This window comes from Scardinius erythrophthalmus (assembly GCF_964197995.2).
Source record: "Scardinius erythrophthalmus genome assembly, chromosome: 13".
In the NCBI taxonomy this organism is placed as follows: Eukaryota; Metazoa; Chordata; class Actinopteri; order Cypriniformes; family Leuciscidae; genus Scardinius; species Scardinius erythrophthalmus.
In genome coordinates this window covers 35250618-35322706 of record NC_138233.1, presented here as the reverse complement: position 1 = coordinate 35322706, position 72089 = coordinate 35250618, and the positions used below count along the sequence as shown (strand labels likewise).

The following is a 72089-nucleotide window of genomic DNA, read 5'->3' as shown; positions in this document are numbered from 1 at the left end:
CAACTTGAAATTGCTATGCAATTCCAGTAAACAGTTATTCCAGTTTACACAAGATACATGGTCTAGAATTCTTAGCATCTACAACCTTTTAACCTAAGTGTTTCATACAACACTTACAGTAAAGCAATCATGTGTTTTAAAGAATTAACTTAATTAGCCTATGTGCACATGTAGCACAAACAACTATAATGTGTGTTCTAGAGCACGATGTGTTACGCACAATTACAAATTTGAACATACAAACAGGATCATTGCAATTTGGATATTAAACTTCTTGCTTTTGGGCCACTAACCCACTAGCAAGTGAAGTTAATAGCTGAAGGCCTTGCATGAACAAAGCAGTTAACTCACTAAGAGTTTTACCTGTACGTGCAGATCGCTGATTTTTGCTCTTAGAAAGTGGTTTACTATTTTTCTGAAAATAAGGAGGAGGTCTGCCCCTTCCCAGTGACCAGCATTTTCCCTCTTTATGGCCTATTTTCTGACAGGAACTGCAAAACCTGCTTTCTTTACCATAGGGATGTTTGCTATGTTCTCCTGGAGTTTGAGGGTTTTCACGACTCTCTAATGCTTGTACACCATGCGTTCTGGTACATGACTCTGCGCTATTACGGTGTTGCATCACCTTAAGAACTGAAATAGGCACACTTTCTTGGTCAGTTGCACATGCATTTTCTGAACTAAACGTTTCAGATTCATTAGAGCTAGTCACCTCCTCTAAGAAGCGAACGTGCTTTTTAGTCCCATCGCTGTTAAGCATTTTGGGCAATGTAGCATTTAGCTTAGCCTTGAGATCTGCAATGGTCTCTTTGTGATTTTTACACTTTTCAGTCAGGGCTAACTGCTCAGCTAGTAATTTATCTAGCTGTGTTTGAAGATCTTGAATCTTTGCCTCAGACTTTAGTGCCTCTGCATTTTTAGATTGCACTTCTTTACATTTAGCATCTATACTTGAAGATAGACATGTTGTTAACTCACGTAGCCGTGTAAAACTTATGAAGTTTAAAGCCTCAATTATTCCAGCATGTTTTGATTTCTTTTGATGTTTGCCAATTGTGTCCCACCATTGGAGCATTTCCTTATCTGGACATTTAATCCCAATGTACTCTTTCTTGAGTTTACTCAAGGTAGGCTCAACTTTTTTGCTCCATAAAGCAAACAATACATCACTGTTATCAGATTTTTTCCCTTCCATCCCCGAGGAGATCTGAATATTCACAATATTTACAAATTATACAGTAATGGGACAATTAAAGCTATTCAAAACCTTTTAAATTCTGTTTCATTCAATTCATGCAAATGGAGACATTTCCTATCATACCATTAAACAATGAAAACAGACTTACCCATCCCATGGTCAGAAGGTCAGCTTTAATCCATTCACAAAATTAACTGTGAAAAATGTCCTCATTCTGGCGACTTCTGTGCGCCTCAGCATGTACTGACCCCACTCTGTGGCCTAGTTGCTGTTGTTCCCAATTGCATCCACTTTGTTATAATACCACTAACAGTTGACCGTGGAATATTTTGTAGTGAGGAAATATCACGAATGGACTTATTGCACAGGTGGCAACCTATCACCGCGCTTGAATTGACTGAGCTCCTGAGAGTGTTTGTTGAAGCATCTGTATGCCTAGGTTCTTGATTTTAAACAACTGTGGCCATGGAAGTGATTGGAACACCTGAATTCAATGATTTGGAGGGGTCCCAATACTTTTGTCATTATACAGTAGTGTATATGGGGTTGATTAGGATACATGAAGTACATGATATGACATGACGCACTACATGATACAAACCTATGTCTGTATCAAATCAAGTATATTGATGTGTTTCAAGTGTTTTTCCCTTTTTACTTAAAAAAATAATAAAAAAATGTCAAGAAATCATTTATTTTTGTATCGCTCTCTGAGAATTGTATAATGATAATTTTCTCTATGATTCTTTACCATTGTTGCATAACGTTGCCCTCAGGCAACAAAAAAATATTTTGGGTTGGGGGGGTTGGGGGAGGGACATTTTTCAATAAATCAATAAAATGTTCCCAAATGAGCCAGGAAATGATGTGAAATAATTTTTATCATGTGTCATCAAAATTCATGCAGTAGAGGGTTAAGCCTTAAATTTCTGCATAATTAAGGGTGTCCACTTTTGAGTGACAGGTGGATTCCCACTGCTGTGGTCATTAGTCATCATTAGCTGTTTGTCTGCTGTCTGTTAGCCGTCACGTTGCCTCAGCTCATTGTCTGACTGTAAAAATAAATAAATTCGGGAGTGACGCGCTACCAAGCCACGGCCACGCCCACTTTAGTCTTCAGAAACCTACGGGTGACGTCACGGACACTACGTCCATATTTTTTTACAGTCTATGATCCAGTATGAACAATACAGGGTCTTGGCTCTGGGTTAAGACAAACCACTTAAGGGCATAGAGGTGTCTTGTGGACAGGCCTCTAGCCTCACAAATGGTGTTTAGGACTCTCGCTGGGAGGTCCGTAGGTTCCCACTGAAGGGCCACACATGGAGACCCCGCAGTTTGGGACGGGGTGGTCATGTTGTCCGATCGGACTAAGAGTGGTGACCTATCAGGTATGGTTCAAAGGTTTTGAGGCAGGCAAAACTGCCTTAATTTCCAGGCAGTTCATATGCAGCCGTTTCTCCGTACTCGACAAAGAGCCGGAATTCAGCTTGCCCTGGCACAGAGCTCCCCAACCCGGGCTGGAGGCGTCAACCATCCAGGTGACCACCATCCTTCTTGAGACCATCCCCAAGCTTACCCTAGACTTGTAAAGGCTGGAATCTTTCCAAGGGGCCAGGGCTGATGCAGCCGTGGTCCACCTTGATGTGAAAGCACCATGCTTGGGTAGGGACCTGGGGTTTCAGCCAGTACTGCAGGGGGCACAATGCAGCAGGCCCAGCAGAAGTACTGTCAATGTCGAGGCCATGAGGCCTAGCATCATTTGAAAGGTTCTGAGAGGGCCACAAGCCTCTGAAAGGTTTGAGCGCGCTCGGGTGTCAGCCAAACCTTCATTCGGCTGAATATATTACTGCACCCAGGAAGAGATTATCTGACTGGGGAGCAGTGAGCTCTTGGCTATGTTGATTCCTAGGCATTCCAAATGGCTGAAGAGCACAGATCTGAGAGAGTTTAATTCCGCCTCTGACTGGGCCAGAACGAGCTAGTCATCGATGTAGTTGAGGATGTGCATTTCCTTCTGTCTCAGGGAAAAAACATCGCATCTATGCACTTCTTAAACGTGCATGGTTCCAGAGACAGTCCATTGGTAGGACTGTATACTGGTATGCAACTACTTCGAATGCAAACCTCAAGAACGGTCTGTGATGGAGAGCATTCTGGATGTGAACGTATGCATCTTTCAGATCCACTGAGAAAAAACAATCCCCTGCGCATACTAGCACGATGATTCGTTTCAAAGTTAGCATCTTGAACAGCCATTTCATGAGGGCACAGTTCAGATGTCTGAGGTCTGGGATGGGCCTGATGCCACCATCCTTCTTGGGAACGAGGAATTAATGGCCATAGAAGCCTGACTCACTATGGGGCGGAGGAGCTATTTCCACAGCATTTTCGCCAGTAAGCTCAGAACTTCAGTTCAGAGGACATGAGCCACTTTGCTCTTCACTGAAGTATTGACTATACCCGCAAAGCGGGGTGGTCTGTGACCTCGTGTTATCGTGTTATCGGCCCACTGGCCTTCATCAGGGTATTGGTAACAAACAGACAGAATCAAGCCATACTTATAGTTGCATTGATTTCAGGTGTGCCACTCTGGCACTTGCAACACAATTTCTTGGCCACTAGAGGCAATAGTTCAGGTCATGTCTAATGCCAGAGGTTAAACCATACAAATACAAGACCAAATGAGAGATCTCCAAGTGGAGAAATTGGAGTTTCCAGGCAGGTTTGTTGAGGCAAGTTAGAGCTAAACTCTGCTAGACAATCGCCTTCCAGGACCGATTCTAGACACCCCTGCTATAGAGTGTTACCAATTAAATGATCAACATCAACAAAAGCCATCTTTACCCTGCACAGGTGGAGCATAAGCACACAGACTGTTTAACATGGCATACATGGATTTACATTGCATAGAGTGCATGATGTAAATAGCCTATAATTTGTAATAAAATAAATAAAAAATCTCATTACAGGTTAGGCCTGCAATACTATGACAAAAATCAATATTGTCGATTATTGCTCTTAATATACCTGTAGTAATGAAGATTATTTGTAGTATACATTAAAAAAAATATGTTTGGGAAAAAGGCACGTCGTAGTCTGGCTACACAGACAAAACAAGCTAAGAACCGTTTGTGAATTAGTTTATTGCTTTTTATGTATTAGAAAATTAAAACTTCACATTGGTTATTTTAGTATCATGAAAAACAAAATGGTTATTCAAACTGGGAATAAGATACAGAAATAGACAGAAATGGTTCACGACACGACGGTTCTGTGTGAAATACTAAACTGAATTGCAGAATTTAGGGTGGCTAATTTAAACGGCTCTGATTGGCCATTGCATTCATACGCTCAACAGAAAAGTGTGTGATTGGTTATAATAAACACTGCATAAAATGCATAAAATGTGATGTAATGCTGTTTTCATCCAACAGTTTTCATTCAATTTCACTTTAACCTAATCTTATCTTTAACCTTATCTTGAATTTGGAGGCATTTATTAACAATTTGGTAGCATTTTTACCCTAAGCCCCCATTCATTTCCGACCTGGGGTGCGTTCCCCGTACAACTATATAGCTCGCTGCTTCACTACCATAGTACGATGCATCGTTGAAGAAATCAACTAGCTAGTCACGACTGTTTCCCGAAACCGTATGTCGCAAAGTATCGTTCAACCACGTTGCTTTATGACGTCTCGCATGTGGTGGACTAATAACTTATTTTAATTAATCTGTTTGAGATCGAATTAACGCTAGATTTTGTCATATAAGTTACAGACATGGCATCTGAAGACCATTTCTAATTTTTTTCAGTTATTTTGCTTTATTACCAGACTCAATATTTGGCTCGTTCTTACATAGTAGAGCACGTTCGCACATGCGCACTCTTCAAAAACGGTGCTTTAACTCTCTTGACAAACTAAAAGACGTAAATTACATTTGTATGTATTCTAAATAAATAATACGGGTTGTACTGAATGTCAGCTTGCTTATTTTGCTAAAGATAAGGATTTATTCAGTCTACATCTCATGTAAACTAGAAACTCTGCTTCTAACGACAGCTCGAGAGAGCATCGTTCAACTATGCTGATAACGACGGAACTTGCGACCATAGTTGGCTAACGATGCTTTCGGGAAACGCACCCCTGGATTGCTATTCAGTTGCTAAGGTGTTCTGAGAGGTTCCTATGGCATTGTTAAAGTGTTCTGGGCAGTTACTAGGGTGTTGCTAGATGGTACTTGGTGTCCACCTTAAAGATGGTATTCTATATAAAGTCTCTGGAAATGGCTCCGTAGCCTCCTTCAATGTAATTTCATCACCTTCAGGTGACAATTATATGAACAATCACTTAATAATATAACAATATGACCACACCATTTGAGATATTGTTCATGTCTGCAGCACAAATGCTGCAAAATGTAGTTTAGGGAAATATATAAATCCCCAACTCTAAGTAACTTTAAGCAAACCAAAAGTAATAGTGATCACTGTCTTTGCAAATGGCACTATTGGTAACTCTTCTTTTGTTCCTGCATTGCTTCTTAATAAATGGCTATTTTTTTTCAACAGCTTTATGACGCATAACATGAACTATCCAATCTGTTCAAGGCGATAAGAAGGACAGTGGCCTTTGGCTGTTTTGTTTTTGCCTTTTTTACATGTGCACAGTAATGCAAAGCACCTAATTCAGTTGCAGTATATGACTTTAGGAAGACATGCACTTGTAAAGTTCAACATTTGTATATTCTTTCAGGAATGATGTTGATTATGAAGGGTGGTGTTATTTCCTCAGTTGTCTTAATCTTCGTCATATTCACTGTCTGTGTGACGTCAGTGCTGTGGAAACACACCTGAGCTCAGGCAAGTCACGCTGAAGAGCCGCAGCGTCGACAGACAACGAAAAGGAAACAGTCTGTAAACCTGGAATATAATAGCGTTTCCATCCGCCACACCCCTCGTCTCCAATCCAACGCCTCACCTACTCGTTGCATGATGAGTACTTCCTCGTCATTCAACGGCGCTGTGTTTATTAGTGATACCGCTGGTATTTATGGAAACGTGATCAAGGGTGATGAAACCATGATAAATGAGCAGATTGCTCTTTTGTTTCGCCACCCAATGGCCTGTCTCCTCGCACACAGGAGATTATATTTAGTGCTTATTTTCCAATTGGCCTTTCCATTTCTAAATTAGACCTAAAGACACAATTGGTGTGTGAACAGGTTTTGGAAAAAGAACTCAGCATCATTTTGATCATGATGATGGCAACAAGTTTACACATATATACAGTGAGGTCCACAAGTCTGGGACTACTAGTGAAAATACCTATATTTTCATGCTTTTCAGTTTTAATACAAAAATTATCATCACAAATTAATTAATAATTTGGATTGTCAAAAATCTTTGAATCAAATCAATCACATAAATATTTTCTGAGAGAAGACATTACATGAGGCAAAGTATTTAACATTAGAAGAAGATTAGGCTTTAGAATTCAGCATATTTTTTGTTGTATTTCCATGTCACTGAACATCAACCAATAACTGGCCTACAGTTCTCAGCAATCCATTGTGATTAATTAACTGTCAATCTGTCTGAGGCTTGGGTATATTTTCTGTGAGCCGTTAAGTCTCACACACGGTTGAGTGTGCAAGCCTTTCTGACTATACTCCATCTAACAAGTTTGACGCATATGCTGTGAACTGCTTTGTGTTACAGACCTGCAGAGGACAGCATGGTGTTGTCAAGTCGTCACCTTTATTTTTATAGTGCTTTATACAATAGAAATTGGTTCAAAGCAGCTTCAAAATAATAAACAGGAAAGTAACAGTATGTTCAATGTTCAGTTCAATAATGGTGTTGATGTTGCAAACTTCATCAGTTTGGAAAAAAATTAATAAAAAATCAGCTATAAAGCAGAAGACATCAGTGCCATGATCCAGCTCAGTTCAATTCAAGTTTTGTTCTCATCTGATACTGTCAGTGCAGTCAGTAACTTAGTCAGTAGTTAGTTGGAGTAAGCATCTCCAACTAAGCCAAAGGCGACAGTGGCAAGGAACCCATCAGGACCAGTCCTCCTCTGGCTTAGATGAACGAGCACGGTGTAAAAACAAACGGGATACAGACATTAGGTGGGAAGGGAACGGTTGTAGTACAATGTCCAACATAGGTATAATGTTCTGGGGTGTGTTTCCCATAAACAACGTTAGCCAACTATGGTCGCAAGTTCCTCCATTACTTACATAGTCTTTTGCCATTTCCTGAAACCACAGTTCCACTTTTTAACTTAAACAGATCGTGCTTTTGAGAAGAAAAAGCAAGCTACAATGCAGTACAATCTAAGTTTCATCTCATTTAAAGGGGTGGTATAATGCACTTTTCACAAGATGTAAAATAAGTCTTTGATGTCCCCAGAGTGTGTATGTGAAGTTTTAGCTCAAAATACCCAACAGTTATTTTTATATAGCATGTTAAAATTGTCACTTTTTGAGGGTGAGCAAAAACGCACCATTTTGTGTCTGTTCCTTTAAATGCAAATGAGCTGCTGCTCCCAGCACAGAGGGCGGAGCTTCAAGAGCTCATGTGTGTTAGCAACTCCAATTACCTCACACAGACATGCACTGAAAATTTCAAAAACTTAGCTTTTAATGTTCAAACCGAAGTCAGACAATGATGGAGAGACTCAAGAAGAAGTGACAACATGTAGAAGCAACAGGGCATTTCTGAATGGTTAGTTGATTAATTTATGTATATCATGCATATTCTGTCATGATTCTGTCTGTTTATGTACATTTTAGGGTTCGTGATGTCACTAACCCGGGAGGAAGCTTGTGTAGTCCCTACCAGCCATTTGGTGAAGTCCTTAAAAAGGAATTTATTAAAAGCAAATATCTCACTTTGCTTTAAACCTAGCCTAAGGTTGAGGATGGCTTTATGCAATATTTACACTGCTCTATTCCAGTAGATAAATGTATATGTCTTGGCAATGAAATCTTTTTTTTTTTCAAATTAATATAGGCTATTTATCAGGCAGGTGCCTGTGCACTGTCAAAGTCTTCTGGGTTAAAATGGAATTACAGGTTGTTGTTCCACTGTCTCAGATTTTCTTCAAACCTTGTCTATATCAAGAATGTGTCCCAAAACCAAGGCCTGTAAAATATTTCTGTTCAAATCCTATGTCTTCATATTTTCAGCCCTTGAAATTACTTCAGTTTTACAGCCTGAAAATCACATTATCTGGGAAGCAATATTTGGACATTAATATAATAAAAAGTATTATTCATAGGCATTATCTACTTAGACAGTGATACATTTTGAAAAATAAAACTTGTGATTTGCTTAAATACCTGATCCTTCTGCTATCACGAAACACAATGTTTTGCTGTTTATAGCATTATCTCTTTTTATTGTGATAAAAACACAAAATAATAATTTTGACTATGTATTGGTATGTAATTTACGGTGGTGTAAGGTGCAAGATAAAGCTTTAAAATGGACATTGAAAGTGCTTGAAAAGTGCTTGAATTTGACCTTGGAAAAGGTGTACGGACCCTGCAACCACCTCATTAAAATATCCAAAAACCAGGCCTACTAGAACAATGTTATATATTTTGTTGACTTATGTACTTAAGTTATCCCAAATGTTTCCAACAATGTTTAAATCCACAATATTAACCAGTGCAATGGCCCGTGTCACTGTGTTGCTGCAATGACGTCATATCGGCACTACCCTCGATTTCTGGTTTTACTGCCGCAGAATCCATGGAAAATCACTGATGCTTTAATATATTGTGTTTTATTAGACAGGTGAGCAACTGTTTGGATAGCTTTATTGACAGAAAACTAATAATTCTCATATATTATTGTTGTATATTATGTATTATGTAACTGTCACGTCTATTCCAGCCCGATCTCATCCTAGGGCGTCATATACTGACGCTTTTGACACTTCGTCTACATTCAACGCACATGGCACCCTTTATCGTCAATATGAGACGCAGATAGATATGGGCCAGAAGGCGCCTCCTAGCGGTCTAACCCTAACCCTACACCAGACCTAAACCTACCCATAACCGAACAAAGCTCTGTGCGTGTCATATTGACGCTAAAGGTTGCCATGTGCGATGGATGTAGACGAAATGTCAAAAGCGTCAGTATATGACGCCCTAGGATGAGAATGCGTTGTCTATTCGGGTTTTTTGTTCCTATAGTTTCTGTTTTCATGGACTTTCAGTTTGTTTTCATCCGCCACATGTTTCTTTGTCTTAGTTTCCCACCAGTCATCAGTTGTCATGGACACTCTGTCTGCCATGTCATCATCACACCTGTTTGCTATCATCTCATCATCACTTTATATTTAAGTTGCTCCTTGTTCACTCTTCAGTTGTCATTTATTATTTGTGTTAGTGCATGCTTTGCATTTGTTTTATTAAACTACGGCGATATTGATCCTGTCTTTAGTCCATCTTCATCTTTTTTTTGTTTTCACCACAAACTTCTGTCGTCTTGCCATCGCCAGCCCCTTCGACGACGAGACACAGAAGTCATCGTTCTGGATCGGGGCGAACTACCACCATTCCATTCTCAAGAGCGGCTCACGAGCTCTGATGACGACACAGCTGTTCCACGATTGGCCGGATTCACCGCAAGACAACGATCACGTGTTTCGTGTTTATTCTCTCACCTTCAGTTCCACTAATGCTCACAAATCTGTTTTTTATAACAGTAATATCTCTTTTCATGTAGTCGGGATGTTATATTGTGTCATGTTTATCAAAATAAAACTGTTTAAAAAAACGCAGACCCCACTTATCGGCTTATGTTGAACTTTATTCTTGTAAAAACAAACGCTGTACTAAGCAGTACATAAAGTATTAAATAAAAATGTCTCTGAAAAGTATGTGTATTTGACAAATATTGCACTTCAGCTGTGGTGAAGTATGCAAACACAGCGCGAGCGTCACTACGGGAATCAGAAAGTGTCCGACTTCACGTCTCCGTTCGCAGCTCCTCCCCGCCTGCACACGGCAACTCTCACCGATCGGTTTCATCCAGCATCAGCCGATGTCCAACACACCTAAGGACTAAACCAGGAGGCGTGGTTAGGGGAAAGTCAAGGGGAGCACATGACCAACAGAAGCAAAGATAAAGCCATGTGCTCAAGCACAAAACAAACATGGAAACATTAGTCAAAGACACAACAGACAAAGCTGCCAGGCCAGAGCCTTGACATAATTTGTTGTAGACCATTAAACCTTTATGCTGCCTCAGAAGCATATCTAAAATCTGTTTTTTTTAAAACAGTGATTTTTTCATATGGTTTTAGACCCCACTGTTGGGAGCTAAGATAGATGACTTTGAAGTTATGCACACAACCTGAACATAAAAAGCATAAACAGCAGCTAGTTAAACAAAAATAAATAAGAGCTTGAGCTTGACTGACAAAAGTTATAAATAATGATCTTCCGAGCAGGTTGCTTTTCGTGTTTTTTACTCGAGTGCTTATTTAAAACACCTGTCACAGATGCTATTTGCCCATGTACGGTCATGGGCCTGCGAGAGAATTCACGTAATTCACTGTGCGCACGAAACCTCTGACTTGCGCAGCAATAATTTACTGCTTTTATTATTGCACATATTACCTTCCTAGTGGCACAACCATTTGAAATTTCCATGATTGTTGAAGACACACTCCACCCTAGAGCAGATTTATTTTCACACATCTGGATGAGGTGTCTGTAGTTTCTCCCCGCCCTGTCGTTGTTTAATTTGCTGTTAAGAGTGAATATGAACAGAGACCCGGGAGCAGAAAAGTCATTCCTTGCAACTCTCCTGTCCGCCTTTGCCCCCGCTCGCACACAGTGTTTGGAGTGTTGGGAAAAGAAACAGGTTTTCAACAATGTTTGGGTGGTTTCGTTAGAGAATAGTGGTCACTTTGAGATCTGTCAGCCTGGCATGTGTTTGAGCCCCTGGGAAAATGCTGCATTTAATGACAGCTTTAACAGTTATGAAGAATAGTTTCCAGGCCTATTAACACATCTCATGTCTTATAATTAATCCTGCCAAGTCATTTTTAAAATAACAATAGTCCATTCACAGGAAAATCACAGATGTGTGACGTGAGATTATGGATATGAGATCACGAAATGTGTAACCCTCAATAGCTGGTCATGGGATGCAAAAAAATAGAAAAGCTTCTGACTGTTATTTGTGTTGGTGAAAAAGGTACAGTATGTGTGTTCGTTCTAAATAGCAAGCATCACTACTGCACATAGTAAAAGCAATAAAGTAATGATAGTAAAACAGGAACTGAACAAATCCATTAAGCTAAGTTTTTAACATCAACATTATACTTTTGTCTGATAAAATTGGCAGGAAAAGAAAAAAGAAAATCATTGTAGGAGGAACCCAGGCTATGCCCTCTTAAAAATAAAGGTTCCTACAGGTTTTTTTGCAGTCATGCCATAGAAGAACCATTTGAAGGAAAAGTTCTTAAAAGAACCACTTTTTCTTAAGTGTGAAGAACATTTTAATAACCATTTTCACTATAAAGAAGTGAGTTACCATGATCTTAAATTTAGAATACTGATCCAAATAATTACTTAGAAGGATGTAGTAACATTTGAGTCATGACAAAACAAATCCTTACAAAAACCTCAGAAGCTTACAGTGACTTCAGTCTTTATTAGGTAGTTATCAAGCTTTTCACTTAAGAATACTGATCCAAATAATTAGTAATTCCTTATAAAGGATTTGGTAATACTTGAGTCATTACTAGTGGGTTACCATGATCTTCACTTTAGAATGAATTATACAGTTTTTTGTTAGTTAACAATAGTTACTAGAATGTGTACTAGTGCGTTACTCATTTGTCCCTGTGTTATTCATGAATGATGGAGAAGTATTCTAAAGTGTTACCATGGAGAGGTTCCATGGTTGTTAAATGTAGCCAGGTCAGTAGAGGGCGCTACTGAGGGTATCAGTAGAGGGTGTAATTTCCCTTTAAATATGTCACTTCCTTTTGGGTGGAATGGCTGCAGTGCTTGAATTGTTTGGCATGGTCGGTCGCTGGAAGAACAAGCTCTGGTAGGTTTATTTAAGAGGTTATGGTCTTAAGAATAGTGTTCACTGGTGATGCTTTATGATGGTTTTGACGTGTTGGCCAAGAGCCAGCGATTTTGAGTGTCATTGTTGTTTTAATTGGGCCAGGGGTGTTTAATCCATTCATTGTGTCTATGAAGTTGTTTTGTTTAGACATGTGGTCTAAATACCTTAATGGTGAGAAGGTTTGACTGGATGAGTTGTGGACTCTGGGTTACCATTGCAGTACACTGCACGTGAGTGTTTGTCCTTTATCAAAACAGGTTGTTTCATTGTCCGAAATGAGCTGTGAAAAACCTTTTTGTATGTATTAAAACAAATAAATACTTTTTAGAGAAGTTTCCTTAAAGGCCCTCACATTGGCTATGCTGAACGAGATGAGCAGTGGACATTAACGACGGTTGTACTTCCAGTGTCTTCTGAAATAAGGTATCTATTTATTCATGTAATTCTGGAATAGCTAGTATATTTTAATATTGATTGACATTGTAATTTTACTTTGTACGGGCCGTGGTTTCTAGTAGGAACTGATGTTATGTCTAGAGATAATACTTGTATGCTTTAATAAGAATGTGTTTTTGTTTGGCAGGCGTGACGCAAAGAGTCTCAAACTTGGCAGACGTGGCGTGAAGAGACTCAGACTTGACAGGCATGACGTGAAGTGGCTCAGGCTTGGCAGGCATGACATGAACGGGCCCAGGCTGAGAGGATACTGTGGGTTTGCGGTATTCCTCATCCGCAATACCCACAGTAAAAGTTGAGCCACTTACCAAAAGGGCATAATCAATATATTCTTCTAGGGAAAAATTTATTTTTCCCCCAGGCAGTTCATAACGTAACGGTTCGTCGAGTCCAATCCTAAAAATGTCTTTTAAAGCTACATCATTAAAATCTACCAGGTGACTGAGTCCACAAAATTCCTCCACATATTTTTTAAGGGGACAATTCCCCTGGCGTATGTTTAGGAGGGCCACTGCTGGGTTCATTGTTGAAGGTCTAGTATTCTGTAATAAGGTATCCACTGGAGGCAAGTTGAGAGAACCCAAGTGCAGTTTATTTATAACAAAAACAAACATGAAACAAAAGCATAAAAAACATGAACTTACAAGCAGTGGTTACAGCTAACAATACTAGACAAAGACACATGGCAAACATGAGGGCTTAAATACACACAAGACTAATGACTAGACAAGGGACACCTGTGAACAATGAAACAATGAACCAATGACAACATGACACATCAGACAAGGGAACACATGGCACGATCACATGACTTACAAGGGATCACATGACAGACAAGGAAACATGACGTGAACAAACCCAAAAACAAAACCGTGACAATATCCTGGGATAGGCTAGGCTGCAAAGGATCCATTCTTTCTATCCTTTGTGGCCCGAAAAATGAAGGACGAAAACTTACAAAACTTCTACGCTTGAGCTTGTGTTTCCTGTCTCCCACATTCATATATATAACGAAAAGTGTGGTGTGACTGCCCCTTTACATGAGAATTGACATTCAGCTTCAGCTACAGAAGTGCAAGCTAAAATTCACTGAATTTAGATCTTCAAAGATTAAACAGGTCGTGAACATGTCAACGTGAGCGAGGCATTGCGGTGCTACTTGCTACAATGGATGCTTCAGTATCACCCAGCATCATCAAGCACCCATTCAGAAAGACAAATGAACCAGTTTATAATGTTTACTTTGACATGTCCAGTGTAAAACGCACCCAGTGCAGATACGTTGAATGGCCTTTGCCAGGACGAGTCCGAGGGCCGTGAGAGAACGGTGCGAGGCAGTGGCGTGATTACTGATGAGTGGCAGCAGTCTCGTATCTCTCACGGTGGAGCGGAGGCATAAAAGGAGGAGCAACGACAGTGGAGATCGAGAGAGGACCAGGCCTGGACTATTTTATTTGCCGTTTTATTGTATTATGTGTGGCGGCAATTGACCGTGAGGGGCTGCCATTTTTACTTTAGTTTTTGTATTTGTTTATTTTATTTTTAATGTCTGTTGAATGTTCGCAGGTTCCCGCTCCTTCTTCCCATAACAACGAACTGCGTTACAGCCTTATTATATGAAAAACACTCATGTTCACTCTAGACTGAGAGTTAGTCCACTCAATTGCTTACTCATAACACATAGCAACACAGCTAAAATTATTCCTAATATTTTGGACCTTCTATTGAAAGTAGCTACATTTACCTGTTGAGACACGCCTTCACAAGCACCCATAAGAGTGTTTGTGATGTTTGAGTTGGGGGAAGCACAACGTGTGAAAAGGTGTTAGCAAAACTGTTCGAAAATACCATTTCACAAAACTGAGTAAATAGAAAGTTTTAAAAAAGCTAGCTAGCAACTGAACTCACACTTTTTCATCCTGGATGTGTATGTATGCGTGCGACCGACTAACAGCACAGACAGTTGCTAGGAGATAGGCGATAAGTTGAGCTTCCAATTAAATAAAAGTAAACGCCTGGCATTGGCCAATCCACTGTTTTACTCGTTTTTACCCGTTTATGGACACAGGATTGGATGTACACAACCATGAAGAAAACACAGTAACAGTAGAAGGAAACGGTTTAATTTGAAAACCAGGAAATTCTACTTTAGAAGAACATTTTCACAAAAAAACTTTGAATATAAATTTTCCGGGACTGTCGCTCAAAAAAGAGTACAATCCCTGGAAAACCGGGACGGGTGGCAACGCTACCAGCAGAAGCAATTTGCCTGATGGTAAATGGTGAGGAATCTTGGACATGGCGCATTTCTGACATCTCTGGATAAACATTTTAACATTTTGAGCCACGCCTGGCCACCAGAAGCAATCTTGTGAGCAGTGAGAGGGTCTGATTGGTCCCTAGATAGCCTGTGCCCACATTAGAATGTGAGGTTTCCATCAGAGGGATATGCTGAGATCTGGGTACATATGTGTGATTAGGAGGACACTCTAGCGGAGTTGTCTCAGAAGCCACCGACGGTTCTTAGAATGGTAAGGAACGGTTCCAATTCTCAGCCCAGAATTCTCAGATCTTAATTCTTAATTCTCGAAAACCGTGCTGGAAGAATCCGTGAAGTTGGTCACTTGTCTGTTGCCTGGCTACCAGTTTCTCTGTAGCTGGTTAAGCGCACTATTTGAGTGAAGTAAATAGCTGATCATTCTCCATAACGGTCGCTATTTACATCTCATATTATCAGTAAACCATCATGTTACAGAGGCAACGACTGACGCATTTGTATTACATTCCAAATAGTGGCAGCTATCCCCACAGTGGAAAATTAAAAACGTAACCCGTACCAGCTGGCCCAGATCGGCAGGGAATGGAACGGTTACACAATAAGAACCGTTCAGCCCCGCGGTAGAAAAGCCTCTAGAGACTGTGGCTTCAGCTATTCTATCATCTAAGGACCTCTGGATGGGGCTGACAATGAGACTTGATGTAAGAACATGCACTGGATGTTCAGAGGTTTTCTCTGGGGCGTGGAGATGTGAGAGAGCATCTGCCTTGACGTTCTTTGTCCCTGGAATATATGAAGTTGTGAAATCTACGTCAGAGTTCCAAGACAGAGACTTGGGCGTGCCTTTTAGGAGAGATGTGTGGGCTGCAGTTATGTAACTGTAGCTCTTGATGAAACAATGGCAGAAGTTGGAGAAACCAAGAAAGCGTTGTATGCTGAGAGATACAGCCGCAATGTGGGTTCAAGTATTTGGCGATAGGTACTGAGGTGAGTTCATCCATTTCATCCACTGAAAGCTGCTAGGGTGTGAAACTGATGGCATTTTTCTCTTGACGTAAATTCTAAAGTTGGTCACTTACTGAAGAATCCCCAATAGTTAATCCGAAAATCTCATGGAAATGAGTAAAGAAACTGCTGAGCGATTGTGTCAGCCGATCCAGTTTATTGTCTTATAGTTTGTGCCCATTGTAGTGCTCGTCCGGAAAGTAGGGAGAGACCAAATGAACTTTTGGCTTGTTCCATGGGAACTATATACAGCTGCATCTCCAGAGCAAGTGAGCATTGAAGCAGGAGGCCATTGCAGTCCTACGTTAAGCCAGAGTAGGCCACCTGATTTACCATGGGACTGGCGACATAGATAGGAGGTGGAGAAGTGCTCTGAGATGTGACGGCATTTTCTCAGGGGGTTTTGACGTCACAGCATCTGTTTCTTGACGGACTGTTACAGAATGCATCACACACTTCTCCGGACATCCTGTAGAATTTAACCAATCAGATGACGACTTTGAAACCAGAAAAAGTGTGCCATATGCATCAGACATTCAGCCAACGGTCCGTGGGCATGACGTCTGAAGCTGAGACTAGGTAAGCACTAGCACAGTCAGAAAAAGGATGAGAGTGATGAGGATGACAGTCATTTCTGGTTAGCCCATTGAATGCTGGGTCCGGGTGCAGATAGGAGACTGGTATGGTGAAGAGACACCTCTGAAGGAACACAGAAGGTAAACAGTATTTGACCAAACAGGTCAATGAGGGAGATCTCTGGAGACTTACTGTCACAGTTCATGAATTCACTGGCTTTTCCTTGTCTTGTGTGATCGTTGTGTTGTGAGTATCATTAGTGTGGGTGTGTCCTCTGATCATCACTGATCACCACTGCGCTGATGATCATTTACTCATGTATATATTATCTGTGACTGGTGTTCTCTGTTGTCAGAGCGTTGTGGTGTTCCTGTCCCGATTTGGCTGTCTCCTGTGATCTTTGTTACCTGTTGGACTGTTCATCGTGTCTTCGTCGTCAGTGTTCTTCGTCACTACTCTGGATTCGAACTTCAGCTTCATTCACCAACCACCACCAGCCCGGTCGCTCATCGATGTCCCTGCGTCACTCTCCCGCCCCAATGTGTCGCATTGTGTGGACCTGACCTACTCTATTTATTCTCAATAAACTTACCATTTTACCTGCATTTGCCTTCTCTCTCGTTGTCATGACACTTACAGTCCAAACCACCGAGTTAAGTAAGGCAGGTAAGGAGCTTTCATTAGCTGTATCCATTAGTGTAGTCAGAAAGGTGTGACTGAAAGGTGTTAAGTATTAGTGTTCGGGTGAGAGAGAGCGTCTTGGTGACTGAGCAGCCTGTTGTGTCCGTATCAAAGATGGCTTACCTGATCCTGGATAGCAAAACATGGGATTTCCACTCTTTGAACAACTGGGCGGAGAATTTCACAGAGACTTGGGGATGGGCTCTTTTGACTTGAGCCAGTTAGCAACCATTCAGAAAACCCTATAAAACTCACAGCAATGCCACAACACTTATAACACATTAGCAACCAAATCGTAGCATTCACGTTGTATCAGAACATGCAAAAATTTTGTTTGTGAGCTGTGTTTGAGGCTGGTGACAGTCTATTAATGTGATTAAATACAGCCTAGCTTTGAGTGAAGCCGCATATCACTTGCTGAGGACGCAAAGTCAATATGATCACTGTATGCGCAGATCAAATGTTACTCATTTTTTCCATTGTGCATTTCTTCAGATCAGTGGAGATTTCCTTTCATCACTGTGAAGTCATGCACTTGTTTTCATGCACCAGTCAGTTTAGTAATTAACATTTTTTTTTCATGTGCGACTCCCTTTAACAGACTTCAGAGACTCAACTGGAAGGAAAATAGACATGAAATTCTTTGTCTGCCTGCACAGATCAGTGACTTTGGGCCTGTGATGAATGCAAAGTTTCCAAAATGTATTCCATCCAGACTTCAAAAAGTAGCACAGATGATGAATTTACTGTCCAGACACTTAAGCATGCAGGGAATGAAATGGGAATGCTATCAAACTCAATACTTCATTTCAGCATGATTCAAAAAACACCAGTCATGGACCTGAAACTTTAGCATGGAACCAAAACGAGAGACCCACTTAAGAAGACGGACCTGAGAAGTCTGGGAATGCAGTTAACGGTAGACGAAGACAGACGCATGCAATGCACCCACTCACCCTCTCATTCACAAACTCACTTTAATACATTTAGCATTAATTCAGGTCCTTGCATGTAATGAAACATACATCTGTACTGCATTTCTGACTGTCTGTAATATTTCTCTCACGTAGCTACAGTGCACACCAAAAAAAAAAAGGGGGGGGGGGGGTTTTCCCGAATGAGAAATAATAGATTTACAATGAGAAATAACAGAATTACAGGTAACACTTTAGAATAAGGTGTCATTAGTTAAAGGTACAGTAGGTGATCTGGGAAATGCTAATGTTAGCCTGCTAGCATTGAAAGCATACGATCCCACCCTCCCTACAAATCGCCGTCCAAAGCCACGCCTCATCCAAAACACATGAAGGAACACACACACACAGTTGCTTTTGGCAAAGCATCACAAGAGACTGCGTTAAACTACCTCATGTCTTAAATCACATAACATTACAATAATAATGAACGTAAACAACTTAGAGAGCTTGTACCTGACTGCTGCAGATTCACTGCGGAGTTGATACTGTTGGCATGGAAATGCGTAATTCCGGGTCTGAGAACAGCTCCGGTTAGAACGTCACGGGTTCCCATCTCTTAATTTCGGTAGTTATGGAGTGAACACAGCCACAGGGTGCAAGGGTATAAAAAAAAAAAAAAAAAAAAAAACGTTGACAGGCAGGTAGGAAATCGTTTTATTTAATTTGGACCGAATGTAATGATTGGATTTACATTTTAATGTCCTATGCCTTCAACAGACGATATATATTTATAAAAAATGCATTTAGACCATTTAACATAGTGCTTGCTATCAGGATATGAGGAGAGCCGTATAACAAAAAAGTTTCTGTAGAGAATCACCTATTGCACCTTTAACAACTGCAATTAACATGAACTAAGAATGAACAATACTACTGAATTTATTAAACTTAGTTAATGTTAATTTCAACATTTACTAATTATTAAAATCAAAACTTGTATTTGCTAACACTAATTAAATGCACTGTGAACTAACATGAGCAAACAATGTGTCACGTCCTGTTTGTGTTTAGTTTCATTTGCATGGACTTTTAGTTTGTTTCCCTTCAGTTATTTGTTTCATTTGTTCTAGTTTCCCGCTATAGTCATTAGTTATCATGGACATTCATTAACAAGCTTACCTGTCTGTTTTTAATGTCCTCTTTGTTCTCTGTTCATTTGTCAGCTCTTGTCAACATGTAAGTGAAGGTTGCTTAATTTAATCTCATGCCTGTTTCTGTATTCTAAATGATTTGAGTTTGTAGTAAAGATTGTTTGATTTATCATCTTTGTTGTGCCTGCTAACCAGCACCTCATCAGCCCGTGACAGAAGAACAGACCACTAAAAATCTGTCTTGCCATTAGACCTCCCAGACATCAAAGAGGACACAATTTTACTTTAAATGACTTTTGCAGTCTCAAGATTAGTCAACCCCCTGAATAGAATTTCTCACAACAGCACAAACCTGTAAAACAGGCATTGTCAAGGACACTTGAAATATCTGAACTGGTGTCAGTTGAGTGCCACATTTGACAAAAGAATGGTCCAAAAAGATAAAAGAAGATAACATCGACATTCACAAACAAGGAACGGGATACAAAAAGATAGCAAATGCACTAAATGTTCCTAGAAACACCGTTGGAAGCATAGTTCACAAGTTCATAGTTTTAGGAACAGTGGTTACACCTGTATGGGGCAGAAAAAGGCAATGGCTGCAACCAGATTTCTGAGAAGGCAGGTTCAGAAAAACCCTCCAGTGACTGCAAAAGACCTGATACTAAAGTGTGACCATGTTTTTATTTTCTATTTTATTTCAAGTAATGAAATGTTTTTAGTTTTAGTTAACTATAGTAACCATGAATTATGAAAATAATAATATAACCCAGAAGTGAAATAATTAGAATGACACTTAGTAGTCATGAAAATAATCTGAAAGTGCAAACAGAATTTTTTTTTCTTCTTTGGATTGAAATGCGACTTGGACGTGTTTTCATGAGATTCTCCCTTAAAGTAGTTTTCTTTCACACCACATACAGACAGGGGTTCCTGGCACAATAATACAAGTGAGCCCTTCAAATGAATGTCTTTCAGCACACAATAAACTGATTTAGGGTGCTCTGTTAAAGCTGCTCCTCAAACCACGAGCCTCACTTTGTATTCTCCTCCAAACAGCCCTGTCCTTCCCCTCTCTGCCAATGCGGTATGAAGGAGAACCACAAACACGTTTCATTCCGAGTGCCAGAGATTTGCCCCGACCTGCCAACACAAAATATTTGTGTTTCACTTTCCTGTGTAAATGTTTTGATTGAGACCCGGTTTCTATTATGATAGTCACAAGCTCTTTGTAGTGGTACGGCTGCTGATGTGCTGACGGATGTCTGACTGCTTCTAACAACTAATGCAGCAGCCTGAGAAAGAGAAGCTGTCATCAGTGCTGCCATTACAGCCCAGACTACAGGCCAGTGCAGGAAACACAGAAGCTCAGCTCAGCTCAGCCAGGCCCACCACAACATACACACACACACACACACAGGCTGCGGCAATGACTCTGCTGTGACACACTGCGTATGACTTTAAAAGTAATATTACATAAGAGATGTGCAACCACACGTCACCCATTAAGGGCACTTGCAGAGATGAAGAACATTAGAATGTAATGAAATGATTGATAAAAGGAAGCATATACATTTGCAAATAGCTACACTACAGTGAAGATTTATGTCCATTAGGTGTGTGTGTGTGTGTGTGTGTGTGTGTGTGTGTACCAATAGGTGCCATAAAAAGATGCCTAATATCACTGTGAGCAGAACTTTTTTTAATTAATGTGATGTCCAACAGTACTGCAGTGACACCTACTGAACACCCTGAAAACAATACATTTTATTTTATTGCATAAAGATAATTAAGCCTGTATTTAGGACCACTGCATTTTTTTAATAATTTATATGAATTCCTCAAATTCTCATTTTCATCACATCTGTAAAAAAAATATATAAATCAATAAATCACAATAACTCGCATTTGTGAGGCCAGTGAGGCTGATCTATATATATATATATACACACAGTAGTCAACATTTGAAGTGGATCAAAACCTTTCATCAAAGTTATACGTTAATTTTGTACAATACCTGACAAATAACAATACCCGTTCTTGTCTTAGAACAACTTTGATGAACTTTTTTGATCCACTTCAAATGTTGACTACTATATATATTTATATATATATATATTTCTAACATTACTAATCAGGAAAATAATAGTTTAAATTATCAAGTGACCATTCCTCTATTCTGATAAATTATAGTAAAAATACTTATCAGTTGAGTTTCAAAATGAACTAAAAGCATATTGTTAGAATTTAGCTTAAATGTTTTAGTCTGATGGCTTATACTGTAGGTGTTATAGATACTAATGTTTTGTCAATCAAATTATATGAGCTGGCATATATTAAAGTACTATATATGAAATGAGGAACTGGATAATACTTAGTATTTTATCTCCACAAGACAAATATGCTCTCAATGATTACTCATCGTATAACCTTTTCCTTATTTGTGCCTTATATTAATTCAGTTTATAATGTGTAATTTCCACAATTCATATTTATGGGCTACTAACCTCAAACTTTATAACAAAATCCCACACTCTAATCAAAACCAAATGAACTAATTCAAAGTCTATACATAGATAGACAGAGAAGAAGTCTTAAGAAAGAAAGAAAGAAAGAAAGAAAGAAAGAAAGAAAGAAAGAAAGAAAGAAAGAAAGAAAGAAAGAAAGAAAGAAAGAAAGAAAGAAAGAAAGAAAGAAAGAAAGTTTTGTGATACCAAAATAGGTTCCTATAATAATAATAATAATGCATTTTGTTTAATGGCGTCTTATCATAACACCCAAGGTCACCTCACAAGCAATATACAGGTCACTGCATAAGACAATACACACAACAAACAAGCCACATATACAGATAAAGTGCATTAAAGACTCAATACAACATGTTATAAAAAAGCTTGTATAAAAACATATGTCTTAAGACGCGTTTTAAAAGTCAACAAGCAATCGCTATTGCGAACATCAAGGGGAAGAGAGTTCCACAGGTGGGCGGCAGCATAACTAAAAGATCTGGCACCCATGGTGTCGAATCCGAGGTACCACAAGAGAAATTGAAGATGAAGATCTGAGAGCACGTGAAGGAGTGTAAACATGGAGAAGTTGTGTAAGGTATGTGCTCAGTAGAAGCTGTTCTAGATAGACCACGAGCTGCAGAATTCTGAACTGAAGCTTATGTAGCAATTTGGCGGGAACACAGTAGTCTATACGTGAAGTGATTAGTGCGTGAATGAGAACTGCAGTATTATTATTTGAAAGAAAGGGACGGAGACGGTTAATATTACTCAAGTGGAAGTATGCAATCTGCGTGATATTATTAATTTGAGCTTCAAAGGATGGTGTGCTATCCATGATGACACCCAAACTTTTAACCTGTGAAGAAGGACAGATTGCAGTATTGTCAATGTACAAAGAAAGACAATTAGATTTAGACTAAACAGATCTAGTGCCAACAAGCAAAGCCTCAGTTTTGTTGCCATTTACCTTCAAGAAGTTAGCTGAAAGCTATGGAAGCTTGTTTCCGCTACAAAATAAAACATTTTAAAAGATAATTGCGACTTTTTATCTCACAATTGCGAGTTTACATCTTGCAATTCAGATTTCTCAGAATTGCGAGATATAAAGTCAGAATTGCGTGAAATAAAGTCGCAATTGCGTGTTATAAAGTCAGAATTGCGAGATATAAAGTCAGAATTGCGTGAAATAAAGTCGCAATTGCGTGTTATAAATTCAGAATTGCGAGATATAAAGTCAGAATTGCGAGATATAAAGTAAGAATTCTGACCTTTTTTCTCGCAATTGCGACTTTATATCACGCAATTCTGACTTTATTTCACACAATTGCGAGTTTATATCTCGCAATTCTGACATATTTTCTTAGAATTGTGAGATATAAACTCACAATTGTGAGATATATAAAGTCCAATTCTAAGGAAAAAAAGACGGACTTTTTTTTTTCACAGAATAGCTTATATCTCACAATTCTGACTTTATAACACGCAATTGCGACTTTATATCATGCAATTCTGACTTTATATCTCCCAATTGCGACTTTATTTCTCAGAATTGCGACTTTATATCTCGCAATTGCGACTTTATTTCTCAGAATTGCGACTTTATATCTCGCAATTTCGACTTTATTTCTCAGAATTGCGACTTTATTTCTCACAATTCTGACTTCATATCTTGCAATTCTGAGAAAAAAAGTCACAATTCTGACTTGATATATCGCAATTGTGAGAAAAAAAGTCAGAATTGTGAAATAAAAAGTCGCAATTATTATTATTTTGATTTATTATTCAGTGGCGGAAACAAGCTTCCACAGAAAGCCAATCTTTAATTTCAGCTAAACAGCAGGACAAAGAGGGTGGTGGAAAAGAACCAGTGGGTTTGGCAGACAGGTAAAATTGGATGTCATCCGCATAACAGTGGAAATTAACACCATATTTCCATAAAATATAACCCAAGAGGGAGCATATAAATAATGAAAAGAAGCGGGCCCAAGACTGAACCCTGGGGAACACCAGTGGTGACTGTAGATGTTCTTGTTCGAAAACCTTTTAATTGAATACGCTGACTGCGTCCAGATAGATATGACCTAAACCAAGACAGAGCAGTGCCAGTGATACCAATAGAAGCTAACCTGTCAAGAAGTATCTTATGTGAGACAGTGTCAAAGGCAGCGCTCAAGTCTAGAGGGACAAGTATGGATAAAAGCCCAGAGTCAGCTGCCAACAGTAGATCATTGGTTATTCTGACAAGAGCAGTCTCAGTGCTATGCTGGGGACGAAAGCCAGATTGAAATTGTTCATACAAGTTATTATTGGAAAGATGTTCATGAATTTGAATTGCAATACACTTTTCCACTACCTTAGAGATAAATGGTCAATTTGAAATTGGACGAAAATTATCCAAATTAAATGGATCACCCCCTGGTTTCTTAAGTATGGGAGTAATAATATCAGATTTGAGATATGGAGATCCAGAACCAGAAACAAGTGAAGCATGAACAATTTTAGTCAATAATCAATGGCGACAGGGCTGGTAAACAAGCTTTCACTAAAGGAGTTGGTAGAGGGTCTAACTGACAAGTCGAAGATTTAGATTTATCTATCAGACCCACTATCTCTGAAGTAGTTGGTAGTGTAAAGGTAGAGAAAACAGAGTAGGGAGGTGTGTGAGTGATAGACTGACAGGAGTCAATGTGAAGAGTACCAGTAAGTAATTGCTGATGTACATTTTCAACCTTAGATGCAAAAAAAGTCAAAAGGCGATCACATAAGTCAGTGGAATACATATCAGATAGCAAAGAATCAGGTGGTTGCAGAATATTGTTTACCACCAAGAAAAGGGAACTGGAGTTCCCATTGCTAACTCCAATTATGTTGGAGTAGTAATCAGATGAAAGGCCAGAGAGTAAAAGTCAGAGAAAACAAATGAACACATTTACATGTGTTAATATAATCATGCTTATTCTGTTTTCTTCCTCCCAAACATAACAGAGTCACACATGAGTTTACAGTATCATTCAGAAGTACAGTCAATTTCATTTACCGAAGCACAAACATTTCCATTTCTACGATGTACAGTATCTGCCATTTAACATGTAGTTTCTCTTCACACAGTTTTCATTTACATTTAGTAAGTGACTGGGTCTATAGACTGGTTGAACCATTTCACTACCAGCACCTGATAGAAAACTGATTGAAACTTTTTTGTTGTTTTTCCATGTCTGTGTTCTGACGGTGTGTGCTAACTGCAGTTAAAACATTCATTCTTCAAGTTAAAGCACGGGTCGCATGCTTCGTGAGGCACAAAAGAAGCTGTCAGGTGTAGTAGGACAGCGTGAAATGTGTAAAAAAGGTAGGAAGCACATCTAGACAGGTAGCATTTCTTTTCAATAAACATGTTTTACCTGAACAAATGAGCTAGGGATCGTGTGGTTTTACCAGAAAGAATCGTGTGCGCACTTGCTTCTTGAGTATTTGGAGTATTTCTATGACTAAATTACACCTCCTGACAGTTGATTTGCTTCGAAGAACTGCTCGAAAGTATCCTGGATGCCAGCCGAACTTAGCCCCGCCCACAACATTTTTAGGTCGGGAAGTTTCTGACTAGAATTGGAGTATGACGACGTCAGGCTAGCTCAAAAGTTTCTTCCTTGTCAAAGTGAAAATGAAAAAACATAACCAGTCCTTCCCTCAAAAATGTCTTATCCTTTTGTGATTCGATCTGAACAGTAAACATAAACCGCTAAAACCAGCCTAGGCTAGTTGGCTGATCTTATGTGATATTTACATCTGGAAGACGTATTTTTAAGAGTGTTTGCTCATCTGCAATACGTCTATAGGACGTTTCCTGTCAGATGTCAAATAGACGTTTAGAAGATGTCAGTTTAAAGGGGGGGTGAAATGCTCATTTTCACTCAATCTCCTGTTAATCTTGAGTACCTATAGAGTAGTATTGCATCCTTCATATCTCCAAAAAGTCTTTAGTTTTATTATATTTATAAAAGAAAGATAGGCTGTACCGAGTCTTTCCGGAAAAAAACGAGCGGCTGGGGGCGGGCCGTGTGGGCGGAGCTAAAGCTGTGCTAACGCGCCGAGCTAACAACACACAGAGACATTTGAAGCAGTTTTACTCACCACCCGGATCCAACGCACGACCGCGAACCTTTATCATTGTGACTGCTCGATCTTTAAGCATTAGACGATCTGCAAATCCGTCGATCTGGGCTTTGTTTATAAAACAATCATCGTTGAAATGCAGGGAACAAACAGTCTTGCACAACCTCCGTTGATGCTCTGGAAAAACAAACTCCATCCACTGGTCCCTTAACGCTGGGTTCTTTGGGAATCTGTGCAGGGTTGTCTTGCCCTGGCAACCAAAAACCCACTTTTTTGGTGACATTGACTTCCCTAAAGCCGAGCAGAGCGCTTTGATGAGCGTACTGCTTTCGCTCTCTTGCTCTGGTCTACGGTTGCGCGCGCGCCCGCGTCCTTCCGGAGAAGTGCCCTTAGGACCTGTATAAGGAAATTCCGCTACATCTGACGTCACACATGCCCATACTCGAAAAAAACTTTCCGAAACTTGTGACAAACCGGAAGGAGCATTTTTGGTACAGAAATACTCCTTCAAACGTACAATTTAATTTTTGAAACTTTGTCCATGTTTAGCATGGGAATCCAACTCTTTAACAGTGTAAAAAACTCAGTATGCATGAAATAGCATTTCACCCACCCTTTAACATACATTCTAAATCATTACATCTTAAAGACATCTTCTAAACGTCTATTTGACATCTGACAGGAAACGTCCTATAGACGTTTTGCAGATGAGCAAACACTCTTAAAAATACGTCTTCCAGATGTAAATATCACATCAAATAGAAGTGTGCTATCTGGGAGCTGCTGGTGTTCAGTTTTAGCTGGTCTTTTAGCTGGTCTCCCAAGTGTACAAAACCCCTCTAAAACCAGCCTGGTAGACCAGCTAAGGCTGGTTTTAGTGTTTGTTTGTTTTTTCAGCAGGGATATGAAGTACAAATATTCCCTATGGAGGTATAGTGATTCATCATACCTTTATCTCAGTGTATCACCACTGGCAACAGTCAAATCAAGTCACATGTATTAGTGCTTTTTACAATGATTTTGTTGTTTCAAAGCAGCTTTACAGAGATAACAGGACAATAATGCAACACAGTTTGTTTCCAATATAAATTTCCAATATTCAACAAATAGTAATTAGAATGAAATGCATGTCTTAAATTATTTAGTGTGACATTTAAGTCACATAGGCTTACTGTTTCAAAGCATTTCAAAATATTGGGAGTTTTGCAGTTCTAGTGGCATTTACAAGGCTTTAACCAGCAGATGTCCTCAGTGTGTGAGTTTTGGGTGTTTAGACCTTAGACTGTGAAAAAGACAGGACACAGTTTTGAAAATCCTCATTTCACTACTACAGTGTAAATTTATTTCAGAGAAAATCTTTGTTTTTGGAGGAGTGGTGGCAAAGAGGTGTGTGGCCAGTGCTGCACATGATACAAATGACTGTTTTTTTTTTTTTTTTTTTTTTCTGATTTCTGCACCAAATTAAACTTTTAACTGTAAGAAAAAAAAAAGGAAGAGGAGGATCCAAGTGCAGTATGGCAGTTTATTGACATAATAACAAAAAAACATCCAGGCAACAGGGACAGGGACAGGCAAAACCAGAGTAAAAGTGAAACCAACTCACAAGAAACATCCACCAAGGACAACACCAGACAAAGAACATGAGAAACACTTATATACACTCAAGGGGAGATTGGCGAACAAGACACACCTGGGAACAATCATAAACTAATCAACAAGAAAAACTACAAAGGACTACAAAACATGGCACAGAACAGGAAATAACATAAAAGTCCACACAAGACAAGGGGAACACGAGACATACAGAAATACATTTTAAAATAATGTATGGTATTTTCCCAGCTAAGGAATTTTAAAGATTAAGATTTAATGTGGATTCAAACACTTGTCAGTTTTGTAATAACGATTTTGAATATTGGTTAATCCATTTTGGAATGAGGTGCTTAATAGGATAAAACATAACATATCTTTTTTCCAACTATTACTTGGGATATGATGAAATTTGGAGTACATTAGGAGGACAAAAATGCGACTTTGTTATACATTGTCTATTTCATATTGTAAAATATTTCATTCACAAATGTACATTTTTAAAAATTGCACCCAGTTTATTGTGTAAAAAGAGTCAACCCTATATAGCTAACCCTTAAGAATTATGAGAACGTATAAAACCAGGAAATTGTTTGATTTATTTGACCAGTATGATTTTATTTAACCCCCTACAATGTTTATGTTTTATAAAAATTAATATATTTTTTGTCTCAGTCTGTGAAGTCTTGTTATGTTAATGTTGGAATGCAAAAAAAAAAAAAAAACAACTATGAGTCGAGTCGACCGCAGAACATACTGCTGTGCTTGGATGGCCAGATGTACTAGTGGATGCCAGAGCAGATCGTTGTGAGGTAATATGCAAATGCCAGGCGCGCTAGCAGATGTCAGAGCGGGCTGATCATGGCTCTGTCGAGAGCTCTCAGATGTTGTCAGAGGATTTTCTCCTGGATTCCCGTCATCATCATCTCATCAGTGGTCCTCTGGTCTTATTACGCCTATGTCTTTGAGCTGTGCTTCGGTAAGATTCCACTGTTGACCATTTATGCCTTTTAATTCGCTTATGGTTCTTGTTTGTATGAAACAAGGAAGTCTCGTGTTTTGGTTATTTCACAATGGTTCGCCAGTTTATTATATTTTTTCTATTATTATACAAAATAAATCGGTTTGAGTAATTGTATCCGCTGTTATACCGGTGTCATAGCGTTGTTTACATGGGCTGTGTCTTCAAACCTATTGAGTGTCCTGCCTAGAAGCCATACAGCATCACAGTGTGTGAATAATCCCTGTGAGGCCATGATTTCACATGATTTCACATGATTTCAGTGCTTTCTGCCTATATTCTGCTGGTTTTGAGACACATGACACTGATCCTGATTGATTACCTGTTTTTCAGTTACTCTCAGTAATCATCTGGAGAGGGGTAAGTGATCTTCAGTCATTGCTTATTAGACAAAAACCTGCCTTCTTGATTCATGAATGGGCTTTTGTTTAAAACGTGGAATGGAAATATAATTTTCATGTTCTCTCAGTTGAACTAAGCTGCAACATCAACAAAGTGCACAAAACACACAAACTATACACACATAATAATGACATGTTAGCAGCACATTATAGTTAATCACACTGTAGTTCATCTACAGTTGCATAAACTTAGTCTCTATGTACGTTAACTGACTTAGTTATGGCCAGTTAAGCCTTAAAAAAAAAATCAGATGACTCATTTGTAAACTTGACTAAGCAGTCAACTGTGGTTACACTGTGGTCCACAATCATACACAAAAACACCAGCTGATTCAAAGTCATTGCAAAACAAAACAAAACGAACAAAAAGAACAGTTTGCGACTGCAGTTGAGCCTAGGGCTGCGTTTACACTGCAAGTCTTAATGCACAGATCCGATATTCTGACCATATCCGATTTTTTTGGCCCTTCTGTTTACATTCACTACGATATCTGTGTTTACATCAGTTACACCCAAATTTATCGTCGGTGATCACTTTACTATGCACATAGTAGACCCTCTGGTTTTGAATAGTCATGCTATTAAAATGATTTATAATTCATGTCTGGCATTGTTAATACAATGCTAAATCAGATATATATACGATAACAATTTTAGGAAAAAAATGGTTTTGCCAAGCGTGAAGGAGGTTCTAGGTTCCAATCCGCACTCGTATAGTTTTGTTTTTTTTTTCTCATCAAAACCGAATATGTTCATCACCAGTGGTTACAGTCTATATCAAGCAGGGACACGTTTGTGTGCATTTTGCTTTGTGATTTCACCAGACGAATAGAGAGTCTCCGCAACGGCGATAGATTGAAGAGCGCGTCCGAGTGAAGACTGTGAGCGAGCCACAAGAGAACACTATCCAGATATTGAGCTTGATTTCAAAAACAACACATTTCAGCGCTAGATCGTCTCTTATTTAATAACGAGCTAAATGAATGCTCTGCTAGTTAACTGGAGATGTTTTATTTATTTGTATTAGGTACATCATAATGTTTCAATAAGTGGTGGGGGACAATATCGATCCTGAGAAAAAGTGGTGAGGACACATGTCCCACCCGCAAATTACGCCTACGCACATGATCAATAAAAATTAAAGCTCCACTGTCACGTGATTGCTTTCCTTTGCGTGTCAGAAATATGTTTGAATCCATGTGCTAACACACTATCACTGTAAAGCTGCTTGAAACAAACTGATCTGTATGGTAACAAGCGCTACATAAATAAAGGTGACTTGACCATCATATATTCTGCATAAAATAATTACAGCAACATTTACTTGCCTCAAAAAAGTCTGGTATTGTTATTATTATTAGTGATTGCTACACTTCAATATGTGAATTATTCCATCAGAAAATTAACACTTTTAACGTTGTCAGACTTACAACGGAGCTGCGCACTTCAGTCGATATCTCCGATTCAGAGTTTGACACAGACTGACGGACACACACATTGATGATGATTCTAATTTGATTATTTTATATCCAATTGTTGATATTTGTGTTTTGAAAAAGTTTTTGAGTGATGTTTTGACTCCTAACCAATTTTCTTTTATTGGTCTTTTATTTGGGCTAGTAAAATTCGTTTCAGGCTACCAAGCTCTGAAGAGTGCCTGTCCGAAGGGCTTCCAGCAATTCTGACATTTTGCGAGCCCGGTCTCTGCTGAGAAATGTAATGTAGCTTTCAGTAGTGAAGCTGTTTTATCTATAACACACACAGGGCAGAGGTTGAAAACCAGCTCCTGAATGTTTCAGCGTGGGCGTAATTTCTTTCCTTTATGAAGTTTCCACCTCGATAAAAACCCCCGCCAGCGCAGACATGCACATCTGATTCATAATGCAAAATTAAAAAATATCTTTGTGGGAAACGTGTCGCCCTCGCCTTGTGGTAGCTTGTAATTTAAAGGGGAATCGGATATGCGTGTTTAGACGTAGGTCAGATGTCCAGGTGTCGGATATATAGCCTATCTGATTTAAAACCAGAAGTGGCTCAGATCGGATGCGAAAAAACTAGATCTTGTGCAGATTTTTTCTGTTTAACCGTGTGCATTCCGGATGTGAGTTAAAAATCAGATTTTTAGTGCCAGTGTAAACACAGCCGTAGTTCTTATACACCCTAAATGGTCTTATGCTGTTCAACTTGAGCATCTATCAACTTATAACGCAAATGTAATGACATATCATGACTTTTACTTGTGATAGCATGTAATGTGTGTTTTTTCTTTTCACAGTGGCCTATTTGTTGATATTCCATGTGTGCTTTATAATGTTTTGGTGGACCTATTGGAAGGCCATCTTTACTCCACCATCTATACCGTCTAAAAAGGTGCTTGTGATTTATGTTATGTTAGTTGTCTTAAATAGTGCTTGTGAGAATCCGAATGTAGCAATGAGTCATATTTTACTCCATGCAAAATTATATTTGACTTAATTTTTGCATTAGTTCATATTTTTTGCATTATTTTCATAATTAAGCACATTTCCCCTGAATTGTGAATCTACCATGTGACTAGTTTAGCTAACTAACTGAACTGAGCTTCGTTAAATTAGCATGGAGACTTTTCTCCCAATATGAACACATTATGCAGTTACTCTTTCTTTGTCACAGTCACCTTTGGCTTGCTTACTGGCAGTTTACAGACAAATATATTATTAATGCATCATTTTCTGAAGACCTTACAGAATTTGAGACTTTATCATTGATATATATCTATTTATATATATATATATATATATATATATATATATTATATACACATATATGCATACGTACGTACACACACACACACACACAGTCACACACACACATATATATATAATTTATATTTATTTATTTGTTTATTTATTTTTGTAAAGCTGCTTAGAATCAATGGCCATTGTGAAAAGTGCTATATAATTACTGTGATGTGAAATTATTATAATAATTATATATTAATAATAATATTATTAATAAAATCTATCTAATGTATGGTGATGCTTGTTGTACTGCCTGTGTACCTCTGTTTTTTTTATTTAAAACATTGTATTACTGTAATTTTCTTTTGTAGGTCTGTATTACAATAATGAGAATAACCTTTGAGAATAATGGAAATTACAAATAAAATTGCATTTGTAGGTGAACTTTTCTTGATTGTCATGCAAAACATCCTAATGATGCTCTAATAAGACTTCAGTTTCTTCATTCATATGTTTGATAAACTTTGAAATTGTCTGTGCTCTAGTTCCAGTTATCATACACTGATAAAGAAAGATATGAGATGGAAGAGAGACCGGATGTTCAGAAGCAGATTCTCGCGGATATTGCCAAGAAACTTCCCATCTTCACACGCGCTCAGTCTGGAGGTACACACAGCCACCTGTCTTTAATGTGTGCATTTCCACAGCAGCTGCAGCTATATAGTCATTTAGCAGAATGTTTGCCAGTTAAACATGTGATCAGATGTGAAGGCGGGCAGCTGATCTCCTTTATCTCCATGTCTTCAGCTATCAGGTTCTGTGATCGCTGTCAGGTGATAAAGCCAGACCGCTGTCACCACTGCTCCGTGTGTGAAACGTAAGTCGAGCACCACACCAGTCCCAGTTCCTGATAACAGATCTCTCTACACATAAGCCTCGTTTTAATTAAAGTTACAGGCTGCATTTGAACAAAATGACCTGGATTCACTGTGTATTTCTTTCCCTGTGTTTTTATAGATGTGTTTTGAAAATGGATCACCATTGTCCATGGTATATAAACATTTATTATATAATGAATCAAGTCATTTATTGTTTTCTGTTCTGTTAGGTACACTATGTAACTTTTTTTTTTCAAAATTAACCAATGCATAATCACTCCTTCTTCCAAAATGAGTTTTTGTCTCACCCTGATTCACTATGGTAAGCCTATTATAAGCGTTTATATTTTAGACCTGAAGGGATGGTTTTCATGGGAAATTGCATACAAGCGTCACTCGATTGTGTGTCTCGTCATATCCGTTAATAGAGTAAAAGTGAGTGAGTGAGTGAGTGAGTGAGTGTGTGTGTAACAGAGGAGTGTCTGCTGGAGAAAAGAGAACGAGACAGCTCGTAATAAAACAAGAATCAACATCAGATGCTGTGTGTGTGTGTGGAACAGAGGAGAGTCTGCTGGAGAAAAGAGAACGAGACAGAGCTGGTAATAAAACAAGAATCAACATCAGCTTGGCTTTAGGAGATGGAGAGAACTGAGGGTTTTGAATTGTTGTAAAAGCGAGGTGGGGATGATGGTGTTAGCAGAAGAGTAAGTGTTGTTTTATTGAACAGATAAACTGTCATATGTGTCTCTCTAACACATAAAGCATTATCTATTGTGAAGACAGTTTCATTATGGTTGTTGTGCTGGAGTTTATTCTCAAGGAAGTATCGTGTCTATTAACGGGTAAAGCTACAGTAACGTCTTCAGATAGTCAGCTTGAGATCCTTTCCATCTAAACTGCTGATTTCTCTTAAGCTTTGTAATATGTTTTATGAGCAGGATGATAATCTCTCTGTCTTTAGTTATTAGAAAGAATCATATTCATCCGCACAGTCACGCAGAGCCGAAGATCAACCAAAACAGTTCTTCAGCAGAATGCATGCAGTTTTTTTTTTTAAATGCTAGAGGGCCAAAAGTTACATAGTGTACCTTTAAATGTGTATCTCATAAGCAACAATATTATAGTTTGAATGATCTGAAATGTTGGATATGTGATGTTTTTGTCTTCTGCCCTCTTTAGGGTTAACAACTGTGTTGGGTTCTCCAACTATAAGTTCTTTCTGCTGTTCCTGTCTTACTCCATGATCTACTGCGTCTTCATCGCAGCAACAGTGTTTCAGTACTTCCTCAAGTTCTGGGTGGTGAGCAGTTTTGACTTTTAAAATCAATTGAGCTCAAATAAACTTAGGCAAGTATTATAAACTATAAAACTTATAGATACAGGGATGACCCCTGTATCTATAAGTTTTATAGTTTATAATAGTTTATAGTTTATAAACTATATAGTTTATAACAGTCATGGAAAACCTGGACATAACAGGGAATTTTATATTACTTGGGACTGGGGAAAGTCATGGAGAAATCATGGAAGGTCATTTTTTTTATACAGTATATAGTTATTAATGTATTCTTTACTATGCTTTGTACTAAAATATTTAATCAGAGCGTTATGTTGAACTCAATTAACCCACACAGTTCAAATATCATCTTCTTCATCTGGCCTGTCCAATTAGAGACAACAACATACTTTTACATTGTTAAGCTAATTGCCATTTAATTACTTATTTCAGTGAAGTGTGTCTCTCTTTTGCTAATTGTCACTTACTAAAATCATTAAATATAATTATTATCATAATTTGTTTGGTATTATACCAGTCACTGAACCATTTAATTAACTAATGTGCATAAGAGAATAAGCCTTATTTGTTTATTTCAGTGATGGAGGTCATAAGTGATCATGAGGTAAATGGATGTGAAAGGTTCCCCAATAATGTTGAATGTAATATAAATAATTATGCTGCCTTCACGTGTTATCGGAAATTTCCTAGTTCCCTCTTCTGAAGTCGTGATTACCAGCTCGTCGCGTTCAAGTGCTTTGTTGTCAGAAAAAAACAGGAATCATGGAGGACACCAGGTTTATACTTGCCTATTTATTGGAAAAATCTTGTTAAAGCTAAATGTAACGTCCCGTTTATTGACAAACATATAAACATTCACCACCACAATATCTAGAATAGATGGTCAGCTTGCTGACGATTCTGGATTTTTTGCCAAATATAGGCTATTTTCACTGTGTATAAAACATACAATACACTTCAAATTATAATTCATATATGTATGCACTACTTTAATGACAAGACATGGTGATGTAGCTGTTGTGGAAAAACCAAAAAGAAAAGCGCTCAGAGCCAGCAATTGTTCTCTCCTCCACCATGTTTAAAGTTTATGGCATGTCTATATCAGGAACTTGGTTTCAAAATTATTCCAGAGCTTCCCAGTGGTAAATACAACTTAAAGGTGCAGTGTGTAATTTTTAGCAGCATCTAGTGGTGAGGTTTGCGAATTGCAAACAGCCAGTCACTCACGGCCTATCCCTTAAATTGCAAACTCCAATGAGAAGCTACGGTGGCCGACTTAGGATCGGAAGATGTCGTCGTCTGAGTCAGCAGAGAGTAGCAAGTCAAGCAATGAGGTTTCTTTTATATTATATTATATTTTATATTAAATTATATTTACTTAATTATTCAGTAAAACCACATGTTATTGCGATTGTTATTTTTACTTGTTCATCATTGTGTTAGTCTTTTATTCACTGACTTTACCATAGCCTGTTTCCTTGCTAGTTAGTATAAGATAAGAGCATCAAAGCAGCTAGGTAAGCGGAAATAGCTAACGTTACGATGTCCGAGGCGTCGTTCAGACAGCATGTTTTTCTCCACGTTTGCAGAGTCAGGGACAACCCGCGGTTATGTAGATATAAATGACTCATTCTAAGGTAATAAAAACATAACGGTTAGGTCTCTAAGTAAGGTCTTTATACACCACTGAAAACATAGTTATGGATCTTATATTGCATTTCTGTCCATAGATCCTCAGAAATATTACACATTGCACCTTTTAGAGGGCGTTCATGTTCATGCTAATTTTTACAATAATTCCGATAGCACGTGATACTTTATACAGCTGTTTCTCACATCTGATTTTGATCAGTGTCTCTAATTCTCTTTCAAGTTTTGACTCCATTTAAGAACAAATTTTGATAATCCTTTGAGCTTTGCAGTGTATTTTTTTGGATTGTATTTAATATAAAATGTTATCAGTCAAACTGTCATAAGCATTTATTCCAATCAATGAAATCACATAACCGCACATTTGCAAAATAAGAACACCACACCAGTTCTGTTTTCTAAATAAAAGGTTAAATGTTTAGGCATGGAAATTGGGTTTTAGTTGGTCAAAAAGAGTGTGAACCCTGTAGAAAAGTAAGAGTTCACAATTTGAATTAGGTGGTTAAACTTTGTATTTACCTAAATTTAAGACCTGCTAACGACCATATGATTTTCTGATACGTAAAACCATAAAGTTCTAAAAACCCTAAAGGGTGACCTTTCTCTTTCACATGACACTATGCTAGTGTACTCTTTAAAGCTAATAAACTACTGTGTAAGTAGATATACACTTACACATTTTTTTTTCTCTCTTGAGAATGCATTAGCATTTACAATCTTAGTTGCTTGGCTGGTGCTGAAGAATGCAATTTGAAATCTGCCATCAATAGTTCAGATCTGTATTTGCCATGTGGCTAATGACCCTAGAGCTGCAGGAAAATGAGATCATAACAGTGCTGATGGCACAACAACAACAACAAAAACTATCCCGAGCTATGAAGTCAAAAAGAACAGAAAGTAGCAAAAAGGTTGATTTGAAGAACCCTTACAAGAGCACAAGCTTAAAGGCATAGTTCACCCAAATATGAAAACCCGTAAGACTTTCATTCATCTTTGAAACACAAATGAAGATCTTTTTATATGAAATCTGTGTGATTTCTGTCTCTTCATTAGTTGTGTTTCCATCCAAATTTGAAGCGAATCTTTTCAAAGTTCTCAAAAAAACAAAACAAAAGAAACATATGCGAATTATTCATCAAGAATTTTCCATCAAGTTGTTTGAGCGGATGATGGTGGTAGTGGGAACATAGTAACTGTAGCAATGTATGTTGATAAGGGAAGGAGGAGGCGGGAACCTGCGAACGTTCAACACTTTAATAAACAAAACATAAAAGTAAAGTGAAAGCGTGTTACGCATCACGTTTGAGCTTCAGCAAGAACCAATGAGGTTCATTCTCGTGTTACGCATCACGTTTGAGCTTCAGCAACAACCAATGAGGTTCATTCGTGTGTTACGCATCACGTTTGAGCTTCAGCAAGAACCAATGAGGTTCATTCTCGTGTTACGCATCACGTTTGAGCTTCAGCAACAACCAATGAGGTTCATTCGTGTGTTACGCATCACGTTTGAGCTTCTGCAACAACCAATGAGGTTCATTCTCATGTTACGCATCACGTTTGAGCTTCAGCAAGAACCAATGAGGTTCATTCTCATGTTACGCATCACGTTTGAGCTTCAGCAAGAACCAATGAGGTTCATTCTCGTGTTACGCAGAACGTTTGAGCTTCTGCAACAACCAATGAGGTTCATTCTCGTGTTACGCATCACGTTTGAGCTTCATCAAAAACCAGTGAGGTTCATTCTCATGTTACGCATCACGTTTGAGCTTCAGCAAGAACCAATGAGGTTCATCCTTGTGTTACGCATCACGTTTGAGCTTCAGCAAGAACCAGTGAGGTTCATTCTCGTGTTACGCATCACGTTTGAGCTTCAGCAACAACCAATGAGGTTCATTCTTGTGTTACGCATCACGTTTGAGCTTCAGCAAGAACCAGTGAGGTTCATTCTCGTGTTACGCATCACGTTTGAGCTTCAGCAAGAACCAATGAGGTTCATTCTCGTGTTACGCATCACGTTTGAGCTTCAGCAACAACCAATGAGGTTCATTCGTGTGTTACGCATCACGTTTGAGCTTCTGCAACAACCAATGAGGTTCATTCTCATGTTACGCATCACGTTTGAGCTTCAGCAAGAACCAATGAGGTTCATTCTCATGTTACGCATCACGTTTGAGCTTCAGCAAGAACCAATGAGGTTCATTCTCGTGTTACGCAGAACGTTTGAGCTTCTGCAACAACCAATGAGGTTCATTCTTGTGTTACGCATCACGTTTGAGCTTCAGCAACAACCAATGAGGTTCATTCTTGTGTTACGCATCACGTTTGAGCTTCAGCAAGAACCAGTGAGGTTCATTCTCGTGTTACGCATCACGTTTGAGCTTCAGCAACAACCAATGAGGTTCATTCTTGTGTTACGCATCACGTTTGAGCTTCAGCAAGAACCAGTGAGGTTCATTCTCGTGTTACGCATCACGTTTGAGCTTCAGCAAGAACCAATGAGGTTCATTCTTGTGTTACGCATCACGTTTGAGCTTCAGCAACAACCAATGAGGTTCATTCTTGTGTTACGCATCACGTTTGAGCTTCAGCAACAACCAATGAGGTTCATTCTCGTGTTACGCAGAACGTTTGAGCTTCAGCAAGAACCAATGAGGTTCATTCTCGTGTTACGCAGCACGTTTGAGCTTCATCAACAACCAATGAGGTTCATTCTCGTGTTACACATCACGTTTGAGCTTCAGCAACAACCAATGAGGTTCATTCTCGTGTTACGCAGAACGTTTGAGCTTCAGCAAGAACCAATGAGGTTCATTCTCGTGTTACGCAGAACGTTTGAGCTTTAGCAAGAACCAATGAGGTTCATTCTCGTGTTACGCATCACGTTTGAGCTTCAGCAAGAACCAATGAGGTTCATTCTCGTGTTACGCAGCACGTTTGAGCTTCTGGGAAAACCAATGAGGTTCATGCCCAAATTTGTCCACGAAGGTGGAATTAAGGGTTGCTACGTGAAGGAGACTTGAGGGTTAAATCGATCATCTCTCTTCAGAAAATGTGGACTACACCGCTCAATTTAGATGGATTAGTTCTCTTACGAGAGTTCTCTCGTACTGCGTTCGTAGAACGCTGCGGGAAAAGTCTCTTTTCACGAAATACTGAAGCAAAATTATCCTTAATTTTCATATTTGTAAAACGCATTGCAGCAGTGCACAGCCATGGCGAGACGGCTCGCTCACTCATTGGCTGTTCTGCGGCAACTGCATGAGCCTATCGAGCGAGGGCTGATGCAATATCAGACCAATGAGAGCGCTTCGCGCGCTCCTCGTCACATCCCGCCGAAACGGGTGTGGCCATCCCCTATAAAAGGAGCTCGAGTAGGCTGATTCAACTGATTTTCATCTCTTCAGCGAAGCTCACGCATCGCTGGATCACGGAGAAGCAAGCGTCGTCGAGGCAAGCTTTTCAGCGGGACGAGCCCTCGAAGCCGCTGGCCTCGCCGCCTTCTACTGCCGTACCTGCTGCGCTTTCCGGCGCTTCATATCCTTTATCTGCTCTGTTTTGTGTATGTGTGTGTGCAGTGTTCCCGAACACTCACCCCTAAAAGAGCCGCGTCTTTTTCAAGATGCCATCCTGTGGCTCGTGCCGAGCCCCGCTCATCGAGGGAGACCGCCATGTTATTTGCGTCTTCTGTCTGGGCGAAGAACACGCAGCGCTCGCGCTCGCTGACGGCGGCTGCCCTCACTGCGAGCTTTTGCCGATGGCGACTCTGCGGACTCGCCTGGCACAGTTCTCCGAGCCTGCGCCCCCCGCCGCGTTGCCGCGCCGTAAGAAGCGCCGCTCGCAGCGGGCCCCGGAACCCACCTCTTCCCGACAAAGCTCGCCGGCTCGCCCGCCAGCTTCACCGGCTTCCCCCGAAGCACTTCCTGATGCTCAGCGCCCGCAGTCTGCCGCCGCTTCATCTGAGGAAGTTGTTTCTGAAGTCGAGTCGGTCGAAAAGGATTCCTGCTCTCTGCTAGCTTAAGGCAGTGAAGACTGGGCGAGCTCTGCGGATCTCACGCCTCCTGCCCGAAAGCCGTCGGCTAGAGCTAGCATCGAGAGGGAGCTCATGCGAGTACTCGCGTTGGCCGCGGCGAGCCTCGGCCTCGAGTGGTCTGCACCGGAACTCCCCTCGCGCACCCGGCTTGATGGTAGCTTCCTCCCTGGTGAGCGTTCTTCTCCTGTGTCTAAGCCCGCTCCGTTTCTTCCTGAGCTTCATGAAGAAGTGGCGAAGGCCTGGAACGCTCCCTTTTCTGCACGAACACGTTCGTCTGTATCCCCAGCATTTTCCTCCCTGGATAATGCTCAGGATCGAGGCTACCTCACTCTGCCGCCGGTGGAACAGGCGATAGCAGCCCACCTTTGCCCGCCCTCTGCTGGACGGCGGACTAAGCCAGTGCTGCCGTCGAAAGCCTGCCGCATGACGTCGTCGCTGCTCGCGCGGATCTTCTCCGCCGCTGGGCAGGCGGCATCGGCCCTGCACACCATGGCCACGCTTCAGGTGTTCCAAGGCGATCTCCTCCGCAAACTGGACGAGATAGGACCTGAAGCTATCTGCATCACGGACCTGAGAAGCGCGTCGGATCTTTCCCTCCGCGCTACCAAGGCTGCAGCACAAGCCATGGGACGCTGTATGGCTTCCGCTACCGTAGCCGAGAGGCATTTGTGGCTGACGCTCACGGAGATGGCTGATGCAGAGCGCAACGCGTTCCTCGACGCCCCGCTATCCTCCGCTGGCCTCTTTGGATCTTCTCTCTCCGAGTTCGTGGAGAGATTTTCCGAAGCCCAGAAAGCGTCACAGGCATTCAAGCACTTCCTACCGAAGCGCTCCAGTTCCGCAGCGGGCCGTGAGAAACAGGCCCCTCGGAGCTCACAGCCTCAGCCTCCGGCCGCCCCCTCTCAGCGACAGCAGCGCAGCTCACGCCCTCGCTCTCGCTCTACCAGCCGCCGCCCCACTCACCGCGGGCCGCGACCAAGGGTTGTGTTGAAGCCGGAAGCCCCAAAGAAGTCCTAGCACGCCTAGGGAAGCGCAGGTGTGTAAGCCCCGTTGCGACCGGGCCCTCACCAAAGCGCACCGCTGTCTCAGTCCCAGGAATTGCGACTGCTTCAGCGTTCTCAGCAGAGCACAAGCCCGCACAGCTGCCCGCTTGCCTGCACACAAAAGCCGTTTTTACGGCTACCCAGATAAATCCCGAAAAGAGTGTATTTTCTGGTGTCCCGGCCAAGGCCGATGGTGCTATAAATGTAGTGTTGATGCCCACTTCCCTGTGCCCATCCCTACACACAAGCACAGCCCTGCACACAGGGCCCGTACTCATAAGATCGACGCAGTTCGATCGCGCCACAAACATAGTCAAAGTGCCCACTTCCCAGTGCCCACAAACGCTATGTCTGGCAAGCCACAGGCTCCCTGTAAAAACGGGACCTGTGAGCACCCGCTCTGTTCAAGCAGACAGCGCGGCCAAAGCAGTAAACGTGCCCGGTCCCCGCCCACGTTCACTTGTAGGCTGCATGAGTCCCATGAGACCTTCTCAGACCTCCCTCGTTCAGATAAACACTGTAGCGGGGTCGAGGATGAGCGTGTTGCCCGCTGTATTATGCGCGCTCCCCGCCTCAAATGTCACAGGCGTAACGCCTATGCTAGCGCGCCCCGAAGCGCCGCCGTCGCACAGCGAACAGAGCGCGCTTCGCATCCAACCCCTAGCCGGCCATGCAGACGCATGGGCCGCGCTTCCAGGGGTTTCGGACTGGGTGCTAGACATTATAAAGAGAGGCTTCTCGCTACAGTTTTGTCGGCGCCCTCCACGCTTCACAGCGCGCGTCGAAACTACGGTGAATTCAGAAGTAGCACACCTGCTTCGCGCCGAAATATCAAAACTGTTGAGCAAAGGGGCGATACAACATGTATCCCAAGCTCAAAGCGAAGGGGGGCTATACAGCAGATACTTCCTAGTCCCCAAAAAGGACGGTGGTATCAGACCCATACTAGATCTAAGACGACTAAACAGAGCTTTAGTGAAACGCAGTTTCAAAATGCTCACAACCAGCAAAATCCTCGCGCACATTCGCCGAGAAGACTGGTTTATGTCGATAGATCTAAAGGACGCGTATTTCCAAATACAGATAGCGTCACGCCACAGGCGATTCTTGAGATTCGCCTTCGAGGGTCGGGCATACCAGTATACAGTCCTGCCATTCGGCTTGTCCCTGGCACCCCGTACATTTACGAAGTGCATGGACGCAGCGCTCGCCCCCCTCAGACTCAGGGGCATGCGAGTGCTGAACTATTTGGACGACTGGCTGATCATAGCTCAATCACGATCTCAGCTCGTGGAGCACAGAACCATGTTACTCGATCACCTCGAGAATCTTGGTATCACGATCAATTGGACGAAGAGCTCCTTGAACCCCAGCCAAACTATTTCGTTTCTGGGCATCGTTCTGGACTCTCGTTCTATGACGGCGCGGCTGTCGCAACAGCGCGCGCTGCGCATACAGCACGCAGCGAGGTCCTTCCGCTGCGGTGCGATTATCCCGCTCAAACGTTTTCAGAGGATGCTGGGCCTCATGGCCTCAGCATCATCAGTTCTCCAGCTGGGCCTGCTTCGCATGCGCCCTCTGCAGTTCTGGTTGAAAGCGCGAGTGCCACGCGGAGCGTGGGCACTCAGCCGATTGCGCCTCAAAGTCGATCAAGACTGCGCAGCAGCCCTGAGACCATGGGCGGCGGGCGATTGGTACCGTTCAGGTGTAAGCCTGGGGACTTCCTCGAGAGTGAAAGTGGTGTCTACGGACGCATCCACCTCGGGATGGGAAGCGCTGCTCGAGGGCAGGCCGTTCTTTGGCCTCTGGTCAGAACGAGAAAAGCTCCATCATATCAACTGCCTGGAAATGCTAGCAGTTCACAACGCGCTGACGCGCTTTTGTCCCCACATCAAGGACCAACACGTCGTAGTCCGCTCGGACAACACGGCCGTGGTGTCCTACATAAATCGCCAAGGCGGCCTCGGTTCCAGTTCCCTTTACAGGCTGGCCGAGCGCCTCCTAATATGGGCTCAGCGCAACCTGAGCTCGCTGAGAGCGGTGCATGTGCCCGGGACACTCAACCTGGGTCCAGACAGGCTGTCCAGGAACAATGTTCCCACGGGCGAATGGTCTCTACACCCACAAACAGTCCGGCTGTTGTGGCGGAGATTCGGCAGAGCGGAGGTGGACCTATTCGCGTCCCCAGAAAACGCTCATTGCCCCGTGTTCTTTTCAAAGAACGACAGCGCGCTGTCCCACAAGTGGCCGCACTGCCCGCTATACGCGTTTCCCCCAGTCTCCCTCCTACCTCAGGTGCTGGAGCGAGTCAGGGAAGTGAAATGCCCAGTACTGCTTATAGCACCGTTCTGGGACAACCAAGCCTGGTTTCCAGTCCTGATGCAGTTAGCAGACTCCGCTCCATGGCCAGTGCCATTGAGGAGAGATCTCCTCTCGCAGGCCAGGGGCTCGATTTGGCACCCACACCCAGAGCTGTGGTCCCTTCATGCGTGGACGTTCAACGGTTACCCGTTAGCCTCACGGATGGAGTGCTGAACACCATCACTCAGGCTAGAGCGCCTTCCACCAGGCGGCTTTATGCCTCGAAGTGGTCGGTTTTCTCCAGCTGGTGTACAGCTCGGGGCCTGTCACCCCTCGATTGTGAGGTGACGGAGGTTCTCTCCTTCCTACAAGAGCTGTTGGATAAGGGCAGATCCCCTTCCACGCTCAAAGTCTATGTGGCGGCTATCGCAGCGTGCTCGACAGCAACGCCAGGCCAGTCACTGGGTAGGAACGATTTAGTCATCCGCTTCCTCAGGGGAGCTAGGAGGCTGAATCCCCCCAGACCTCCCTCAGTCCCGGTGTGGGACCTTTCTACGGTCTTGGCAGCCATGAAAGGCCCCCCCTTTGAGCCTATCCAATCTGTTAGCCTCAAACATCTGTCTTTCAAAACGGTGTTTTTGATGGCCCTCGCTTCGGTGAAGCGCATAGGCGATCTGCACGCGCTCTCTGTGAGTCCAACGTGCTTGGAGTTTGGGCCCAATGACTCCAAAGTCATACTCAAACCTAAGCACGGCTACGTGCCGAAATCCCTCAACACTCCGTTTAGGGCTCAGGTTATTTCCCTGTCTGCCCTGCCGGGGTCAAACGAGGAAGGGGACTCGAGCTGTCTTTGCCCCGTTAGGGCGTTAAGAGCTTATGTGTCCCGCTCCGCTGCCTTCAGACAGACGGAGCAGCTCTTTGTCTCGTTCAGTGGACGTTCCAAGGGAGCGGCTGTTTCGAAACAGAGCCTGTCCAGATGGGTGGTTGACGCCATAACAATGGCTTATACTACCAAGGGCCTTCAGTGCCCGTTGGGCATTAGAGCGCATTCCACGAGAGGCGTTGCCTCATCGTGGGCCTGGTCTAGCGGGATTTCCTTACTGGAAATATGTACGGCGGCGGGCTGGGCCTCGCCGTCTACATTCATAAGGTTCTACAACCTAGAAGTTCCCGCCTTGCAGGCCAGGTTGTTTTCGGTTTAGCCGTATCAGCTCAACGCCACCGAATACTTCACCGCACTTGCAAGCCAAGTGTTTTCGGCGTATTCGAGTCAGCTGTCTAAACACGGCACTGATATCGCAGACGCACAGCGCCGCCGAAGTTCTCTGGGCAGAATTGTGTAAGACCCATGTTTTTCCACATTAGCCAGGCTCCCTCCTGCCTATGTGATGTTATATCGCGTCTAGAACGCACCTATTTGGGCGAAAGTGTGTAAGTCCCACATTTCCCACATTAGCCAGGCTCTCCCTGCCTATGTGACGTTGTATCGCGCTTAAGGGCGCATCCATTGGGCGAAATTACGTAAGACCCACATCTCCCACATCAGCCAGGTTTTTCCCCTGCCTATGTGGCGCTGTTCGCGCCTAAGGGCGCATATATCTGGGCAAAAATTTGCGTAAGACCCACATTTCCCACATTAGCCAGGCCTCCCCCTGCCTATGTGATGTTATATCGCGTCTTAGGACGCAGCTATCTGAGGGTGGTTGTCCCCCCCCCCTCCAGACTCTCCGAAGTCTACCGGGTGATTATGCACTGTATACCTGGACTAGCTTCCAGTGGTCGGTGTTTTCTCATCCCAGCACGCACGGCGTCTTACAAGTGGTTCCCGCAGCGTTCTACGAACGCAGTACGAGAGAACTCTCGTAAGAGAACGTACTCGGTTACTAACGTAACCTCGGTTCTCTCTAGAAGAGGGAACGAGTACTGCGTTCCCTGCCGTGCGCGCGGTTCGCTCTGGTTCGCTTCGGCGATGAAAACCAGTTGAATCAGCCTACTCGAGCTCCTTTTATAGGGGATGGCCACACCCGTTTCGGCGGGATGTGACGAGGAGCGCGCGAAGCGCTCTCATTGGTCTGATATTGCATCAGCCCTCGCTCGATAGGCTCATGCAGTTGCCGCAGAACAGCCAATGAGTGAGCGAGCCGTCTCGCCATGGCTGTGCACTGCTGCAATGCGTTTTACAAATATGAAAATTAAGGATAATTTTGCTTCAGTATTTCGTGAAAAGAGACTTTTCCCGCAGCGTTCTACGAACGCAGTACTCGTTCCCTCTTCTAGAGAGAACCGAGGTTACGTTAGTAACCGAGTACGTTTTACGATCTCTTATGAACTTTTTAAAGTGTCAAAGTGTCAGTTGCGTAGCTGTCAATGGAGGAACAGAAAGCTCTCAGATAAAAAAAAAAAAAAAATGTAATTTGTGTTCTAAAGATGAACAAAAGTCTTATGGGTTTGGAACGACGTGTGAAGGACTGTGAACAACATTCACATGATGCCATATTTTTATCAATATCAATATTCCTGCAGTGTTTCTCAGTCAAAAACAATTAATTGTTGCCTTCATGAAATCAGCTCACAGTGTAGGACTGCCAAATTAAAGGAAAATGAAAATACTTTTCTAATAATTGTCTCCCGCTCATGTCATTCTAAACCTTTGAGCATTCATTTTCTCTGTGGAACACACAATTTTTGTCCATTCAATGACAGTGTTGTTTTGGACCCCATAGACTTTCATTTTTTTTCAACTGTTTTTGTCTATACATTCTTCTAAATATTTTATCTTGTGGGTGTTCTGCAGAAGAAAGAGATGACAGAATTAATAAATAATGACTATCCCTTTTCGGGCAAGTAGAATGATATTGGCTTTTTGACGATAGCTACAGTTTTTGCATGTGAATGAAGTTGTGGTCTGTGCACTTGTAGATGCAAAGAGATTCTTTAAAACTGTGTTCTGTCATTATAACTTGGAAAAATAACTAATTTTTAAATTTGTTAATTTTGTTAAACACATACATTTCTCTTTTTGCATTTGTTTGTTAGGGAGATCTTCCCAATGGCTCCGCCAAATTCCACGTGCTCTTCCTGTTGTTTGTGGCTCTCATGTTTTTTGTCAGTCTCATGTTCCTGTTTGGCTACCACTGTTGGTTGGTGGCTAAAAACAGATCAACGCTAGGTGAGGAAGATTTCACTTCCTTTTCTACTGAATTCCTTGATTTTCATTTATCCTTCCATTGTGTTTCTGCAAGACGTTTAAAGGTCATAGTTGTATACCGCTTGCATGACCTTTGGTTAGCAGATGTGATTTATGTGGCTCATTATTTATTTTTTTGTGGACTGTTTGACCTCCATGAACGTGTCTGTTTTCCAGAGGCGTTTTCTGCACCAGTGTTTCAGAACGGGCCTGACAGGAATGGCTTTCATGTCGGGCTCAGCAGAAACCTCCAGCAGGTGTTCGGGGAGGATAAAAAGCTCTGGTTTATTCCTGTGTTCACAAGGTGAGCTCATATCAAAACTGGTCGCACTCAAAAGCAACTGTGTGGCTCAAGCACAAACGTCACACTGGCTAGATGTATAAATGGATGCAAATTTCAAAATACACTATGAAGTATGCCCTATGTAAATATTTTCCATGTGTTCTGTGTGTTTGTATGTTATAGCCAGGGTGATGGGCACTATTTCCCGCTGAGGACCCTGCGTGAATCCGAGAATCCTCTATTGGCCAATGAGGAGCAGTGGTTAGAGGACGGTGGATCAGATGAAGAAAGTGCAGGTGAGATCAACAATGTATCTAAGTGATTTTAATTGTATGTTATACAAAATATATCTTCAAATGCAGCAACTAAAGCTCAGTATGTAATTTTGAACTTCAATGTCAATCAGGTATATCTGAAATACTTTGGTGGCACCAAATGTCAGTTGTTCCACACCTTAAAGGGATAGTTCATTCAAAAATGAAACTATTGTCATCGTTTAGTCACCCTCATGTATGCCCTTCTTTCTTTTTCGGACCACAAAAGGAAAAAAAAAAATGTTTGTTCCTCATGCTAGTCCATATAATGGCGGTGAAAATCAACCAGGATCAAGCTTTTAAAAAAAGACTCAAAAGTATCAATGATCCCATGCGACACGTGCCGTATATTCCATTTTTTTGTTTTTTTGGGTGAACCCTTGATCATTTCACTCTGATTGGCAAGTTAAATTAAAAATAAAAAAATCACCTTTTTTCAACTTTATTAAATTCACATTATAAGTCGACTTCAGAGAAAAAAATATAGTTAATATTATTGTGTATTCCATTGAAAATACCCTTTAAATTATTTAAATTCTACTGCCTGAAATAAGGTTAGGAATCGAATACTTGTTATAAAATCGTAAACTGTTGAGGAAGAAAACGCACGTGTAACAGTATAATGGATCAGTGCAGCTCTTAAAGTGACAGCCGTCCCTATAATAACATTATTCAAACAATAAAAGCAAATACATTGCAATTTATAAATAAAATATACATTATAAATGTAGTGTTATTTTAAATTTGACATTTTATTTGACATTACAGTTTCTGTACCTGAAAATCTTAAAACGCTTTATTTCAATTTTATTTTTGTTCAGTTGTATTTATTTGTGCAACTGCTAATTTGTTTATTTGTTCTTTTTTAATTACTGAGTGTTTATGCTTGAAATTTATATTAGTTATGCTTGTTGTTTTTATGGTATTTTTAAACCATAGGCAAAAGTCCCTCGTGTAAGTGTTCTTTAGCCTGTTGATTTTCGTTCATGGTATTCAGCTACAATGAATGATATATATATATATATATATATATATATATATATATATATATATATATATATATATATATATATATATATATATATATATATATATATGTATATATATATATGAATTTGAATATTTGAATATTTGAATTTATTGGAATTCAAATTAGGAATCGTTGTTATTGTTATAAGCAGAATCTGAATTGTTAAAATTCAAACGACACCCAACCCTAGCCTGAAAATAAATAAGTAATTCAAAGAAATGTTCTATTTGAGGCCTCCAGACTGTGTATTTTTCCACTTTTTTCCCCTGCGGTGCGACAGCACTTTGTTAGAGGTGTCGCACTGGTGCCACTGTGGTGTTGCCTGAGTCTCTTTGATTATGCTCTGCCATTTCTACTGAGTATGAGAAACAACAAAGCTTCAAAAGTTTTTTTTTTTTTAAACATGCGTCTTTTATTAAACAGCCCTTTAAGATCCAATCAGAAGCACTTCAATTTGTTATGAAGCTTTGGCAGTATTTTGCATTTGTATGTATACTAGAAGTTTTTAGGCTACTGTTTTCATAACAAATACTGTAGTGTTTTGCAAAGTATTGTATACTGTAGTATACAATATATAGTTATTTATTTTTTTACTGAGCCACTGAGTTTGACCTGTTGTTACTATGATCTACAAATGTATGGTACTATAGAAGAACAATGGTAAAGTTTGATAAGAGTCAACGGCTATAAAGTCTAAATTCAGTCGCATGGTCAGAATATTGATTTTTTTTGAAAACTTTTGTTTATTTTCACAGAAAAGTAAATTTACATTGCATTTATAACTTGCCCATTTCCATGAATCAAAATATGTAATATTAGGAACTGCACTCACAATAACAATTATAATATTGTGATATTTTCAGTTTATGTAATGCACTTCTTAAGTTTTAGGGATGTTTGGGTTCAGTATGAATTGATATTTGTGACCCGTGCTGGCAAAATGAGTTTTTAAAAATGATTGTTATTTTCACATTCTCTTTTAAGAAAACCTTCTAAATGATGAGCAACACATTTTTGAAGTCGATAGAGTCAGCAAAGTCCATTTAGTCCAAAAATTGAGTTCAAGTTTTGTGAATTTTCCAAAACAAAATCATACAGCAACCATACCTTAAAATCCCTGGTAATAATAACACCAAATTTAGCACACACCAAGTCAAAACCAAATATCTATAGGAAAAATATATATTCAACTTTTTTTTCCCCAATGATACCACAATTGTTTGATTAAAATTAATGAAACAGACATCCTATATATTCAGACCAACTGTACCGCATGGATCTAATATAATGTCACACATCAGATGTTTTTCCCCAACAGTTAACCAAACGTTCGCTAAAGACGTAACTGATAATGTCAGTGTGAATACTCGCCAAGACAGAAATTATGAAATATTGTAATTCTGTATGTGTATATCGGGATCGCGCGCTGTCTCAGTTTTCAGCACGAGTTTGAAAATCACATTTTATTGGTTCAGACTCGTGCCATTGAGCATTCACTATGAATACTCACAAAGTTGGAATGTTGCGCTTTTAGTCAGGTCCGAATCTTCAAGATTGTGTAACCCTGTAGGCATTTTTGAGGAAAAGTTGTTATACCACATTTTTAGAAAGTTCAATGTCTCCTGAATAAGGATCCATCGTATAACATTGAAATAAGGGTCCCATTTTCTTGTAATTGTCATTGAAACAATAGGTGCATTATTCAAAGCCAAAACACTACAGGTGGATAGGGTAAAAATTTTAAGTTATAGATATCACCATAAAACCTTTCCAGTTTTTCACTTACATAGAGACAGACATTTTTTGTATTACAAGTTTTCTGAAATGTCATGTTTACATATGCAAATGAGGCATACCAGTATATATATATATATATATATATAATTCGAGGGGCAGGCATACCAGTGCGCGGTTCCCCCTTTCGGGCTAGCCCTGTCTCTTCGCGTCTTCACAAAGGTTGTCGAGGCAGCCCTTGTTCCTCTCGACGACTGGCTGATCCTAGCTCACTCTCGAGACAAGGTTTGCGAACACAGGGACCTAGTGCTGCGGCACCTAGCTTGTCTGGGCCTTCGAGTCAACTGGGAGAAGAGCAAACTCTGCTCCGTGCAGAGGATCTCTTTTCTCGGTATGGAAATCGACTCGGTCGCCATGTGCGTGCGCGCGCAGTCACTGCTAATTTGCCTTCGTCAGTTCGAGGGCAAGAGTGCGTTTCCACTGAAACTATTTCAGAGGCTCCTGGGGCATATGGCATCCGCAGCCGCAGTAACGTCGCTCGTCTTGCTTCATATGAGACCGCTTCAGCTTTGGCTTCGCGATCAAGTCCCGAGGTGGGCATGGCAACAAGGCACGCTCCGAGTCCCAGTGACTGCCTTCAGACCTTCACCCCGTGGACGAACCTCAGTTTTCTATGGGCTGGAGTGCCCATAGAACGAGTTTCCTGGCATGTTGTTGTATCAACAGATGCCTCCATAATGGGCTAGGGCGCCATGTGCAATGGACATGCTGCCGCAGGCTCCTGAACAAGACCCCAGCGCCTTTGGCATGTCAATTGCCTCGAGTTGCTGGCTGTACGTCTCACCCTGCACTGCTTCTGTGCGTTGCTCAGGGGTCAGCACGTATTAGTCCGATCAGACAATACCGCCACAGTAGCGTACATCAACCGACAAGGTGGTCTGCGCTCCCGCCGTATGTCGCAACTCGCCTGCCACCTCCTCATATTGAGTCAGAAGCATCTGAGGTCGCTTCGAGCCATTTATATCCCGGGAGACCTGAACCGTGCAGCTGATATGTCTCGGTTTCGGCCTCTCGCTGGAGAATGGGGACTCCATCCCCAGTCGGTTCATCTGATTTGGGATCAGTTCGGGGACGCACAGGTAGATCTGTTTGCCTCCCACGACTCTTGCCACTGCGACCTGTTTTATTCCCTGACCGAGGGCACGCTCGGCACGGATGCACTGGCGCACAGCTGGCCGCGGGGCCTCTGCAAGTATGCGTTTTCCCCCAGTGAGCCTTCTTACGTAGACTTTGCGCAAGATCAGGGAGGACGAGGAGCAGGTAATTTTGGTTGCCCCGTATTGGCTCAACCGCACCTGGTTCCAAGAACTAGTACTCTTCGCGACAGCACCTCCCTGGCCAATTCCTCTGAGAAAGAACCTGCTTTCTCAGGGACGGGGCACCCTATGGCACCCTCGTCCCGATCTTTGAAACCTCCATGTGTGGTTCCTGGATGGGACGAGGCAGGTTTGAGTACCCTACCACCAGCGGTGGTGGCTACCATCACTTCCGCTAGACTAGAGCATCGTCCACGAGACATGCCTATGCGTTGAAGTGGAACCTCTTTGTCAACTGGTGTTCTTCTAAACTTAAAGAACCCACGAAAGGCCCGATCAGTGTCGTGCTTTCCTTCTTGCAAGAAGGGTTGGAGCGAAGGTTGTCTCCCTCCACCCTGAAAGTGTATGGTGCCGCCATTGCCACACATCATGATGCAGTTGATGGTAAGTGCATTGGAAAGCACGACCTGATCATCAGTTTCCTGAGAGGAGCGAGGAGACTGAATCCTCCTCGCCCTCCTCTCGTTCCCTCTTTGGACCTCTCTGTGGTTTTAACTGCCCTGCAGAGTGCTCCCTTTGAGCCTCTGCAATCAGTGGAGCTTAAGTTCCTGTCAATGAAAACAGTGCTCCTGGTTGCATTGGCCTCCATCAAGAGGGTAGGGGACCTGCAGGCATTTTCGGGTGACGAAGCGTGCCTGGAATTTGGACCGGCTAACTCTTACGTGATCCTGAGACCCCGGCCTGGATATGTGCCCAAGGTTCCCACCACACCCTTTCGAGACCAGGTGGTGAACCTGCAAGCGCTGCCCTTGGAGGACGCAGACCCAGCCTTGGCACAGCTCTGTCCAGTACGCACCCTCCATACTTACATAGACAGGATGCATTGTTTCAGGACTTCAGACCAGCTCTTTGTCTGTCATGGTGGGAAGCTGAAGGGAAAGGCTCTCTCCAAGCAAAGGTTGTCTCACTGGATAGTGGACACCATTGCTTTGGCTTACCAGCAGCAAGGTCGACCATGCCCCCTTGATGTGACGGCCTGCTCCACCCGGAGTGTGGCATCCTCTTGGGCTCTAGCGCATGGCGCCTCGCCAACAGACATATGTAGATCTGCAGGCTGGGCGACACCTAACACGGCCTCTGGGCAACCCCCACGTGTGTAGTCCACTGTAAGCCTCTCTGAGCATGTGTCTTTCCCTCGGCAAGCTACCTTGCCACCCCTGGGTTTGAAATATTCCACCTGCAGCTGGACACCCCAGTGATTCTCAATATGCAGCCCCCTGGGGTCATGTGTATTCCAAGTCCCCCCCTTCGGGCTGGGCATAATTGCATATTTCCACTGATATATGCTTCCCAGTGTACCTTGGCATAATTCCAGCAGCCATTAAAAACTATCCCTTTCATGTTAATGTTGTTTTTTCATTGTTTACATGTTTAAATATTCTGAGAATGCATAGTTTTAGTTCTAATGTTTAATGTTTAAACTGCAACAAATGCATTAAAACTTTTTTTTTTTGGCAGCCATTTTGTTTTTATTGTTTATGCCAAAACAGTGATGTTTACAACTTGTTATACGGCAGAAATGGATTCAGCACCTAAAAATCATATAGAAACAACACTTGAAGTACTTTTCCTCAAAAATGCCTACTGCATCTTATCCAGGGCTATTTATCTATTTTGGGACCTGACTATTTAAAACGATACCAAACTTGTGCTGAGGGGAAGCGCGAGAAGTGCGCAGAGAAAAATGCAGTTTTTCATGGACAAAACGTACAAATAAAGATACTTTTAGATGTTTAATAGCTATTAGGAGCATTGGGATCGCTAGACGAGGGCTTAATGAACTCATTTTTGTGAAAACCTCAATTTCATTTGTTTTGCCTGTAGCTCGTAATTAGCCCGTGCGCATTCCCACTCGTTTTGCCAGTCACATTTAGTCAATTATTCTCAGATCACATTGTTCAAATAAATATGAAAAAGACTGGATCAAATAAATCTCCCCAATCAAATGTTGTTTCAGATGAAAATGGACCTTCAGTCATTATTAGGACTGAATCATAATCACTGGAGTGGACGAACCCTTGGTGAGTATCGATTTTAGCACCACTATCACAATTAAAATGTGGTTAAAGAGTTTCCCTTGCACTTAGTATTAAAGTTAAGTGTGGACTATTGACATGAATGATACTTCAAAATGTGAATTAAATATAGTAACAGTGCAATCCTGGCAACACCTCTCAATGTAAAAATCTAATTCTAGTAATCTATTAAAAAATCGAATCTATTCACTGTTTTTACACTAACACTGGTTTCTTCTTTATTTTACTAGTGGGACCCTTAACTGACTTTAGCATCAAGAGTGGTTTAAGAAAGCACCCATCGTTGAATGAGACGACTGCATTCCAAACCCTGGACCATGCCAGAAAAGCATGTTTTTAGAGAGCCAAATATATCGGGAACAGTGAGGACTTTTCTTGTTATGCTGATTACCTAGAACTTCTCATGCTGAATGTTATCAAGTATATTTCTCATATTTTATGAAAAGGAGAGCCACAGGACAATCACTGGCATTTTCAGAGGTCATTGACCTGTCGGACTGTTTATTATCTTGCTTTGAGGACAACATACGGACACGTCTCGGATCAAATTTATCAGCACCCATTTGGAGGTATTTCTAGAATGTTTCTGGTTGCCGAGTTTTATTTCTCAGATAGTCGGATGAATCTTTTAAAACCTAGAGAACCTGTCCAGATCATATTCCACCCGAAAGAAAGTATATTATATCAGAAATGTGCAAAAAAGCTAAACTTAAGTTGTTTAAACTGTGAAGTATTTAAACATTTTGGTATTACTTCTTATCCTGGCTTTAATTTATGCTGATTTAAATTAAAAGCATTGTATTACAATAAACAAAGTCTGTATAGCAATAATGAGAAAAAACATCGAGAATAATGAGGCTTACAGCAAATCTTAAAAAATGAAAATGTCTGGATGCATTACAATAATGAAAATTGGGATGTCACAAAGTAAAATAGGTTTCTTGTTATTTATGCACAATATGATTCCTCGAATTTCCTTTTTCTTTTCATTTTGGGGTGAAATGTGACCTAGAATTGTTTTATGACATTCACTTAATGGTGCAAACAGAAAGAAGTACAGAGAGCTCTGCCTTTGGTGTGTGTGTGTGTGTGTGTGTGTGTGTGTGTGTGTGTGTGTGTGTGTGCGCGTGTGTGTGAGAGAGAGAGAGAGAGAGAGAGAGAGGAGAGAGAGAGAGAGTGTCTCTCTATGTGTGTGTGTGTGTGTGTGTGTGTGTGTGTGTGTGTGTGTGTGTGTGTGTGTTGCCACCATCAATATGAGTTTCCATATTCAGTTGGTAAGAAATCAATCCTATGCATTTATCCACTGTATACTTTGGCTGGCATTTTTATGAAGCTTTTTTAATCCTTAATGAGTAATCCCGACTGTTTTCCTGTGGTCAATAGAGAGCAGTCTGGATTCACCTCGTTCCTTTTGCATTGTGATGCAATGTAAACACATTTTGATACCTCTCTCTGTATATATTTAGGAAGAGACTGCGGAGGTCAGTATTTATTAGGACTTCTAGCATGTAAATCCTAATACGGGATATGTTTATTACCAGGCTGTTTTGTGGGATTGCCTTGTGAGGTGATGGTGAAATAATTACCTTGTTTTCCTCTAGTACAAAAAGATATGGGATAGCAGTATGGTATTGTAAGTGGGCGAGTAATCCTTTTGAATTTTGTCCTCTTTGAAAGTTCTTGTATGTTTGAGTCCCGTTTGTGTGCCCCTTTTCAGAGACTGTAATTGTATACATAAATAATTGATATACCCATGATGTGGTTCTCTCTGACGAGGATCCTCATTAGCCAATGCTTATTGTTTTTTTGCACTGACCCTAATTTTGGGGCGATTATTGCTTCCTTTGACTGTGTATGTGCTCAAACACTTTTACTGGACTCCATATCCACTACATGTTCAAGTCATTACATGCCAATGTTTTTCCAATGGTACAAAATATGTATTGTTCGCTCATTAAATATCAACAATCTTTTGATTCTTTACTTATTTGGTGATCTTCACTTCATAAAGTTTAAGGCCTGGTTTCACAGACAGGGTTTAGACGAAGCCAGGAGTTAGACTCAGATAAATGAAGACATTAGAAAGCTTTTAGAAACATGCCTTAGAAAAAGAAAAAAACATTAGACAAAACAATGACACTGTATGGTTCTGAAAAGATATGGGGATAATGTTAAGTCACACATTATAATTGGAAAATCGCAATACTTCTATCAATATATTTGTCTTTCAAAATGTTTCAGGTTTTAAAGTAAAAGCAAAAATGGCTGATAATAGTCTTAACTAGCAAAGATTATCATGTGGGTAACACTTTACAATAAGGTTCATTAGTTAACATTAATGTATTAAATAACATGAACTAACAATGAGCAATACATTTGTTACAGTATTTAATAATCTTTGTTAATGTTAGTTCATAAAAACACAGCTGTTCATTGTTTTTTCATGTTAGTTCACGGTGCATTCGTTCATTTGAACAAATACAACCTTTGATTTTAATAATGTATTAGTAAATGTTGAAATTAATATTAACTAAGATTAATAAATGCTGTAGAAGTATTGTTAATTCTTAGTTCATGTTAACTAATGAACCTTATTGTAAAGTGTTACCCAAATTTGTAAATTACTGTTCAGATTTGTGTGTCTCCTATCAGAACTGAAATATTATCAAGCCCATGTATGAGTAATCAAAATGAACTCAACCTCTTCTGGAAATGTCCAATTTAATCTGTGTCAAAAAAGACCAAATAATTATTTTTAAAAGGGCAATTTAACAAAAAAAATGCGTAATAGAAATAGCTATAAAGACTTTAGATTCATTAAACAGGGCAAATTAGCATGAGAGCGACTCCAAAAAAGCGTCGAAGGACACAGACACAGCATCATTTCCATTATGACCAACACAATATCACAATAACAGCACAAGTTTACCTTTCTGACACTAAATCTAACCCAAGTTCTCAGGATTTCTTGAATATTACAGACAGATGTTGTCTTGTGGGGTTGGAGCTGAACTCTGCAGGACACTGAGTTTCTCAGCCCTGCATTACTAACAAGTAAGTAAACAACATCAGTAAAATCTCAAACTACAAACTCGGATTGTTGCAATAATCACATTACTTAATGTGATTAAGTAATGTGATTTAATTACATTTTCCGCATGTATTGTGCACATGGAAGTGTCTGAACCTGAAGTGTCTGAACCTGGTCAGTACCTGGATGGGAGACTCCTGGGAAAACTAGGTGTCTGCTGGAAGAGGTGTTAGTGAGGCCAGCAGGGGGCGCTGCTCACCCTGTGCTCTGTGTGGGTCCTAACGCCCCAGTGTAGTGATGGGGACACTACACTGTAACAAGCACCATCCTTCGGATGAGACGTTAAACCGAGGTCCTGACTCTCTGTGGTCATTAAAAATCCCAGGATGTCCTTCGGAAAAAGAGCAGGGGTTTAACCCCGGCCTCCTGGCCAAATTTGCCCAATTGCCTCTGTCCATCATGGCCTCCTAATCATCCCCATATGCCGATTGGCTTCATCACTCTGTCTCCTCTCCACCAGTAAGCTGGTGTGTGGTGGTAAAGATCTGGATCCTCCAGGTGGTGCTGGACAGTGGTAGTGTTGGAGGAGATTCCCCCCTCTTTATGTAAAGCGCTTCGAGTACCCAGAAAAGCACTATATAAATGTAAAATCATAAAGTGAACTAATGTTTTTTTTGTTTTTGTTTTTAAGTAGAAGCTGAGCATTTAAAATTGAATCCTCAGAATTATTGTGTGTAAAAATGGCCAGCGTGAACTGTCCATTATTGTGCTATTTTGGAGGACCATTTTTGTACCATTCAGCACTTGTTACTTGGCTGGCTACCAGGCACTGTGTAATTTCCCCAGGTCTACAATTATCACTGATGGCTGGCTGGATGTTGAATGAGTTTGAAATGTTGAACAGAATGCAAAGGTCAGCAGGAACAGAACAGAGAGGTGGAGGATTTCTGATTTCACATTTTTAATGGCAGATAATTACATGACTTTTCAGGAGGCCAAAACAGACAGAATATTCAGAGAAGACAATACTGACTTTCTTAGATACAGACAGAAAGGTAGAGGTGGTGGTGAGTGCTAAGTACTCTATCTATCTATCTATCTATCTATCTATCTATCTATCTATCTATCTATCTATCTATCTATCTATCTATCTATCTATCTATCTATCTATCTATCTATCTGCTTCCTCTCATGCTGATAGGGTAGAGAAGAAGGACACTAAAAGTGTTTGTAGAATAATCTTAATTACTTCTCAATGCTCAGTCGGACTTCATCTGACCAGCACAAATTCAACAAGTGTTCATGAAGACAATGGAAAATTACTGCTTCACAACATCATCCCGTGACGTTAAAAACCTTCAAATTGAGACATATTTGTACAACATAGCACAAAACATACAGTAAAATTATAGAAAAATAATGTAAGAAAAAAAAAGTCTGATATAGAAAGTAATATGATAAAAGACTTCAAATAGCATGAATGAAGGGCAATGCAGATGTATGTTTGCTTTCTTAAAGGGGTCATCGGATGCCCATTTTCCACAAGTTGGTATGATTCTTTAGGGTCTTTATGTAAAGTGTGTACTAAAATGTATACTTTGGTTCAAATTCCTCAATAGGTGTGTAAAACAACACCCTTTTTACCTCAGCTCTGTTCACAGCGACCCGTTTCGGTGCATGTCTCTTTAAATGATAATGAGCAACTGCTCACCTATGAGGGGTGTCCACACAAGACATGCGAAGTGTTGCCTTGGGCCCCGTTTACACGTACATGGTTATTTTGAAAAACGGAGACATTTCCCTTCGTTTGCGCCCTTCGTTTACACGCAAACAGAGAATTCGCCTCTGAAACAGATTCTTTCTAAAAACTCCGGCCAGAGTGGAGATTTTGAAAATCTTTGTTTGCATGTAAACTGAGACAAACGGATGTTTAGGCAGCCAACGTCACAGTATGCGCCAGAGCTCGCACCTACGCCAAAAGTGCAACCTATGTTTACATTTTCATTTGGCTATGGTGATCATGGAAGCGTTCAGAGTAGCAGTCACATTTATGTTGGTGCAAACTCTTTTCATGTGTTTGCATTTGCAAATTATGTAGCAGAGCAGAGACAAATGAGTGCTCGGAGGTCAGCAATTTTGCAGCAACTTCTCCCCCGTCCAACACGAAGAACCAGTCCGCGTCCCCGCCAGCATCGGCGGTTGGCGAACTGCTGTCTGGTGGGAGAACTTCGAAAATGAAGTGGCTGTCCTGGATGAGTGGCGTGAAAATTTTAGGATGTCAAGGTCATCGCTGATGTCACTCTCCAAAAGACTGCGCAAGACAGCCAACGCTTTCTGTCTTTCTCGATCAACCGTGTCAATAATAGTAAGGCAAGTGTGTGAGGCAATAGCTGTCCACTTAGGTCCTATGTACATACAATGGCCCACATCTGAAAATTCTGTGCAGAAACTAGTGCAGAAATTTGAAGAAGTGCCTGGCCTCCCTCAGTGCATAGGTGCTGTGGATGGCACACATGTGGAATAAAGCAGCCATCTGTAAATTCCACAGATTATGTCAATAGAAAAGGGAGGTTCAGTTTGAACGTGAAGGCTTCCTGTGACTATAAATATTCTTTCATTGATGTGGTAGTTAAATGGCCTGGGAGCGTTCACGACGCCCGCATTTTTGCAAATTACACACTCAACGGCCATCTGAAAGATGGAAAAATCCCACCATGTCCCAAGCAAATAGTTGAGGATGAAAAAGCCATACCAGTGTACTTACTTGGAGATCCTGCATATCCTCTGCTCCCATACCTAATGAAAGAGTATGCGAATGGGGGGACCAATGCTCAGGAGCAGTACTTTGGACTGTCTTTGTGCCGTGCACGGATGGTTATCGCGTGTGCGTTTAAGAGGCTGAAAGGCCGGTTTGGAGCCCTGAGAAGAGCAATGGACATTAACCTTAATGACCTTCCCTTCGTCGTATATGCATGCTTCGTCCTGCATAATTACTGCGAGTCTGCTATGGACACTGTGGATGACACCAGGGTTACAGAGGCTATTCAATATGACCGGGACAATCATACTGATAATCCACCAACTGTCAAGAGAGGGAATGTCAGCTGAAGAGAAGAGGGTCAGGAGAGTCCTGACACAGTTTCTTGACCCATAAAGGGACCTCAAGTGTGTGTGTGTGTGTGCTTACCTGGTTTAACAAACATGTTGAAGTAGCCAACTCTGTTTAAATTTATACATTTTAGTACAGGCTAATGTTTGTGTTTAAGTATTTTTCTTTACAGTTTTGTTCTTTGTATTTGATACTCAACAGTTTTGTGGGCCAGGTTTACAGTAACAAATGGTCAGTGGTTTTATAGTTGCCCCAGCATACTTCACTTTTAAACGTGCCTTTAAAAAACATTACGACAAAACAATGGCAGTGATGTAGCTTTTCGAGCTATCAAAAATTCAACTGACCAAAACCACTGTATGTTTTTATTCTCAACTTCTGCGTCGAAACAACGCATCAACAAAACTTTCAAACTCTCCCGCTTCTTATAGGGGACTGTCAAATATGCATGTGTGTTTTTATGTCAGTGATGTATTATGTGTGAATTATGGATCAGTGATGTGTGGGTTGCTTATATCTGCCCTCTCCATGAGCTGATTTAAGTCGATCGACAGTGACTCATTCTGGACGGCCTGTGATGTCGACCAGCAACGTTTTGACGACTCGAAACGGCCCATCGTACGAGGGCGGCAAAGAATTTCGGTGAGCGTCATGACAGATGAAAACAAACTCAGCCTTTGAGAGCCTTTGGGCATCCAAGCTACCATCAGTCCATGCTGAGCGGAAGGAATGGGTTTGAAAGTATTAATTGAATTAAATGAATTAATTTACATTTACATTTACTCATTTTCCAGACGCTTTTATCCAAAGCGACTTACAAATGAGGAATACTGCAACGATTCATCATGAAGAGGCAAACAAATGCAAGTAAAATACAAAGTTTTAGACATTGCTTAAAAAAGTAGCAGAAGATAGAATAGGGATGGATTAAAGGAAAGTAAAGGCATATATTTTTTTATGATGATGAGGTTAAGTACTCATGTAAGATTTGAGTTCCAGCTGTCTTTTGAATGTTGTCAGGTATTCTGCATTCCGGCTCTTACAGGCAATGAAGTGCAGCTGCAAACATTACACAACGAATTGTTCTACAAGTCTATCGCACCACCACCTGTGGGAAGCATTGCTATTATTTATAAAATAATTTACATATATTGTCACACGAGCCTTATGGGAATATTCTATCAATTATGCAATTAAGTAAGAAAATATAAAAGCATACGCAAATTGATACAACCCTTAGTCTATGGCAATGGCAGCTTTGGCCTTATTAGAGGACATTGCTAATGGCAGAATCTGAAGAGAACGAGTTTTTAGGGACCACAATGATTTTCTGGCCCAGGATGATGACTGGCTTATCAGCCATTTCAGATTTCCAAGGGCTATCCTCTTGGAGCTCTGTGTTGAGTTGGGTCCGAATCTAGAGAGAGAGAGACAGCGAGGAGCCACGCAATACCCGTTCCCTTGCAGATGCTGACAACACTTGGTTTCCTGGCAACTGGTTCTTTCCAAAGGGAACTGGCAGACCGCTCAGGAATAAGCCAATCGTCTGAGCCGCGCAATGCCAGCGGTATGGGTCGGGATCATCCGCATGTCTACCAGGTATATAAGGTTCCCATATGATGCAGTTGACCAGCCAAACATTAAAATGCAATTTTCAGCGATAGCCGGCTTTCCTAATGTAATCGGAGCGATCGACTGCACACACATTGCTATATGGGCGCCATCTGAAGAAGAATTTGCATATGTGAATCGGAAACATTTCCATTCAATTAATGTGCAGATAATATGTGATGCACAAATGCGCCAAACAAATATTGTGGCAAGGTGGCCTGGGTCAACCCATGATTCATACATCCTTACAAACAGCATGGTTGGGATGAGGCTCCAAGCTGGCAGGGTGCGCGATGGGTGTCTTCTTGGTGAGTGATGCATTTAAAGTTATGGTTCTATCTAATTGTATTTTTTTTTTTATTTTCATTTAATTATTCAACAACCTTTCAGGAGACCGCGGTTATCCACTAAAGACGTGGCTGTTATCCCACCGCACCAACCCACAAACTGACGAGAGCACAGATACAATGACGCCCATTCTCGCACTCGGTCAGTTGTAGAGCGGGCGATTGGGCAACTGAAATATCGGCGGTGCTGCCTTGACAGGACTGGGGAGATGCTGTTATACCGCCCTGACAAGGTGTGCCGCATTGTGCTGGCCTGTGGTGTGCGGCACAATGTCGCGCACAGGCATGGCATACCACTTGGTGAGGTGGCAGCACCGCCAGATGACCCTGATCCAGGACCAATGTATGTGCAGCCCAACCAACAAGCCATTCAGGCCCGTCAACATGTGATTGCGACAATATAAATGGTCATCGGAGACAAAGTTCATTTTTTGACCAATTCCTTTATTGAGTGGCTTATGTCTGTGAGTGTGTCAGTGATATTTTTTCAGGTGACTGTTAATTTCTCCGATGGCCATAACGATTTGCTGTTGTAACTCCAGAACAGCATGCGTCAAGACGCGTCAAGACGCGTCCAGACGGACGGGCCTCAGCACTGGGGGGAGCACTGGAAACGCTGGGCACAGTGGGCACTGGCTGCTCAGGAGGGGCGGATTCCTGAGTGTGCCAGTGGATGTTCCGGCTGTTGCACCATATGAGTCTAAATAAACACAGGCACATGTTAACTGTGATTTGAGTCTGTTCCTTATTAATAGGTACACGCATTTGCCATAAATGCAATGGATATGTAAAATCTCTGGTGTACTTTTGGTTAGCTACATTGCATGCATTTGAAAATTAAAAAGGTAAGCTATGTGTACCCAAAGTAAAAACAAATGAGAAATTGGTTACCTTCGTGGCAGTCCTGTAGTAAATCCGAGTCTCCCACAGCAGGAGATACTACTCCAGAGAGTAAAGTGTAACCTATAATTGAGGCAACTCTCTGCTCAAAGGGTGTAAGTTCATCGACCCCTTTACCACTGCCTGTTCTGCCCACACTTTGTCGGTGCTCAGCAGTTCTCTGTTTAACGTCCACCTTTATATCAGACCATTTATTTTTAAGGTCATTTACAGCGCGACTTTCAGATCCCACCACATTGACGGCATCAGCCAAACTCTCCCACTCATATTTTTTCCTTTTGTGATTAATTCCGGTAGCCTGACTTCGTCATACTCATATTCTAGGCAGAATGTGAGTCTGATACTGCTCCATAGGGCTTTCATTATGAGGCGTGTCTTAACCGAACCAAAAAAAAAAAAAAAACTCTGCACTCAATTGGATAGACCTACAACCAATCAGAGCAACGCAGTAAGTGACGTATGTTGAGCGACGCATAGTTGTCAACAGCTATGGTCAACAGAGCTCAACTGCACATACGCAGGAAGAAGTAGTATAGTAATGAGTAAAGTAATAATAAAGCACTCCATGAGTGCGACCAAAGGAGAAACCACAATGACCACAGGGTTTTCATTGCGTCCCATCTTCTTAGCGACCATCGGAGTCAGCTGATAAATTAAACTTTTGCCGAATCCCGTAGGAAGGACGGCAAACACATCTTTCCGATCGACAAATGCCTTGATTGCGGTTCTCTGTTCGTCTTTTAAAATTAATGCGCTGTCGATTTCTTTTATAACAGACGCGATAGCGGAATCTACACATCTCAGTTCTCCTGCTGCAGTCAGCAGCAACCCCAGCGCTCTTTGGTGACGTGGGTGATTACGTAACCGCAGATCATCTGTCCATCATCGATTAAAGCCCGCCCTGGCAATTTGATTGGCTCGGCCTTCTGGGAGCCGAGCATAATTACTCCTCAACGGATCGAGTCCAGACCGAACTTCAAGACCAAAAAATGTTGTGGGCGGGATTCGGGCTGGCATCCAGGCTATAATTCCGGAGGACAAAGTTCCAAATAAAATATTTTTTCTCGTTTCTACCTCCGATAGTAGCACCTCCAATTCACTTTCTGTAAAGTTTCGTTTCTTGCCGTTTGCTTTAGCTATTTTCTTACTGCTTTCTTTTGCCAAAGTGGACTCATTACCATATTTAAATTGATTTAATTAAGGGAGGAGACTGGGTGTTGCTCGTGCAAGTGTGGTTAATTTTACGTTAATTGGTCACGGACATAAGACGGCAGAAAACGTGAATTTGACTTTTTGACAAATTTGAATTTGACTTCACAGCACCCCAGTACCTCACTCTTGGCTGGTTTTCTGTCCCAGTCAAAAGGGGGGAGTACTCTGGGTTCGGGCCAAATTTCGAGCTCGGAGCCCTCTCCCGGACAGCACGCCAAATACACATAATGTACGTGTGAATTCGTGAATTAAAGCTATTATTAAAGTTTTCAGAACATTGAGTGATTTTCTTTGTTTTTTTGTTGTTTTATTAACATTAAAGGGAAAGTTCCCACCAAAATTTAAATTGTCATCATTAAAGGCACAATATGTAACTTTTTTGCTTTAAAAAAAGCAAAAATCACTATATCTATGTTATATATTTTTTTTAGTTGTGTACTTACATTATCCCAACTGTTTCCAACAACTTTCAAACCAGGAGAAATTTGTAATTTAATTCGAAGACACGTCCCGTTTCTTTATTTCTGTTTTGTCGCCGCCAATGGCGTCATATCCGTGTTGTCCCTGGTTTCCGCTCGTGCTGCCATGGCAACCAGAGCTATGAACCAGAGCCCTCTGATAGTAACCAAAGCGACTGGCGCGGACAACTGTAGTTCGCAATGTCTATTTGCACGCTGTTGTTGTTTCGTTCAAACATTATGGACCATGGCAAGCAGACTTTGGATTAAAATTGAGAACTAAAACGAGAATCAATATCAGCGCAGTTTTTTCGAGATGCCGAGAGCTCCCATAGACAGTATATAAACGAGAGCTCCACGTCCGAGACTTCGACCGCTTCTACATGTACTTTATTAAACAGGTGAGCACATTTACATAAAACTAATCAATGTTATATAGTTCAACAATGATAAAATGTCAGAATATGATCTGTATGTTATTCTAACTAGTGCAAAATGCCCGTGAAAAAACAGTTTTTGTGTGTGTTTTTAGTAATTGTTGGTTTGGTGTGTTTGAGTGCTCATTGTTACAATTACACAGCAAAAGTTCAGTGACATTTTTATTTGTGCATGGTAAAGCACACAGTGAACTCCGAGAAAACGCTATGCTTGAGCAAACAGTTTGTGAATTGGCTAATACAAATGATGCCCGTGAAAGAGACTGTGAACGCATTGAATAGGATATGTTTAGTTGGTGAATAGCATAGGCTACTATTACACAGTGGCGATAACGTTAAGCGCACCAGAATGAAATATAATATTCATAAGTAAACAGCATAGCTGACTTATAGATTCAGTTAACATCCACAACTGAATAAGCGCATCGCGATTCAGGGAGCAGTGCAAAGTGCCCGTGCAAAATCTGTTTTTGTGAGCTGATCGCCGTCAAAAAAGTTCAGGAGATATTTCTTAGTGATGGCTGATTTCAACAGTTTTAATATGATAGCATTTTGGAAAAAAAAGTGTCATGAATTTATTGCATTTTTGGGGAAAAATAATCAGTTTTGATAATAAATCTTTGAAAATCCAAATCTGGATTTGAATTTTTAATGATATTATAACGTACTCGGTTACTAACGTAACCTCGGTTCTCTCTAGAAGAGGGAACGAGTACTGCGTTTGAATAAACGCTGCGGGAAAAGTCTCTTTTCACGAAATACTGAAGCAAAATTATCCTTAATTTTCATATTTGTAAAACGCATTGCAGCAGTGCACAGCCATGGCGAGACGGCTCGCTCACTCATTGGCTGTTCTGCGGCAACTGCATGAGCCTATCGAGCGAGGGCTGATGCAATATCAGACCAATGAGAGCGCTTCGCGCGCTCCTCGTCACATCCCGCCGAAACGGGTGTGGCCATCCCCTATAAAAGGAGCTCGAGTAGGCTGATTCAACTGGTTTTCATCGCCGAAGCGAACCAGAGCGAACCGCGCGCACGGCAGGGAACGCAGTACTCGTTCCCTCTTCTAGAGAGAACCGAGGTTACGTTAGTAACCGAGTACGTTCTCTTACGAGAGTTCTCTCGTACTGCGTTCGTAGAACGCTGCGGGAACCACTTGTAAGACGCCGTGCGTGCTGGGATGAGAAAACACCGACCACTGGAAGCTAGTCCAGGTATACAGTGCATAATCACCCGGTAGACTTCGGAGAGTCTGGAGGGGGGGGGGACAACCACCCTCAGATAGCTGCGTCCTAAGACGCGATATAACATCACATAGGCAGGGGGAGGCCTGGCTAATGTGGGAAATGTGGGTCTTACGCAAATTTTTGCCCAGATATATGCGCCCTTAGGCGCGAACAGCGCCACATAGGCAGGGGAAAAACCTGGCTGATGTGGGAGATGTGGGTCTTACGTAATTTCGCCCAATGGATGCGCCCTTAAGCGCGATACAACGTCACATAGGCAGGGAGAGCCTGGCTAATGTGGGAAATGTGGGACTTACACACTTTCGCCCAAATAGGTGCGTTCTAGACGCGATATAACATCACATAGGCAGGAGGGAGCCTGGCTAATGTGGAAAAACATGGGTCTTACACAATTCTGCCCAGAGAACTTCGGCGGCGCTGTGCGTCTGCGATATCAGTGCCGTGTTTAGACAGCTGACTCGAATACGCCGAAAACACTTGGCTTGCAAGTGCGGTGAAGTATTCGGTGGCGTTGAGCTGATACGGCTAAACCGAAAACAACCTGGCCTGCAAGGCGGGAACTTCTAGGTTGTAGAACCTTATGAATGTAGACGGCGAGGCCCAGCCCGCCGCCGTACATATTTCCTGTAAGGAAATCCCGCTAGACCAGGCCCACGATGAGGCAACGCCTCTCGTGGAATGCGCTCTAATGCCCAACGGGCACTGAAGGCCCTTGGTAGTATAAGCCATTGTTATGGCGTCAACCACCCATCTGGACAGGCTCTGTTTCGAAACAGCCGTTCCCTTGGAACGTCCACTGAACGAGACAAAGAGCTGCTCCGTCTGTCTGAAGGCAGCGGAGCGGGACACATAAGCTCTTAACGCCCTAACGGGGCAAAGACAGCTCGAGTCCCCTTCCTCGTTTGACCCCGGCAGGGCAGACAGGGAAATAACCTGAGCCCTAAACGAAGTGTTGAGGGATTTCGGCACGTAGCCGTGCTTAGGTTTGAGTATGACTTTGGAGTCATTGGGCCCAAACTCCAAGCACGTTGGACTCACAGAGAGCGCGTGCAGATCGCCTATGCGCTTCACCGAAGCGAGGGCCATCAAAAACACCGTTTTGAAAGACAGATGTTTGAGGCTAACAGATTGGATAGGCTCAAAGGGGGGGCCTTTCATGGCTGCCAAGACCGTAGAAAGGTCCCACACCGGGACTGAGGGAGGTCTGGGGGGATTCAGCCTCCTAGCTCCCCTGAGGAAGCGGATGACTAAATCGTTCCTACCCAGTGACTGGCCTGGCGTTGCTGTCGAGCACGCTGCGATAGCCGCCACATAGACTTTGAGCGTGGAAGGGGATCTGCCCTTATCCAACAGCTCTTGTAGGAAGGAGAGAACCTCCGTCACCTCACAATCGAGGGGTGACAGGCCCCGAGCTGTACACCAGCTGGAGAAAACCGACCACTTCGAGGCATAAAGCCGCCTGGTGGAAGGCGCTCTAGCCTGAGTGATGGTGTTCAGCACTCCATCCGTGAGGCTAACGGGTAACCGTTGAACGTCCACGCATGAAGGGACCACAGCTCTGGGTGTGGGTGCCAAATCGAGCCCCTGGCCTGCGAGAGGAGATCTCTCCTCAATGGCACTGGCCATGGAGCGGAGTCTGCTAACTGCATCAGGACTGGAAACCAGGCTTGGTTGTCCCAGAACGGTGCTATAAGCAGTACTGGGCATTTCACTTCCCTGACTCGCTCCAGCACCTGAGGTAGGAGGGAGACTGGGGGAAACGCGTATAGCGGGCAGTGCGGCCACTTGTGGGACAGCGCGCTGTCGTTCTTTGAAAAGAACACGGGGCAATGAGCGTTTTCTGGGGACGCGAATAGGTCCACCTCCGCTCTGCCGAATCTCTGCCACAACAGCCGGACTGTTTGTGGGTGTAGAGACCATTCGCCCGTGGGAACATTGTTCCTGGACAGCCTGTCTGGACCCAGGTTGAGTGTCCCGGGCACATGCACCGCTCTCAGCGAGCTCAGGTTGCGCTGAGCCCATATTAGGAGGCGCTCGGCCAGCCTGTAAAGGGAACTGGAACCGAGGCCGCCTTGGCGATTTATGTAGGACACCACGGCCGTGTTGTCCGAGCGGACTACGACGTGTTGGTCCTTGATGTGGGGACAAAAGCGCGTCAGCGCGTTGTGAACTGCTAGCATTTCCAGGCAGTTGATATGATGGAGCTTTTCTCGTTCTGACCAGAGGCCAAAGAACGGCCTGCCCTCGAGCAGCGCTCCCCATCCCGAGGTGGATGCGTCCGTAGACACCACTTTCACTCTCGAGGAAGTCCCCAGGCTTACACCTGAACGGTACCAATCGCCCGCCGCCCATGGTCTCAGGGCTGCTGCGCAGTCTTGATCGACTTTGAGGCGCAATCGGCTGAGTGCCCACGCTCCGCGTGGCACTCGCGCTTTCAACCAGAACTGCAGAGGGCGCATGCGAAGCAGGCCCAGCTGGAGAACTGATGATGCTGAGGCCATGAGGCCCAGCATCCTCTGAAAACGTTTGAGCGGGATAATCGCACCGCAGCGGAAGGACCTCGCTGCGTGCTGTATGCGCAGCGCGCGCTGTTGCGACAGCCGCGCCGTCATAGAACGAGAGTCCAGAACGATGCCCAGAAACGAAATAGTTTGGCTGGGGTTCAAGGAGCTCTTCGTCCAATTGATCGTGATACCAAGATTCTCGAGGTGATCGAGTAACATGGTTCTGTGCTCCACGAGCTGAGATCGTGATTGAGCTATGATCAGCCAGTCGTCCAAATAGTTCAGCACTCGCATGCCCCTGAGTCTGAGGGGGGCGAGCGCTGCGTCCATGCACTTCGTAAATGTACGGGGTGCCAGGGACAAGCCGAATGGCAGGACTGTATACTGGTATGCCCGACCCTCGAAGGCGAATCTCAAGAATCGCCTGTGGCGTGACGCTATCTGTATTTGGAAATACGCGTCCTTTAGATCTATCGACATAAACCAGTCTTCTCGGCGAATGTGCGCGAGGATTTTGCTGGTTGTGAGCATTTTGAAACTGCGTTTCACTAAAGCTCTGTTTAGTCGTCTTAGATCTAGTATGGGTCTGATACCACCGTCCTTTTTGGGGACTAGGAAGTATCTGCTGTATAGCCCCCCTTCGCTTTGAGCTTGGGATACATGTTGTATCGCCCCTTTGCTCAACAGTTTTGATATTTCGGCGCGAAGTAGGTGTGCTACTTCTGAATTCACCGTAGTTTCGACGCGCGCTGTGAAGCGTGGAGGGCGCCGACAAAACTGCAGCGAGAAGCCTCTCTTTATAATGTCTAGCACCCAGTCCGAAACCCCTGGAAGCGCGGCCCATGCGTCTGCATGGCCGGCTAGGGGTTGGATGCGAAGCGCGCTCTGTTCGCTGTGCGACGGCGGCGCTTCGGGGCGCGCTAGCATAGGCGTTACGCCTGTGACATTTGAGGCGGGGAGCGCGCGTAATACAGCGGGCAACACGCTCATCCTCGACCCCGCTACAGTGTTTATCTGAACGAGGGAGGTCTGAGAAGGTCTCATGGGACTCATGCAGCCTACAAGTGAACGTGGGCGGGGACCGGGCACGTTTACTGCTTTGGCCGCGCTGTCTGCTTGAACAGAGCGGGTGCTCACAGGTCCCGTTTTTACAGGGAGCCTGTGGCTTGCCAGACATAGCGTTTGTGGGCACTGGGAAGTGGGCACTTTGACTATGTTTGTGGCGCGATCGAACTGCGTCGATCTTATGAGTACGGGCCCTGTGTGCAGGGCTGTGCTTGTGTGTAGGGATGGGCACAGGGAAGTGGGCATCAACACTACATTTATAGCACCATCGGCCTTGGCCGGGACACCAGAAAATACACTCTTTTCGGGATTTATCTGGGTAGCCGTAAAAACGGCTTTTGTGTGCAGGCAAGCGGGCAGCTGTGCGGGCTTGTGCTCTGCTGAGAACGCTGAAGCAGTCGCAATTCCTGGGACTGAGACAGCGGTGCGCTTTGGTGAGGGCCCGGTCGCAACGGGGCTTACACACCTGCGCTTTCCTAGGCGTGCTAGGACTTCTTTGGGGCTTCCGGCTTCAACACAACCCTTGGTCGCGGCCCGCGGTGAGTGGGGCGGCGGCTGGTAGAGCGAGAGCGAGGGCGTGAGCTGCGCTGCTGTCGCTGAGAGGGGGCGGCCGGAGGCTGAGGCTGTGAGCTCCGAGGGGCCTGTTTCTCACGGCCCGCTGCGGAACTGGAGCGCTTCGGCAGGAAGTGCTTGAATGCCTGTGACGCTTTCTGGGCTTCGGAAAATCTCTCCACGAACTCGGAGAGAGAAGATCCAAAGAGGCCAGCGGAGGATAGCGGGGCGTCGAGGAACGCGTTGCGCTCTGCATCAGCCATCTCCGTGAGCGTCAGCCACAAATGCCTCTCGGCTACGGTAGCGGAAGCCATACAGCGTCCCATGGCTTGTGCTGCAGCCTTGGTAGCGCGGAGGGAAAGATCCGACGCGCTTCTCAGGTCCGTGATGCAGATAGCTTCAGGTCCTATCTCGTCCAGTTTGCGGAGGAGATCGCCTTGGAACACCTGAAGCGTGGCCATGGTGTGCAGGGCCGATGCCGCCTGCCCAGCGGCGGAGAAGATCCGCGCGAGCAGCGACGACGTCATGCGGCAGGCTTTCGACGGCAGCACTGGCTTAGTCCGCCGTCCAGCAGAGGGCGGGCAAAGGTGGGCTGCTATCGCCTGTTCCACCGGCGGCAGAGTGAGGTAGCCTCGATCCTGAGCATTATCCAGGGAGGAAAATGCTGGGGATACAGACGAACGTGTTCGTGCAGAAAAGGGAGCGTTCCAGGCCTTCGCCACTTCTTCATGAAGCTCAGGAAGAAACGGAGCGGGCTTAGACACAGGAGAAGAACGCTCACCAGGGAGGAAGCTACCATCAAGCCGGGTGCGCGAGGGGAGTTCCGGTGCAGACCACTCGAGGCCGAGGCTCGCCGCGGCCAACGCGAGTACTCGCATGAGCTCCCTCTCGATGCTAGCTCTAGCCGACGGCTTTCGGGCAGGAGGCGTGAGATCCGCAGAGCTCGCCCAGTCCTCACTGCCTGAAGCTAGCAGAGAGCAGGAATCCTTATCGACCGACTCGGCTTCAGAAACAACTTCCTCAGATGAAGCGGCGGCAGACTGCGGGCGCTGAGCATCGGGAAGTGCTCCGGGGGAAGCCGGCGAAGCTGGCGGGCGAGCCGGCGAGCTTTGTCGGGAAGAGGTGGGTTCCGGGGCCCGCTGCGAGCGGCGCTTCTTGCGGCGCGGCACCGCGGCGGGGGGCGCAGGCTCGGAGAAATGTGCCAGGCGAGTCCGCAGAGTCACCATCGGCAAAAGCTCGCAGTGAGGGCAGCCGCCGTCAGCGAGCGCGAGCGCTGCGTGATCTTCGCCCAGGCAGGAGACGCAAATAACGTGGCGGTCTCCCTCGGTGAGCGGGGCTCGGCACGAGCCACAGGATGGCATCTTGATAAAGACGCGGCTCTTTTAGGGGTGAGTGTTCGGGGAACACTGCACACACACACACAGAACAGAGCAGGTAAAGGATATGAAGCGCCGGAAAGCGCAGCAGGTACGGCAGTAGAGGCGGCGAAGGCCAGCGGCTTCAAGGGCTCGTCCCGCTGAAAAGCTTGCCTCGACGACGCTTGCTTCTCCGTGATCCAGCGATGCGTGAGCTTCGCTGAAGAGATGAAAATCAGTTGAATCAGCCTACTCGAGCTCCTTTTATAGGGGATGGCCACACCCGTTTCGGCGGGATGTGACGAGGAGCGCGCGAAGCGCTCTCATTGGTCTGATATTGCATCAGCCCTCGCTCGATAGGCTCATGCAGTTGCCGCAGAACAGCCAATGAGTGAGCGAGCCGTCTCGCCATGGCTGTGCACTGCTGCAATGCGTTTTACAAATATGAAAATTAAGGGTAATTTTGCTTCAGTATTTCGTGAAAAGAGACTTTTCCCGCAGCGTTTATTCAAACGCAGTACGAGAGAACTCTCGTAAGAGAACCTAAAGATGCTATGTGAAAGTTTGAAACAGAAAATAGTGGTTTTCATCTTGCCACTTTCTTGGTAAAGAAAACACATTTTTACTAAAATTAATCAAAATGGATTTATCACGTTCTGGACTATATATTCAACTATAATATTCAGAAGTTAACAGTGTAGCTGACAGAGTGTTTATGTCAGAATGTTTATTTTTAAACCACAACCTTCTTGGGGCTTCTTTGACCGATACAACTCTCTAATGTCAGAATGTTTATTTTTAAACCACAACCTTTTAAAAATTATATATTTAACGATATCTTTAGCATTTCTCATCCAAACAACGTCAAACTTGGCACTGCACTTACTCGTGCCCATGGCAAGACACCTGTCGAATTTGAAATCCATCGGACAAACGGTTCGAGAGATATGTGGTTAACACACACACACACACACACAGACAGACAGACAGACAGACACACAGACAGACAGACGTTTCTGTAATTTATAGATACATGTTGATCTAGTTTACTGCTAGTCTTATACAGACAAACTAACACATAAATTTCAACACATTCAAATGCAGTTTAGTGTGCTAGTGTAATGTTAGACCAAGTGAAACAGCGCTGCGTTACCTCACAAGTTTAATTTGTCTATTAAACTGGCCTGTGAGTTGTAATTCTGCTTTGCGTGATGTTCGGTAGAATGAAATGTCCATATTCCTTTTAACTGTTATATCCGCGGGACTCGCGTCGCGTGTGGAGCTGATAGCTGTCTCTTAGCAATCCCGAACTCCGTCATGATAAAAGCATCGATGTATTCAGTCATCCATAAACATTATTAGATCGGTCGGCTTGACG

General features: G+C 42.6%; 1 protein-coding gene and 1 long non-coding RNA gene across 2 annotated transcripts; both read left to right on the top strand.

Annotated features, from left to right (window-relative positions):
* The first annotated feature begins 12175 nt into the window (after positions 1-12175).
* Positions 12176-13513, top strand: LOC308700722. Its single transcript, XR_014031342.1, has 4 exons — positions 12176-12287; positions 12443-12538; positions 12637-12731; positions 12892-13513. It is a non-coding gene; the product is annotated as an uncharacterized lncRNA (long non-coding RNA).
* A 14827-nt stretch (positions 13514-28340) lies between these two features.
* zdhhc15b (zDHHC palmitoyltransferase 15b) lies at positions 28341-54865 on the top strand. Its single transcript, XM_081382383.1, has 12 exons — positions 28341-28561; positions 28937-28963; positions 31280-31374; positions 32270-32390; positions 32532-32601; positions 32742-32774; positions 33782-33902; positions 45960-46092; positions 46288-46414; positions 46577-46689; positions 52805-52868; positions 53114-54865. Exons 1-11 carry the CDS (start codon positions 28444-28446, stop codon positions 52843-52845), a joined length of 999 nt encoding a protein of 332 aa, XP_081238509.1. The 5' UTR covers positions 28341-28443; the 3' UTR covers positions 52846-52868; positions 53114-54865.
* Positions 54866-72089: the final 17224 nt, after the last annotated feature.

Excerpts from the sequence above, each read along its gene's own strand:
- zdhhc15b (XM_081382383.1), top strand. The coding sequence starts at position 28,444 with ATGGCTCTGTCGAGAGCTCTCAGATGTTGTCAGAGGATTTTCTCCTGG. Across the intron at positions 28,562-28,936 it reads TGTCTTTGAGCTGTGCTTCG|TTACTCTCAGTAATCATCTG; the intron begins GTAAGATTCCAC and ends CCTGTTTTTCAG. Across the intron at positions 46,093-46,287 it reads TAAAAACAGATCAACGCTAG|AGGCGTTTTCTGCACCAGTG; the intron begins GTGAGGAAGATT and ends TCTGTTTTCCAG.